The 71,681-nt window shown below is 37.6% G+C and overlaps 2 protein-coding genes, 1 non-coding gene and 2 pseudogenes across 4 annotated transcripts; 3 read left to right on the top strand and 2 right to left on the bottom strand.

Moving 5' to 3' along the window:
- The first annotated feature begins 43,227 nt into the window (after positions 1-43,227).
- Positions 43,228-44,337, top strand: LOC143613743 (uncharacterized). Its single transcript, XM_077087371.1, has one exon. It carries the CDS (start codon positions 43,228-43,230, stop codon positions 44,335-44,337), a length of 1,110 nt encoding a protein of 369 aa, XP_076943486.1.
- A 3,199-nt stretch (positions 44,338-47,536) lies between these two features.
- Positions 47,537-50,366, top strand: LOC143613742 (uncharacterized). Its single transcript, XM_077087370.1, has 5 exons — positions 47,537-47,867; positions 47,957-48,162; positions 49,539-49,637; positions 49,801-49,874; positions 50,099-50,366. Exons 1-5 carry the CDS (start codon positions 47,537-47,539, stop codon positions 50,322-50,324), a joined length of 936 nt encoding a protein of 311 aa, XP_076943485.1. The 3' UTR covers positions 50,325-50,366.
- A 2,129-nt stretch (positions 50,367-52,495) lies between these two features.
- On the top strand, positions 52,496-53,754 carry LOC143613740 (cytochrome b5 pseudogene; annotated as a pseudogene).
- A 326-nt stretch (positions 53,755-54,080) lies between these two features.
- On the bottom strand, positions 54,081-57,332 carry LOC143613733 (rab GTPase-activating protein 22-like; annotated as a pseudogene). The gene is made up of 5 exons (XR_013150170.1): positions 57,161-57,332; positions 55,795-55,927; positions 55,660-55,709; positions 55,527-55,580; positions 54,081-55,445 (listed from the first exon to the last, which is right to left on the bottom strand). The product of XR_013150170.1 is annotated as a rab GTPase-activating protein 22-like (transcript).
- A 6,588-nt stretch (positions 57,333-63,920) lies between these two features.
- Positions 63,921-64,000, bottom strand: TRNAL-UAG (transfer RNA leucine (anticodon UAG)). The gene has a single exon. It is a non-coding gene; the product is annotated as a tRNA-Leu (tRNA).
- Between the last annotated feature and the right edge of the window lie 7,681 nt (positions 64,001-71,681).

Below are 71,681 nucleotides of genomic sequence, written 5' to 3'. Positions count from 1 at the left end.
CGCTATTTTTATTTAAATAAAGGTATTAAATTTTGTATGATATATGGAACCATTTTAATTGAATATTCTATATATCTGATAATTTTTATTCACATTCTAATTAACCATTTTTTTCAAGATTTCTTTGGGTTTTTATTTATTTTTTATATTTAGATTCAAAGATCACCTTTTTCTTTTCTTTTTTCCAACAATAACATTCTTGTCGGTTATTTAGGTCAAAGATCAGTTTACGAAATTTAACCCAAAAATAAAACGATGTTAAGAAAGACCAATATGGCAATAAGGAATTCAAATATTGGGTTTCCATTAAAATCAAAGTTCAACTTTCTAACATTTATACTTTTCTTTTCTTGTTGAAGATCTCTTGTTATCTTTTTATTTTTCTTTTATTTTAATCTCAAAGATCACTTGTTGACGATAATGATATTTGTTGTTACAATGAAACGGGTCACAAAAGGACCAGATGAGGATATTAACTAAATTTTCTATGATTACTTACTATCATTAGATTGTTGACACATGAGCACTAAGGTTGTCACTTTTACCCGAAACCCAATCTGAAAAAACTCAAACCTGAACTAATCCGACCCGAAGAACCCGAACCCAAGAAAGCACTAACCCAAACCCGAACCAATTCGGGTTGGTTATCGGGTTTGAGTTATAAGTTTCGAGTCAACCTAAAAAACCAGAATAAACTTTTAGTTTTGAAATTAAATATATTTTTAGATATAATAGGCTATCTCTTAGACTCTTAGCCACTAGAGTTATCAGAATCTGGCTCTAACTGATTGTTGTCATTATAACTATTATGGATCGATTGCTTATTATTAATTTATGTTTTCCGTTTATTACTAACAGCAAATAATCGAACAACCAAATCACGTCTGATTGAATACGATTATGGTTTAAGTTAGTTTCACTTTTCTTTTGAATTGTTTTATCCAGTTATGTTGGTTTATTATTTGATTATTTGCGTTATAACCAAAGAAAAATATGTTGTTTTAATTTTAGCATTGTAGTTTTTTAAATTTTTTTGCTTTTGTTTTTTTTTTTGTAGGATACTCGACAACCCGAAAAATCCGAACCCGAACTACCCAGAACCGGAAAACCATGAGAGATTTGGGTTGGGTTTCGGGTCAAGATTTAAAACTTTGAAGCCCGAAGAACCCGACCCGAAAAACCCAAAACCCGAAAAACAAACCCGAAGTACACCCCTAACGAGCACACTTAACTTTGAAGTTCACATTTCCTCCCCAGTCATTAATGCATCCAAAACGTGTTGATAGTATTTGAAGTGAGGCATTCCTTAGGATGGGCGAAGTGTGTATAAGAGGACGCGGGATTGAAAGCAAGAGGTCGTTGCCTGTGAGAATTATAAAACTGACACCCGGGCCGATGAAATAAAAACCAACAAGATTTCACTATCTCAAGCATGGACCTTCAGTATCTCCTAAACCAACACACCCATTGAGTAATACACTCACCCCAGGTCCGGCTCCGAGAAAAGCAAAAAAAAATTTTGGTCGAAAAGGTGAAAATTTTTTTGGGCATTAAGTAAAAGAAGTATTTTGTTGGGTTTAAGCAATTTAATTTTGATATAGGCTTACTTGGTCATAATTAGGTTGTGTGAAAAACTTTTGTATAAAAATAGGATAAACATGTCTCAAATGAGACTATAACCCATAACCTTTTGGTTGGGAGTAATACCCCTTTGCCACTAGACCAAACCAACGGTTATGTAATTGAGTTTAAACATTAAATATACATATTGTTTTAATAAAAATACATATAATTAAAAAAAATTGGGCCTTGCGGGGTGTCGGGCATGTGGCCGTCGACCACCTGGCCACACATTATGGCCGGCCCTGACTCACCCCCTTTTAATTGTATTATTATTTAGTAATATATATCAAATAAAATGATACTTAAATAAATAATATAATTTTTATCATTTTGATGGGGCGATAACGTGATTAAGATGTGAAATAAGAGGTTATGGGTTCAAACTCTATAGAGTGCGAAAAATGTAGTCGTTCAAAAAAAATCTATACTCTTAATAAAAGACTATCGTTTTTGTTGATCTGTCGCTTCCTCGTTAATCCTCATAAATTATTTAATTATTAATTCAATTATTTAAATAAGGTAATATATTAATACTATTTATTTTTCGATCTTCAAATCTTGTATCTTTTTAATTCCTTACTATTGATAAAATGGTTAGTTATAATTTTAATAATTATAAATGAATCAATTCATTATTTTCTAAACTAACTAATTTATGTTATTTATATTAAACGGTGTTGGTTAGAGCAGTGGAGACCCTCAATGTAGAGGGAGGAGTCGAGATAGACCTAAATTAACTTGGAATGAGAAGATTAAACAAGATTTACTGTGGTTGTGCTTCTCTGAGGGCATGGTCCATGATAGGAGTTTGTGGAGACATAGGATTAAGGTTAAGGATTTTTAGAGGATGACATTTTTGTGTGTTAGCTTTATCTCAGTAGCTTAGATTCTCCAACATTTTAGATGGACTTTGTATATGTTTGTCTACATATTTTATGTTTATTTTCGTCCTATGATATTATATGGATACGTTTTTACTAGTCTAGTAGTCTTGGTTGCATCCTAGTCTTGGCGAAACATGCATCCACTTAATAGCTAGCCATTGCTTATTGAATTTTAATGCCATCTTAGTCGCTGTTTAATCTCCTCTTAATCGTTTTTTGTTCGTTAATAACGCCTGTCGTTGTTGACTTTTGTCTCTTTTAGCGTCTTAGCATTTTCTTAATCCCTTTTTAACCTTCTCTTAATCCTTTTTTGTCTATTAATAACGTTCGTCGCTATTGACTTTTGATTTCTTTTAGCGTCTTAGCGTTTTGTTAATCCCTCTTTAATTACCCTGATTACGATAACAATTGTATGTGAATGGTGTTCTAATCACATTGTTAGAAGTTTGGTCATTAGAATCAGAAAACACAAATACGAGTTTAGATCATAAGCTCGATCTCTATAATTTTCATTAACTCGAAAATTACAATACTTAATTCTTAATTCTTCATGATATAGCCCACAAACTCGGATATATATAGCCCATTTAGCTTCTTAGTAAATGGGTGTTAGCGGATCAAAAGTTTTCTTGATTTGGTGATCTCTTGTTAGTCGTTTGTTTAGCTTTGCTAATGACGGATTAAGACGTCATTTGGATATGCTTAGGCCTAATATGTTGTTAAACCCCCATGACGAAAGGCGCTAAAGGGGAACAATGACATCAAAAGGGGGTTTTAGTTTATATGCATCGTCGCTAGATGTGTTTGCTAAGAATTACGTCTTTGTCTAAAAAGAAAATATACTAGGACAAAAAAGGAAGGAAACATACTCTATATATTCCCTAAAAACACATCGTGCGACATGTTTGCCCATCCCGTCTAAAGAAGATTGCTGGAAGAATAGCATGCATACATAGAATAGAGAAGGAATAGCATATGAACGTATATAACTTCTTTAGAATCCATCTTCACATATATATCAAATTTCTTAAACTAATATGATATAAAAACTCACTTGATCATGATTGTATAGATTGATCCGTGCTAAAGATGCCTGTACATTGTAGTTCCTTTAACCCTATTCCCTAATGCATCATGCATGCTTGATTCACCAAGTTTCTTTTTGAGTGTTGTATGAAAAGAAATGAATATGGCTTCCTATATGTGTTTATAGAGTGGTCTCCAAGTAAATATATAGGTATACAGTTGTATAGAATGAACACGTCCTGGTTACATTACATTATTACCCATTGAAAGAAGTGCCATTTTGGTCACTAAAAGGTAGCACCTTAATTAGTCACAATAGGGCATTAACCATTAGGCTGGTCCTTGTGGGAGGTTAAGAGCCCAACGTTAAGCTAAGGTGGCTGACACTTTTAACACCGGCTACACCATGCCGCGATGTTAAGGAGCCTGGCGTAATGGGGTCGCCGATTAACGTGATAACAAGCATGATAACAAATGGAAAATGGATAACAAATAGAAAATGGACGGTGCGTCCATCCAATAAAAAAAAGTTTTATTTAACCATTTATTAAAATGTTGTTTTTAAAGAATTTTTTTGAAAGGGGGGCTAAATTACATGGATTAATCACTTGGGTGCTGGAAAAATATTTTTTTTCAAAAGAGGGGTTGCCTCCATTTGTAATGGCGGGGAGTTTTAAAAAGGGAAAAACCCCAAAATAGCCCATCTACAAAATGAGATTCCAACTTTGTCCCCTAAATTAATATTTCTAAAAATGGTCATCTCTAACTCATTTTTGACCATGTATTAGGAAATCTAACGCGTCTTTGACGGCATATTAGCATAACACGTCGTCAAAGACGCGTTGGATTTCCTAACACATGGTTAAAGACGCTAACACGTCGTCGAAGACGCGTTAGATTTTCTAACACATGGTTAAAGATGAGTTAGGCCTCCAAACACGTAGTCAAAGATATGTTAGCATCAAACGCGTAGTCGAAGATATGTTAGCTTTTTTGTTTGTTTTTTTAATATTATATTTTTATAACTGGTTTAACTTATATTTGTTTTTCTTTTATAACTTTTAATATATAAAATTTTATATTATTTCGAATATATCGACGAGAAATGTTTACTTTTATCTACGGACCGACATAAATTTTATTTAAAACCGAGCGGGGTCAAATTTTATTGAATATTTTGACATTGATTTGGCACGGCTCGAGTTTAAGTTAGTTTATGTCGGTCAGTAGGTAAAAGTAAGCATGCCTCGTCGGTATATTCGAAATAATATAAAACTTTTATATATTAAAAGTTATAAAAGAAAAACAAATATAAGTTAAACCAGTTATAAAAATATAATATTAAAAAAACAAACAAAAAAGCTAACATATCTTCGACTACGCGTTTGTTGTTAACATATCTTTGACTACGTATTTGGAGGCCTAACTCATCTTTAACCATGTGTTAGGAAATCTAACTCGTCTTTGACGACGTGTTAGCGTCTTTAACCATGTGTTAGGAAATCCAACGCGTCTTTGACGACGTGTTATGCTAACATGTCGTCAAAGACGTGTTGGATTTCCTAATACATGGTCAAAAATGAGTTAGAGATGGCCATTTTTAGAAATATTAATTTAGGGGACAAAGTTGGAATCTCATTTTGTAGATGGGCTATTTTGGGGTTTTTCCCTTTTAAAAATATAGGGGTGTCGGAGAATGTAAGAACTCCCCTCTATTCTTAATGGCGGGGACTGCAAAAGTATCTCCCCTCCCTTTCTAACGAAGGGGAATCTGGAAAAGTTATCTCCCCTCCATTTCTAATGGCGGGGAGTCTACAAAATGTTTTCTTTATACAAAAGTTTTGGGTACTGATGCTACTTTGAAGCTCTGCAAAACTATTTTGTAATATTGTTTTTAAATTTCGGCCATCAAAATATTGAACCACCTGCTTTGAAGACATATATATCTCATGTATGAACCTCATTTTAAACCTCGTCTCATGCGTTGCAAAGTAGCCACGTAAAAGAAATTAGTCAAGAAAAAAGTTAGTTAAAAAAATCACGTATGGCGATTAAAGAAATACCCATGAAGTTTACACAAAACTGTTTTGATTGTTTTTAATTTTCAGCTTTTAAAACCTTGAACCACGAACTTTTGGAAGATTAATTTTAAATTGACATTAAAAAGAGTCTCCTCCTTTTTCAAACTCCCCGTCGTTAGAAATGAAGGGGAGATAACTTTTCCAGACTCCCCTCCGTTAGAAAAGGAGGGGAGACACTTTTGCAGTCCCCGCCATTAAGAATGGAGGGGAGTTCTTACATTCTCTGACATAACTCCGACACCCTTGTATTTTTAAAACTCTCTGCCATTACAATGAAGGCAACCCCCATTTTAAAAAAAATATTTTTCCAGCCCCCCAAGTGATTAATCCATGTAATTTAGCCTCTCTTTCAAAAAAAATTCGTTTTTAAGAGAGGGAGAGAGAGAGAGAGACATTAGTCACATGCTTATTTACCTACTAATAATAATTAGTATATTTTATTAAACAAAACCAATGCTTTCTATAATATATTACAAATTAACTGTTCATTTATTTTAAAAAGTTTTGTGTCCTATTACATTACAAACGTACAGATATATCTATCTATGCTTTTATATGAAAGATCAAGCCTATAATTATATTAAGAGAAATAAAAAAAGGTTGCGGCAATTGTATAATTTAAGACTAATTCTTACTTAACCCCTCTCCGACCGCATGATTTTACTTTTGAAGATTGAAGTACTTTAACAGACAATCATCGTCGACTGCTAAAAACATGTTTGTTTAAAGTTAACCCATTTTGTCGTTATTTCTTTATTAGTTTTTAGGCTGATTCATCATAGAAATCATATTACATTTTTTTTATACCCGCTAATTCACAAAACCTTGTAAGCTTACTGTTTAGTTCGCAACAAATTCCAATTAAAACCCTTTAATACTAGGAGATGCTTAAGGGCTTCGTGCGGCTGGGTTGAGTTAGCTGGCGGTGGCCTTCTACCTAGTGACGGAGCCAGGAATTATTTTCTATGGGTTCGGTGTTTTTCGGTCCTTGATGTATATGGGGTTGTATTCAAGACTTTGAGTGCCCCGAACAATATTATAAATTGCTTTAAACTATTGAATTAAATGATGTGTGCGTAATGCGGCCACTTCTCGATTCAGTTTGTTGTTATTTAAGCTTGGTTTTGGCTTTTTGACAAAAGGCCTTTATTTATACTCTAAGGTCTTCTTCTAAACCTTCTTCTTTTATCTTTATTTATTTAGAACCAGAGTTAGTCCGTCGACATGAAAACTAAAAGCACAACTATGATTATATCTTCAATGTTTTCTTCCTTTCATTTTAAAATGATAATGGGTTCAATCGCCAAAAAAGAATGAGTTCGTTCGTTAATACGGTACTATACGTTCTATATAAAACCGAAAATAGACCGGGTTCAAACGAATATATTTGTTGACCATTCCAAAAAAAAAACAAAGAAAACTTAGAGCATGAGCATATTTTACTATGCATATTGATACTTTAGGCTACAAGCCATTTCATAGAAAACGTTCTACTTGCATATATATATATATGGGAAGTATAGAATAAAAACCTATTTGAGTTGTGAAAACCCGTGAAAATCCTATGTAATATCGTTTTTTTACACGCGTAATATATGTTGTAACATTTAATACAAAACATCGAAAAATTAAAAAAAAATGTTTTGCTATTTTTTTACAATTTTTTACTAATTATTATATATGTTTTCAGGAGAGATAAAAAGTTATATTTACTTTTACATTTTGTATTAACTTTAATTGTGGACCACAAGATTCAAACTTTAATTAAAAACATGTGGTTGAGAATGAGTTTCTAGAGTTTTCACAACTCAAATGGGTTTTTATTTTAACCTTACCCTATATATATATATATATATATATATATATATATATATATATAAGAAGTATAGTTTGAAAACCCTCTTGAGTTGAGAAAACCCGTGAAAACCCTATGTAACATCGTTTTTTTCTTTTTTTTGTAACACGTAAAAAAATGTTTTGCTATTTATTTTACATTTTTTTAGTAATTTATATATATGTTTTCATGAGAGAGAAAGTGTAAGAAAACTTTAACATTTTTTATTAACTTTAATTGTGGACCACAAGATTTAATCTTTAATTAAAAACATATGGTTGAAAATGAGTTTCTAGAGTTTTCATAATTTAAATGGTTTTTATTATAACCTAACCTTATATATGTATGTATGTGTGATGTGATGTGATGTGATGTGATGTGATGTGATGTGATGGGTGCTTAGCAAATTTTTAATACCTAAATGCATGTGTGATAGTGGTATCAACGTGTGTAGAAAGGTAGAATTGTAGACGAAACCATACCAAATAAGGGGTTTGTTAACGCGCGTTCGTTTAGTTTTAATTTATCAGATAAACAGACGGTTCATGAACAAACAACCAAACAAAAGTTCTAGTATGTTCGTTTATTAAGGAAATGGGTTGTTCATACTCGTTCTTTAATTATATAAACAAGCGTAAATTAAATACTTTTGCTATAAACAAACATAAATACTTTCGCTAATCTCTATGTCACACCCGGCCCTGAGCGGCGGAAACAGCCGGGCGCGCGCGAGTGGGGATTGATAATTAAGCACGGGCCATTGCAAACATTCAAAGATTTTCATTGCGCATGAAATGTTTAACACAATACATTACATTGTTTAAAAATTACATAAAAAACATCCAAGTATAAAAACTGTTGAAGATTTCCACGCCATATCCCCATGCGCGGCGGGAACAACCACGCGCATCGAAGGGATAGAACTAAAATCTTCCAAAAAACTAGTTTAGATGTTCAGCGTGAGGTGCTCTAAGTGTGACTCCATGCGCTACCTAATTATCTCCTGAAAGACACGTAAAAATATTTGAATCAGTATAAACTGAGTGAGTTCACAAGTTTTAGTAACTTGATAAATCGTATTGCATCATAATCATTCTGAAACAATTCTGGTAGCATCATTAAAGCACAAGCTTGGTAAAACATAGTTATATCAACATATTCTGATAAAATCGTTCCGCGGGTTACGCGCGAACATTTCTGGGAACTGTGCTCGTCTGTGTAAGTGGCGCTGCCACTACGAGTGAAACAATACTGTCCCGCGGGTTACGCGCGGACACTTCTGAAAAATCGTGCTCGTCTGTGTAAGTGGCGCTGCCACTACGAGCGAATAATACCGTCCCGCGGGTTACGCGCGGACGTTGTGCCGGAAAACAAGGCGCTCGTCTGCGTAAGAGGAGCGACCTCTACAAGCGGGCTCAATCCCATAGTACTGCCCCGTGCTAGGCACTCGTCTGTGTAAGAGGTGCGACCCCTACGAGTGGGTGGATCAAACCAGCAGTCCCTACCCTTAGAGTTCCAATGGTAAAGTGATCACTTACTCGTTCTTGCGCACTCATATCGAAAACCATAGATAACTGTTTGCATTGCTCGAAAACTTACCATAATGAATTATAAGTTAAACACATAATCGCTTGCATTGTTCGTAAATATACCATGATAAAATGTAATTTAAACACGTGTCCCTCGCCCCGAAAACAGGTTAAAAACAGTGAAAATAGTGAAATGGGGGCTGTGAGACTCACCTGAGGTTCTTGTTAAGGGATTAATCGAGATTCGGGTTTTCTTGGTGTTGGCCTCGGAATCGAAGGTCTAGTAACAGGATCGGAGCTGGAAACAACGGATGCTTGGGAGAGGATTAGTGCAAGTTTGTAGTTCTTTGAAGTGTGTTTTGGGTGATAATTTAGGTTACAAATTTATAGGCAAACTCAAGGGAACACAATCCCTTGCTTTAGGGGTTTGAAATCTTTTCATAACTAGGTGTAATGATGATAAAGTATGGAAATTATTATTGTTTATTGTTTACTTAAGAGTGGAGGAGTGGACAAAAGATCTTGATTTGATTTGGACAGGACATGCAGGTCTGGGGTTGGTGAGAATAGGGTGGCTGACAGTTGACTTTTCATGTTACAGTGTGCTTTTTTTTCAGGAACTTTTGTCAGTGTACAGTAAAAAGTGGAAAATCTCTTAAACACGCTACTGTTTCCTTTTGGGCGGGAGTAATCTCCTTATAACTGGAGAATAGACTAAGTGTTCTGCGCGTATAACTTTGTGCGCATAGCTTTCTGCGTGTAGGACATTTCTTTGCTGCGGGTAGATACGTAACCTTCTCGCAGTTAGGGACATTTGAGTTTCATTTGTAGATTCTCCAGGTGGTCTTGGTATTTCAACATAGTGATCAGTCATGTTGAAGTCAATTCCATCTTGGAGCTTCAGACAAACTAGTTCTCAACGTTCCCGCCATGCGGGGAGGTTAGTTCCCTTCCGCACGCGCATAAACGATGTAGGATGCACCCGCCTTAGCATTATGCGGGATGGTCAACCCATAGACAACATAACGTTAAGTTACATGAAAACATAAAGCCAAAACATTCACGCATGGCGCATATAACATACGCTCACGCTGGTTCTTAACATGGTGCGCTCGCGCAGGTTGCACATAACAACTGCACGCGCTGACTAACATGGCGCGCTCGCGCAGGGCGCACATAACAAATGCACGCGCTTAATCTTTACAATCACCTAATTATTAGGTTGATTACTTAGCTTATGGGATTGGGAATTTACCGGGTGTCACATTCTCCCCTCGTTAAACGAATTTCGTCCCGAAATTTAGGAGACGTTGCTGGCAGAAGCCATGCTCTGAAAGAGGTGTGGGTATTTCTTGCGCATTTGGTCTTCTCTTTCCCAAGTGAACTCAGGCCCACGCCTCGAGTTCCATTGAACCTTTACTAACTTGATTTTGCTCCTGCGTAACTTTTGTTCTTTCCAATCGGTTACTGCTATAGGTTCTTCTACGAAGTGCAGCTGTTTGTCGATGTGAATCTCTTCCATCGGCAAAATCAACGTTTCGTCAGATAAGCACTTTTTGAGGTTGGACACATGAAACGTATCATGAACTCCACTGAGTTCGGCGGGTAAACGGAGTTTATAAGCAACCGGACCGACCCTTTCCAGGATCTCAAATGGTCCAATGTAGCGCGGATTCAACTTTCCTCGCTTGCCGAAACGGGGGACTCCTTTCCATGGAGAGACTTTCAAAAGTACTTTATCCCCTACCTGAAACTCCAATGGTTTCCTTCGCACATCTGCGTAGCTCTTCTGTCTGTCGCGTGCTGTCTTAAGGCGATCCCTTATCTGAAAAATCTTGTCTGTTGCTTCTTGGATCAATTCTGGACCAGTCATTTGCTTGTCACCCACTTCAGCCCAGCACAGTGGGGATCTACACTTGCGCCCATACAAAGCTTCGAACGGCGCAGCCTTAATGCTTGTGTGATAGCTATTGTTGTAAGAAAATTCAACCAATGGGAGATGAGTATCCCAGCTACCTTCGAAATCGATTGCGCACGCGCGTAGCATATCTTCCAATGTCTGGATTGTTCGCTCGCTTTGCCCATCCGTTTGAGGATGATATGCCGTACTCATGTCCAGACGAGTACCTAAAGCCCCTTGTAACGATCTCCAAAACCTTGATGTGAACCGACTATCTCTATCAGAAATGATGGACACTGGGACTCCATGTTTTGAAACTACTTCTCGAATATACAATCTGGCTAACTTTTCCATCTTATCGGTTTCCTTGATCGGCAGGAAGTGCGCTGACTTAGTTAGCCGATCCACAATAACCCATATTGTGTCATAACCCCCAGGTGTCCTTGGCAGTTTGGTGATGAAGTCCATAGAGATTTGTTCCCACTTCCACATGGGAATTTCTGGCTGCTGAAGTAACCCCGACGGCTTCTGATATTCAGCCTTTACCTTTGAACACGTCAGGCACTTACTGACATACGTCGCGATGGCGCCTTTAAGATTGGGCCACCAGTACAGCGTTTTAACATCTTGGTACATCTTGTCTGCGCCAGGATGTACGGAATACCGCGTCTTGTGAGCTTCGTTCAATACCTGCTCGCGCAACCCTCCCTTGAGAGGGACCCATATGCGGTTAGCGAAATATAGATTGCCGTTCTCTTTTAGTTCCAAATTCTTAACCATACCCCCAAGGCATTCGTTTTTAACAAACTCTGTTTTCAAGGCTTCTTGCTGAGCGTCTCGGATGCGGGTAGAGAGATCTGCGTGAATGGTCAACCTTAGAGCCTTGACTCGTAGCGTTTTTATTCGCTCCTTCCTACTTAGCGCGTCTGCTACCACATTCGCCTTTCCAGGGTGGTACTTAATTTCACAATCGTAATCGTTCAACAATTCAACCCATCTTCGTTGCCTCATGTTTAAATCCTTTTGATCAAGTATATGTTGAAGGCTCTTGTGATCCGTAAAGATTATACACTTTGTACCATAGAGGTAATGGCGCCAAATCTTTAGCGCGAAGACAACCGCTCCAAGTTCAAGATCATGCGTTGTGTAGTTCTTTTCATTGGTCTTGAGTTGGCGTGAGGCATACGCTATGACTTTGTCTCGCTGCATAAGGACACATCCGAGTCCCTGATGTGAAGCGTCGCAGTAAACGACGATGTCATCCGTCCCCTCCGGCAGAGACAAAATTGGCGCACTACATAACTTCTGTTTCAACATTTGAAATGCTGCTTCCTGATTTTCGCCCCAAACAAACTTCTTGTCTTTCTGAGTTAGCGCGGTCAGTGGTAGAGCTATCTTGGAGAAGTTCTCAATGAAGCGTCGATAGTAGCCAGCTAGCCCTAGGAATTGCCTCACCTCAGTTGGGGTTTTTGGCGCTTCCCAGTTTTCGATGGCCTTGACTTTAGAAGGATCAACGTGAATTCCTTTCTCGTTTACAACGTGACCGAGAAAATGAACTTCTCTAAGCCAAAACTCACATTTGGAAAACTTCGCATACAACTTTTCTTTCCTTAGCAATTCCAAAATCAATCTCAGGTGTTGCTCATGCTCGGCCTTGGTCCGAGAGTAAATCAGAATATCATCTATAAACACAATCACAAACTTGTCCAAGTATGGTTTGCACACGCGGTTCATCAGATCCATGAACACAGCCGGCGCATTAGTTAGCCCGAAAGGCATCACTAAGAACTCATAATGGCCGTATCTAGTTCGGAAGGCTGTTTTCGGCACATCTTCCTCATGGACCCTAAGTTGGTGGTATCCTGACCGTAGATCTATCTTCGAATAATAACTGGATCCTTGCAACTGGTCAAATAAGTCGTCAATCCTTGGTAAGGGGTACCGATTCTTGACTGTCAGCTTATTCAGCTCCCTGTAGTCAATACACATTCTGAACGAACCATCCTTCTTCTTAACAAACAGTACTGGAGCTCCCCAAGGTGAAAAGCTTGGGCGTATGAAACCCTTATCCAATAGTTCCTGTAACTGATTGGATAGCTCTTGCATCTCAGATGGAGCTAGTCGATAAGGCGCTCGAGCTACTGGCGCAGCTCCTGGGATTAAATCAATACGAAACTCGACTTGTCGCGGCGGAGGCAATCCGGGCAAATCTTCAGGAAAAACTTCTGGAAATTCGCGCACTACTGGTAAGTCTTCAATTATTCGCTCATCTCCTTTCTTCTCTACTACATGCGCCAGGAAGGCGTAGCACCCTTTCCTTAGGCACTTACGCGCCTTTAGGCACGAAATCAGTTTCGTCGCAACTCCCCTTCTTTCCCCTTGAATTACCAAGGTTTCTCCGTTCAACAGTGGGATCCGAACCTGTTTCTCATGGCAAATAACTTCCGCGTGGTTCTCGACTAACCAATCCATACCTACCACAATGTCAAAACTTCCCAAGTCTATTGGCAACAAATTAATATTGAACCCGTGACCTCCCATGACTATTACACATTCTTCAGTTCTTTCGTTCGCGCATAACTGCCTACCATTGGCTAGTTCTATAGTATAAGGCGTGTCTAGCCTACTGGTTGTTAAGCCTAGGGAGTTTTTAAACTCAGCAGATATAAAACTTAGGTCAGCGCCAGTATCAAATAAGACAGATGCAAAATGTCCGTTAAGCAAAAACGTACCGGTTACCACATTCGGCTCTTCTTTAGCTTCGCCTGCGCCGATCACAAAAGCTCTCCCGCGAGCTTGGTTTCCCCTTTGCTGGCAATCCCGACTGAAATGCCCTGGCTTTCCGCATGCGTAGCAGTTGTCACTGGCTCCAGCTTCTTTAGCACGGCAATTCACCGTCTTGTGTCCTGGCCTGTTACATTTGGCGCACGTGACGCTCGCGCATTCGCCCTCGTGGTGAAACTTGCATTTGTTGCACCATGGGTAAGGCCCACTGTATCCTTTTCGTGGTGGCTCCGCGGCCTGAATCGCGTAAACCCTTGCGCTTTCCTGCTTCTTGAACGGTGGCTGCTTGGAGTCGGACCCTCGGTGGTGAGAGTTCCATTTCCTCTTGGGATCAGAGGTTCGCTGCTCGGTTCCGCGCGTAGTTAACAAACCCGCACGGACCGTATCCCTTGTAAGGGTGATGGCCCGCGCTACCGCCTCATCAAAGGTTGGAGGCGCTGCGGCGTTGAGCGGAACCCTAACAACAGGAGGTAACCCAAAAATATACCTCTCGATCTTCTTTTCCTCCGTGTTTGCCATGTCTGGCACCAACTGGCAAAGCTCATTGAACCGGTTGTTGTAGGCGTCGATATCCGTTCCTACCATTGTGTGGTTCCAGAATTCCTGTTGCAGACTCTGGATTTCTGCGCGAGAGCAGAACTTTCTCATCAACATTTCCTTCAGTTCCTCCCAGGTCTTGTGGAGAGCAACTTCTCGCCCCAAGGTTTTCGTTTGAAGCTTCCACCAAGACGAAGCTGCTTCTTGGAACATGCAGGTCGCGTAAAGGACCTTCTGGTTCTCACTACATCTGCTAATGGAGAGAACTGTCTCCATTGTAACACCCCGACCAAAGGCGGATTATACATCGGGGCGCCACATATTGCTTCATTACTCGCGACACTATTGGTGTCAATATTTATTAATACACATTTTATCGCGCACACGCAGCGGGGAAAATAAAGAACATAAATCAAACATAAATCAATATATTATAAATTATAACATTCAAACAACATTAACTTGTCTTGATACATTTTAATTCTAGGTCCAAAAGTAAAAACGTCCTACGTGTCCACAAGCTCCAAAACAGCTACTGCAAACCTGAACATGTGTTAAAATAAACGTCAAACACTTGCGTGTTGGTGAGAAATCAAGTTTAATAGATAATCATAGATAATCACAGTAAATCTGCGCGCAACACGTGTATGTCTAGAGTTTAACAAGGGTGTAATCAGATTGTGATCAAGCCTAAGATAGTTCATAGATCATAGTTCAATCCATGCTCCCAATTGAGCATAAAAACGAGAAAACATCTGTGCAAGTGTAAACAAAGAAAACCGTAAACGATAGGTCTCCCGTGTTCAACTAATGGTACCAACGGAACTGCGGAATAGGCCGAACAAAGCGGTTAATGATACACACATACAAATAAACAGCCAAGTAAACGTCCTCAACACATGGGATACTGCGCGACTAAAGTTCATAAACAAGTTTAAGACTCAAGTTTTGTATGAACACATGAACATCCCAAAGCATTTAAAATAAAAAGGGATTAGATACGAGATAACTCACATGATAAACGATGCGGTGATAGATAAAGCAAGAACCAACTTTAAACAAGCACAAGTTAACCTATAAATAAGATTATTGTTTTAATGATTTGTTTTAAGTCTTGATTATAAGTTAGCATAATTAATAAGTAAACTATTATATATAATATATATATATTACCGGAAAAGCAGGAAGAACAAGGAGGAAGACGGAGGCAGAGAGGAAGACGGCAGAGAGAGCAAGGAGCAAGAGAACAGGAGAGATTAAGTGTTTTGTGTGTGATGTGTTAGGAAAAATAATACTATTATTTATAGAGAAACCCTAGGGAACACAATCCTAGAAAAGGGGAAAAGATCTCAAAAAGCAAAAGATATCAAAAAGCATAAGAATCCAAAAGCAAAAGATATCAAAAGATATGGCAGCTGCAGGGGGCAAGATAAAGCTGACAGGGAACAGTAACAGGCATGGGCGGTTCAAATAAAGGTACTGGATAAAGCTTGGCAAAAGCAGATCTCAAAAGATAATGTCAGTCACTTTTTCTACCAACCAATGGGGGTTGGTACGCATGCTGCGCCGAAAGTAACTATTCAGACATAAAGCAGATTAGGTCAACAGTTCAAAAGATAAGACAACACAAAAGCAAACGGCTAGATTTAAACAGAAGATACAAGGGTTAAGCGCGGGAAGGCTGAGTGCGCGAGCGCGAGGGCTGGCACAACAATCCTTAGCGCACTGCGGGAAGAATCACAAATCCTTAGCGTGCTGCGTGAAGAACAAGAATTCTAAGCGCATCGCGGGAAGAACATACATTCTTAGCGCATTGCGGGAAGAACATGCATTCTTAGCGTGCTGCGAGAAGAGTTCTCTTCACGCATCGCAGGAACAAGATGTCTTCACGCAGGCTTCCATGTAAGGAGTCTGGCGCGTGGAGCTGCAGACATCCTTAGGCGGAAAGAACCAAAGGACAAGAGGGAAGAGAAGGCGGAAAGAGAGAAGGAAGAGGGAGGGGACGGCGGAAAGAAAGAGGGAGAAAGAGGCGGGCAGGAAATTATTATTAAAAATAAAATACAAGTATAAATATTAAATAATAAAAGAGAGATCGGGTCAGAGAAACGGGTACCTGGGTCGGGTCGGATCGGGGCAGATGTCACAGTCTCCCCTACTTTAAGAAATTTCGTCCCGAAATTTATCTCGAAGTAGGTTGCGCAGAGAACAGGTGCGGGTACTTGATCTTCATTTGATCTTCCCTTTCCCATGTAAACTCGGCTCCGCGCTTGGACTCCCAACGAACTTTCACGATAGGGATACGACTGCGCTTGGTTTGCTTAACCTCGCGATCCATAATCTCAACAGGCTTCTCAATGAAATGCATAGATTCATCAACTTGAACTTCATCAAGTGGAATGTGAAGGTTCTCGTCAGCTAAACACTTCTTGAGATTGGAAACATGGAACGTTGGATGCACATTACCGAGCGCGAGCGGCAGGTCAAGTCTGTAGGCAACTTTTCCCACACGCGCGAGAATCTTGAATGGACCAACATAACGAGGAGCAAGCTTACCCTTCTTCCCAAAGCGGACAACACCTTTCCAAGGCGACACTTTGAGGAGAACAAGATCACCAACTTGAAATTCGAGAGGCTTTCGCCTACGATCTGCGTAACTCTTCTGTCGGCTTATGGCAGTCAGCAAATGATCACGGATCTTGGCGATTTTATCGGTTGTCTCTTGAACAAGTTCGGGTCCTGTGATTTGAGTTTCACCCACTTCGTTCCAACAAATTGGGGAGCGGCATTTACGACCGTAAAGTGCTTCAAATGGGGCCATACCGATACTGGAATGATAGCTGTTGTTATAAGAAAACTCGATCAAAGGCAGGTGTGAATCCCAATTACCTCCAAAATCAAGAACACAAGATCGGAGCATATCCTCAAGAGTTTGAATAGTTCGCTCAGACTGACCGTCAGTCTGAGGATGATATGCCGTACTCATGTCCAAGCGAGTTCCTAGCGCAGATTGGAGAGATTTCCAAAAGCGAGATATAAAACGGCCATCGCGATCGGATATGATGCTCAAAGGAGTACCATGGCGGCAGACGATTTCCTTGACATAAAGCTGTGCGAGATGCTCAACACGGTAGTTTTCACGAATGGGCAGGAAGTGAGCAGACTTAGTCAATCGATCCACTATTACCCAAATGCTATCATGTTTGCTTGCTGTCAAAGGTAACTTGGTAATAAAGTCCATCGCTATACCTTCCCATTTCCACGTAGGAATTTCTGGTTGTTCGAGCAAACCAGATGGGCGCTGGTGTTCAGCTTTAACTTTAGAACAAGTCAGGCACTTAGCTACGAACACAGCAATATCCTTTTTCATACCGGGCCACCAATAAGTTATGCGCAAATCCTTGTACATCTTATCAGCGCCAGGATGAATAGAATACCGAGATTTGTGCGCTTCACTCAGGATATCAGCGCGAAGATTCTCATCACAAGGGATCCAGATGCGATTGAGATAGCAGAGAATTCCACTCAGATTAGGGACAAAGAGTGCTTCCGCGCCACACGCTAACTCGGCGCGAAGGTTACCATTACTGATGGATGCGCGCTGCGCGTCACGAATACGCGATTCAAGGTTGCTTTGAATCGGCGCGAAGTGAAGCTGGGTGCGCGGCAAGATACAGTTAAGTTGGCAGGGTTTTCGGCTGAGCGCATCGGCTACCACATTAGCCTTACCAGGATGATACCGGATCTCACAATCGTAATCGCTGATGAGTTCGTTCCATCGGCGTTGCCTCATGTTGAGTTCCTTTTGATCAAAGATATGCTGAAGGCTTTTATGGTCAGTGTAAAGGATACACTTAGTACCATAAAGGTAGTGTCTCCAGATCTTCAAGGCAAAAACAACTGCACCAAGCTCGAGGTCGTGAGTTGTATAATTCTTTTCATGAACCTTAAGTTGCCTTGATGCGTAAGCGATAACCTTGCCTCGTTGCATAAGAACACAACCGAGACCTTGGTTGGATGCATCGCAATACACGACAAAATCATCATTACCCTCGGGTAGCGCAAGAACAGGAGCTTCACACAACAAACGCTTGAGCGTTAGAAAGGCTTCTTCTTGCTTCGAGCCTCAAATATACGGTTTACCTTTGTGCGTCAGAGCTGTTAAAGGCAAAGCGATCTTTGAGAAGTTCGAAATGAAACGCCGGTAATAACCAGCTAAGCCCAGAAAGGAACGGATCTCAGAAGGAGAGGATGGCGTAATCCAGTTCTTGATTGCTTCAATCTTGGATGGGTCGACATGAATACCCATCTTGTTTACAACATGACCAAGAAACTGTACTTCATCAGACCAAAATTCACACTTGGAAAGCTTAGCATAGAGTTGCTCGGCTCTAAGCTTTTGCAATACCAATCGGAGATGTTGCTCATGCTCGGTCTTGGTCTTAGAATACACCAGAACATCATCGATAAACACGATCACGAATTTATCCAAGAAAGGCCTACACACCCGATTCATAAGATCCATGAAAACGGCGGGTGCGTTGGTTAGACCGAAGGACATGACCAAGAATTCAAAATGGCCATAACGAGTACGAAAAGCAGTCTTCGGAACATCTTCATCGCGGATACGCAACTGATGATAACCAGAACGGAGATCGATCTTCGAGAAACAGGAGGCACCTTGGAGTTGATCAAAGAGGTCGTCAATACGCGGTAAGGGATACCGGTTTTTAATGGTGAGTTTGTTCAACTCGCGGTAATCAATACACATGCGAAACGATCCATCTTTCTTTTTAACGAACAACACCGGAGCACCCCAGGGCGAAGAGCTAGGGCGAATGAATCCTTTAGCAGTCAACTCTTGGAGTTGGCTGGCCAATTCTTGCATCTCAGCGGGTGCAAGACGGTAAGGAGATTTAGCAACGGGGGAAGCACCAGGGACAAGATCAACACGAAACTCGACTTCACGAGCGGGAGGGATACCAGGAAGATCATCAGGAAAAACTTCAGGAAAATCACGCACAACAGGGATATCACGAAGCTTCTTTCCTTCATCGGGTTTAACCACATGGGCTAGAAATGCAATACACTTCTTCCGCATGAGTCTTTGGGCTTCGGCGCAAGACATAAGTTTAAGACCACTGGAGGGTTTTTCGCCGTAGATATGAAGATCACCATTTTCTCGAGGTATGCGAATCAATTTCTTGGCGCAAATAACTTCGGCGCGATTCTTCGAGAGCCAGTCCATACCAATGATAACATCAAAGCTTCCAAGAGGCATAGGGATGAGGTCGATCAGAAAATCGTTTTCGTTAAGGTTAAGCGTGCAATCTTTAATTACCGAGTTTATTAAAACAGTTTCGCCATTAGCCAATTCAACTGAAAAATCTTCTTTTAAGTCATCGCGCGGTCGCGCAAGCTTCTGCTCGAAGGCGCGAGAGATAAAACTTCGATCGGCGCCAGTATCAAAAAGCATAGATGCATAAAATCCGTTAAGCAAAAATGTACCATTAACTACGTCGTTATTCGCTTGCGCTTGGTGCGCGGTTATGTTAAAAGCTCGGCCACGCGTCACTTGGTTCGAAATTTGGTTCACCGGATTCGCTTGAGTAATCTGAACTTGTAGCCTTGGGCACGCGTTCCGGAAATGACTTGGATCACCGCAGTTAAAGCACGATCTGGGTCGTGGGTTTTGGTAAGTTGGCTGTGGGTTCTGCGGGTAGGCTGGTGGTGTTGGCGCAATCGGATTGGAGGGAGGGGTTCTACAGTACTCAACGGAGTGACCTACGCGGCCACATCGGTTACATTGTCGACACGGGACTTGAGGTGGGTGATGAAGTCTACAGGTTGGGCAAAAGGGTTGGTTTCCTGTGTAAGGTTTCTTAGTTGGCGGGGCAGGGAGTGCGGGATTGGTTAAGGCATAGTTGTGGACTATAGGAGGTGCTGGGTAGGTTGACAGTGGGTTAGGCGCGTAAACTGGAGGTTGATAAATGGGTTGTTGGACAATGGGCGGGTTGGTAAGCGCATAGGCTTGTCTGCGCCTACGTTTCTGGTTATGGTTTGAGGGTTCTGGTTTGGTTTCTGTTGGTTCAGGGACAGTCTTGGTGGGTTTGGTCTTCTCAGTTCCCCGCAGGAACAGGGTTCCTGCTCTGACATGGTTGTCGCTGAGCACAGCGGCCAATTCGATGGCGTCAGAGAGGGTAACTGGGTTTCTGGCCCATACAGAATCTTGAATTTCCATGGGGAGACCCCCAAGGAATTTCTCGATGGCTCGGCGGGAAGGGGTAACAAGGTGAGGGACCAGTAAGCTTAGCTCGTGGAAGCGCGTCGCGTACTCGCGCGCTTCACCGCTGTATTGCTTCAAGTTCCAGAATTCTTCCTCCAGGCGCTTAACTTCGTTGGGAGGGCAGAATTCTCGCGTAAGAATTTCCTTGAATTCCTCCCATGTCATGCTAGAAGCAGCCTCTGCGCCACGCGCATGAGCTACTCCATTCCACCATGTAAGCGCTCTGGATTCCAGGACACTGGAAGCATATAGGGTTCGTCTTTCTGAGGGGCATTGGGTATGGAGGAAAGTGTTTTCAATCTTCTCAAGCCATTGGAGCATCACGGTGGCTCCTTCAAGACCTGTGAACTTCGGAGGGTTACCCGCATTAAAGGACTTAATGTTATAACTGGAGGTATTAGCATTGTTTTGGCTCAAAGCTTGGGCTATTGCGGCGGCCATTTCCTGGGAACGTTGCTGTCTACGCATGCGCGAGGCTTCTCTTCTCTGAAATCGGCGAGATAGCGGAGGCATTCTATAAAAATTTTAATTTTAGTTAATATCTTGGTTTTAGCGCAAAGTTTTAATCTTATAAAGCTTGGTTTCACGGAGTTAGATACTATCAAAAGTTAAAGTAAAATAAATGATCCTAAATGCAGACTTAATAAAGGTAACAAATTCGAATCAAGAACCGACAATTCACGTATCACCATGACTTTCTGAATTCCCGATTTAAAATATACGAGCAAACGAGTATTGGAGATTGACGATTCATGTATCACCATGACTTTTCAATCCTCAATATAAAACATACAAGAAAATGAGTATTGGAGGTTGACAATTCATGTATCACCATGACTTTTCAAGTCTCCAACCTCAGAACATAATCGTAAATGGAAATTGAAAATCAACTATTCATGTATCACCATGACTTTTCGGATTTTCAACCCCAACAAACGAATATGTAAGTAAAATCAATAAAAATCGAAATTCAACAAAAGTCGAAATATCGCGGAATAAAATCATATACTGCGCAAGCGCGAGCATATTCATAAATAACGAGTAATTAACAATAAGCGCGCAAACATGAGATTTCTCTCATGCGCGAGAAGGGACTCTTAGGTATTCTAGGCCGTTACGTCTAACCACCTATCCTAAAGTCAACGAGCTCTGATACCAATCTGTAACACCCCGACCAAAGGCGGATTATACATCGGGGCGCCACATATTGCTTCATTACTCGCGACACTATTGGTGTCAATATTTATTAATACACATTTTATCGCGCACACGCAGCGGGGAAAATAAAGAACATAAATCAAACATAAATCAATATATTATAAATTATAACATTCAAACAACATTAACTTGTCTTGATACATTTTAATTCTAGGTCCAAAAGTAAAAACGTCCTACGTGTCCACAAGCTCCAAAACAGCTACTGCAAACCTGAACATGTGTTAAAATAAACGTCAAACACTTGCGTGTTGGTGAGAAATCAAGTTTAATAGATAATCATAGATAATCACAGTAAATCTGCGCGCAACACGTGTATGTCTAGAGTTTAACAAGGGTGTAATCAGATTGTGATCAAGCCTAAGATAGTTCATAGATCATAGTTCAATCCATGCTCCCAATTGAGCATAAAAACGAGAAAACATCTGTGCAAGTGTAAACAAAGAAAACCGTAAACGATAGGTCTCCCGTGTTCAACTAATGGTACCAACGGAACTGCGGAATAGGCCGAACAAAGCGGTTAATGATACACACATACAAATAAACAGCCAAGTAAACGTCCTCAACACATGGGATACTGCGCGACTAAAGTTCATAAACAAGTTTAAGACTCAAGTTTTGTATGAACACATGAACATCCCAAAGCATTTAAAATAAAAAGGGATTAGATACGAGATAACTCACATGATAAACGATGCGGTGATAGATAAAGCAAGAACCAACTTTAAACAAGCACAAGTTAACCTATAAATAAGATTATTGTTTTAATGATTTGTTTTAAGTCTTGATTATAAGTTAGCATAATTAATAAGTAAACTATTATATATAATATATATATATTACCGGAAAAGCAGGAAGAACAAGGAGGAAGACGGAGGCAGAGAGGAAGACGGCAGAGAGAGCAAGGAGCAAGAGAACAGGAGAGATTAAGTGTTTTGTGTGTGATGTGTTAGGAAAAATAATACTATTATTTATAGAGAAACCCTAGGGAACACAATCCTAGAAAAGGGGAAAAGATCTCAAAAAGCAAAAGATATCAAAAAGCATAAGAATCCAAAAGCAAAAGATATCAAAAGATATGGCAGCTGCAGGGGGCAAGATAAAGCTGACAGGGAACAGTAACAGGCATGGGCGGTTCAAATAAAGGTACTGGATAAAGCTTGGCAAAAGCAGATCTCAAAAGATAATGTCAGTCACTTTTTCTACCAACCAATGGGGGTTGGTACGCATGCTGCGCCGAAAGTAACTATTCAGACATAAAGCAGATTAGGTCAACAGTTCAAAAGATAAGACAACACAAAAGCAAACGGCTAGATTTAAACAGAAGATACAAGGGTTAAGCGCGGGAAGGCTGAGTGCGCGAGCGCGAGGGCTGGCACAACAATCCTTAGCGCACTGCGGGAAGAATCACAAATCCTTAGCGTGCTGCGTGAAGAACAAGAATTCTAAGCGCATCGCGGGAAGAACATACATTCTTAGCGCATTGCGGGAAGAACATGCATTCTTAGCGCGCTGCGAGAAGAGTTCTCTTCACGCATCGCAGGAACAAGATGTCTTCACGCAGGCTTCCATGTAAGGAGTCTGGCGCGTGGAGCTGCAGACATCCTTAGGCGGAAAGAACCAAAGGACAAGAGGGAAGAGAAGGCGGAAAGAGAGAAGGAAGAGGGAGGGGACGGCGGAAAGAAAGAGGGAGAAAGAGGCGGGCAGGAAATTATTATTAAAAATAAAATACAAGTATAAATATTAAATAATAAAAGAGAGATCGGGTCAGAGAAACGGGTACCTGGGTCGGGTCGGATCGGGGCAGATGTCACATCCATCTTGTCAATCCAGTTGTAGAGCCCAATGGCCCCTTCGGTTCCCTTGAATGGCCAAGGCCTACAGGCCATGAATGTCTTGTAGGAGCATCCTTTGTCCAAGGCTCCTGATTCGGGTTCTGGGGTCTCATTCTGACGACCCTGACTTGATTCGGCCTTGCTGGCCTCATGTGTCGCAATCGCCTGCGCGATTATTTCCGCGAGTTCCTCGGGTGTCATGGTAATTCCTTTGGCTTTAGTTGGAGGCATTCTCGCTTTAAAAGAGAATGGAAATATATCAAACTTAGCGCATGTACTCTGAGCACATAATGTTATCATTATTTACTAGACACTGTGACCCGTGTTCCTAAGTGTGTGTATAGTTTCTTTTGAAAATATTTTCTTTGAAAAGTATTTCATGTGATTCCCCAACGGTTATAGTCTAGGTTAAAACTTCTTTTCCTAGTTCGCTATAACCAGTGCTCTGATACCAATCTGTCACACCCGGCCCTGAGCGGCGGAAACAGCCGGGCGCGCGCGAGTGGGGATTGATAATTAAGCACGGGCCATTGCAAACATTCAAAGATTTTCATTGCGCATGAAATGTTTAACACAATACATTACATTGTTTAAAAATTACATAAAAAACATCCAAGTATAAAAACTGTTGAAGATTTCCACGCCATATCCCCATGCGCGGCGGGAACAACCACGCGCATCGAAGGGATAGAACTAAAATCTTCCAAAAAGCTAGTTTAGATGTTCAGCGTGAGGTGCTCTAAGTGTGACTCCATGCGCTACCTAATTATCTCCTGAAAGACACGTAAAAATATTTGAATCAGTATAAACTGAGTGAGTTCACAAGTTTTAGTAACTTGATAAATCGTATTGCATCATAATCATTCTGAAACAATTCTGGTAGCATCATTAAAGCACAAGCTTGGTAAAACATAGTTATATCAACATATTCTGATAAAATCGTTCCGCGGGTTACGCTGCGAACATTTCTGGGAACTGTGCTCGTCTGTGTAAGTGGCGCTGCCACTACGAGTGAAACAATACTGTCCCGCGGGTTACGCGCGGACACTTCTGAAAAATCGTGCTCGTCTGTGTAAGTGGCGCTGCCACTACGAGCGAATAATACCGTCCCGCGGGTTACGCGCGGACGTTGTGCCGGAAAACAAGGCGCTCGTCTGCGTAAGAGGAGCGACCTCTACAAGCGGGCTCAATCCCATAGTACTGCCCCGTGCTAGGCACTCGTCTGTGTAAGAGGTGCGACCCCTACGAGTGGGTGGATCAAACCAGCAGTCCCTACCCTTAGAGTTCCAATGGTAAAGTGATCACTTACTCGTTCTTGCGCACTCATATCGAAAACCATAGATAACTGTTTGCATTGCTCGAAAACTTACCATAATGAATTATAAGTTAAACACATAATCGCTTGCATTGTTCGTAAATATACCATGATAAAATGTAATTTAAACACGTGTCCCTCGCCCCGAAAACAGGTTAAAAACAGTGAAAATAGTGAAATGGGGGCTGTGAGACTCACCTGAGGTTCTTGTTAAGGGATTAATCGAGATTCGGGTTTTCTTGGTGTTGGCCTCGGAATCGAAGGTCTAGTAACAGGATCGGAGCTGGAAACAACGGATGCTTGGGAGAGGATTAGTGCAAGTTTGTAGTTCTTTGAAGTGTGTTTTGGGTGATAATTTAGGTTACAAATTTATAGGCAAACTCAAGGGAACACAATCCCTTGCTTTAGGGGTTTGAAATCTTTTCATAACTAGGTGTAATGATGATAAAGTATGGAAATTATTATTGTTTATTGTTTACTTAAGAGTGGAGGAGTGGACAAAAGATCTTGATTTGATTTGGACAGGACATGCAGGTCTGGGGTTGGTGAGAATAGGGTGGCTGACAGTTGACTTTTCATGTTACAGTGTGCTTTTTTTTCAGGAACTTTTGTCAGTGTACAGTAAAAAGTGGAAAATCTCTGAAACACGCTACTGTTTCCTTTTGGGCGGGAGTAATCTCCTTATAACTGGAGAATAGACTAAGTGTTCTGCGCGTATAACTTTGTGCGCATAGCTTTCTGCGTGTAGGACATTTCTTTGCTGCGGGTAGATACGTAACCTTCTCGCAGTTAGGGACATTTGAGTTTCATTTGTAGATTCTCCAGGTGGTCTTGGTATTTCAACATAGTGATCAGTCATGTTGAAGTCAATTCCATCTTGGAGCTTCAGACAAACTAGTTCTCAACGTTCCCGCCATGCGGGGAGGTTAGTTCCCTTCCGCACGCGCATAAACGATGTAGGATGCACCCGCCTTAGCATTATGCGGGATGGTCAACCCATAGACAACATAACGTTAAGTTACATGAAAACATAAAGCCAAAACATTCACGCATGGCGCATATAACATACGCTCACGCTGGTTCTTAACATGGTGCGCTCGCGCAGGTTGCACATAACAACTGCACGCGCTGACTAACATGGCGCGCTCGCGCAGGGCGCACATAACAAATGCACGCGCTTAATCTTTACAATCACCTAATTATTAGGTTGATTACTTAGCTTATGGGATTGGGAATTTACCGGGTGTCACACTCTATCCTTTGGGTTTCCCTACATCCCACTCTCCATATATCCTACTAATACTTTTGTTATAAGTGAGATTTCGCTAGGTAAAATTGATTGATTGAGTTTGACATCTTTAATACTCTGGAATGAATGCCATCTAGTTTGTATTTGGCAAGATTGTTATAGCATAAATACTAATAGTCTACGAACGAATATGTTTTTTCAACCTTTTAATTAGAATGTGTAGGGGCTATCTATCGTTCATGGAGCTGGCCGCTTAATTTGAACTATCCTACCACCTTTTATTACTAGCCAAAAACAAATTAAGAGACAAGTCTTAGACTTAGGTAGCCAACAGTTGCCTAATTTTGGATAGGATGTTGCCGGATTAGCACCAAAGTTGCTTTTCATGTTAACCTTTTCTCCTTCACATTGTTAGCTCGAATGATATTGTCGTTTAATAACACACATATTTTTTTTAAATTGCTAGATCGATCAATGCATGTGTAATGTGCAGCAAGTCCAATAACACACCTTTTACATTTCTTAGTTTTTGTATTATCACAATGAATGTAAACATATAACAATTTTTAGAGGCGTTGAGGATTGGTGCTTGAAGATTATATCCACGAACTAGCTAGAATCCACGTCACAACCACAATTAAACCTCAAAACCATAGAGGTTAAACAACATTAAAGTTGAATGAATTCCACTATAGATAATGAACTTTAGCATTGTACATTATCATTTAATCTACAATTAATTATATAATGCATATTATGTACATCATTATTTTCCTCCTTAATTACACAATTTGTTAGTTTATACATATACATGCATTATCAAACTCAAAAGCACAAAAATCAACAAATCGGTGACGGAGATGGTGCCGGGGGTGGTGCTCCGTGAAGGAGATGGTGGTGGAAGCAGAGACGAAGGTTTGGATGTTACGAGCGGGGATGGTGGTGAGGCACCTTTTTATTGTTGTTATTGTTAATATTAAGAGAGAATGACCAAAATTCCTTTACCGTCAGCTGGGGTTAACTAACAGTGGTACAGAACATGCAAATTGAGAATGATGCCTATAGAGTGCGCTTGCTAATCCAACACGAACACAAACCATAATGTTCTTGTTTTAATATTTACAGCCTCCGGTCTAAGTGTTTAAATTTCAACCAATGTACATGTTATATAACAATTGAAGCGTTTGGTGTTGCTAAGCCCGGATTGAGTCATTTGACGGCACCACACTTGTCAATTGCATTTTGTTTTTGTTTTTTGTTTCAGTTTCTTTTTTTTTATTATTGCTTTAGTTATAATACCGTAACGAAATAATGAAAGCTAACCAAACGTCAAATTGTGGTTTTTTGTTTGATTGAATTCTGGTGCCATAACAAACGTGTTGGAAACCGACTGATTTCGCCTAGACTTATCGCCTTAATGTCCAGGACTGACAACGCTCGTGTTTTACCAACGCCCGACTTTACTAACGGACACCATCTCATTCGTGCATCTCAATTTTTATATTATCCGTTTTTTCACTATGCTACAATAACGAAAACTGACAGAATGCCAATTTTGTTATTTTTAGTTCCGGCATCCTAACGGACGTGATGAAAACCGACCGAATTCACGTAGACTCACCGCATTTTGTTTTAAATCCGGTACCGTAACACAAGTAATGAAACCAACCGAATGCCAGTGTTTTTTTTTGTTTTAGCTCCAGTCCGTAACGAACGTGATGGAAACCGGTCAAATTTGCGTACACGCACCATCACAGCGACCATGATCAACAACGCTCGGGTCTTCTCAATGTCCGGGTTTTAGCAACCGACGTCACCCATTTTTCCACCTCAATTTTTATATATTTTTTGTTTTATTTTTGGTTGTTGTTACGATATCATAACGCACGACATCGAAACCAATCAAATTCACCTCGACTTATCGCCTCAACGTCCGGAACCGACAACACTTGGGTTTTACCAAGTTGCCTAGCTCAACACGTGGGTAAAACCCAATATATATATATATATATATATATATATATATATATATAAGATAAAATACAATAATCCTTTATCGTACATTACGTACGCGACACTTCAAACGATTGATTTTCAAAAACCCAAAATCACAATTACACTCATCTGTCCGTCCCTCTCCCTCAATCCGTCTCCATCACCACTTACCGACATTAGCACACCTCCTTCACTATCACCACTTCAATTGAATTGAACTGAAATACATCATTTGAAGACACCCATTTGCAGAACTTTAAATACGTTCCAGATTTGTTCATATGATGAAATTGATGGTCGATTGATGATTTCTTGATGATTACGAGATTATATGAAGTGATTTTAGCGTTCAATTTCATGTTACAGATAGTTTAATTTCATATCTGAGCTTCTGAACGTTTAAGGTTTGTCTAGAACGTTTAATTTCATATTAGGGTTCTCAACTTCTAAATAGAACTTCTAAACTTTTTTGTTATGAACGTTTAACTTGAATGTTTAAAGGTGTTCGTTTTTTGTCAGAACGTTTAACTTGAACGTTTAAAAGTGTTCGTTTTTTGTCAGAACGTTTAACTTGAACGTTTAAAGGTGTTCGTTTTTGGTCAGAATGTTTAACTTGAACGTTTAAAGGTGTTCGTTTTTTGTCAGAACGTTTAACTTGAACGTTTAAATGTGTTCGTTTTTTGTCAGAATGTTTTAGTGTCTTCAGTTTTGTTTAGAAAGTTTAAACGTGATATTTTGAATCGTAATCAGAGCTCAATTGAGTATTGTATTATGCAATTTCATAATCGATTGATGAATCTAAATCCTTCTACACGTCAATTTGATTGATTAAATCATTGTTTTTTGATCAATTTCGAAGATTCTTGATGTTCAACAACGTTTTATTTTGATTTTGGTTTTTGACTTTAGAGATTTCATACTTTAAGCTTTGATTAGGGTTTAGAAATTGGATGAGATAGAGCGATGAGTTCAGAATTTAGATCAGAATGGGTTTATCATGAACTAGTTTGGATTATTTACGAAACTGCCACCGCGTGTTTTTTAATCCAACGCTCTGGAAGGTCGCGTACGTAATATACGATAAGATATTATTGTACATTAACCCACCCCTATATAGATAAATATATATTTCCTTAATTCTATAAAAGCATCGTAACACTCCTTGACATTATTCTAAAAGGTCATTTAATTTAACAAATCCAACTGGATGTTATATTTACGTACATTGGTCCCAAGGTCAAATTAAGGGTTGTCATGCAACACACCGTTTAGGCTTTCCCAACCACCTTCGCCTCTCCCAAACAATCTTTATCTATATTATCCACTCATGGATGATGGAACACGGGTGCTTTATATATTATATATTAGCATGTAAAAAATATGCTTTGTATAATTTTTTTAATAGGTCTACAATATGAGAGTTGTTCCTTATATCCAGTATTGTAAAATTGCTAGTCGATAGTCAGACAGTAAGGTGGGGATCAACGATTAATCGGGATCAATCGAATCAGACTTTAATGTATAATTTCTTGTTTTATATATACGCGTACACATTTTTATATGTAATATTCGGTTTTATACATGCACAAGCACATTTTGGTTGGAAACTGCTGATTTTTGCTGGAATCTCATCAGAAATCGCTGTTTTTTGCTGGAATCTCGTCGGAAACCGTCGATGTTGACCAGATGCTCATCAGAAAAAACTGATTAATCCTGAATTTGGCCGGATTTGACCATTGACCGATTAATTGACCGACTAGCTCAAATTAATCAGTAATATGGAGACTAGCGATTAACCGGAAATGCCGGCCTGGTCAGAATTTTTGCAACAACGCATATATACTTTTGTTTTCAATAAATCGACGATAATTTTATTATTTTGTTTATATTTGCACTTTTTTTGTAACTTTTAGGTGCTTTATATATAGTGGGGGAACCACATTTTAGGTGGAGAGCGCGAATTAATTTTGTTTTTATATACGGAACACGTTGGCTTTTCTTATACCGTGTCAGAAGCTCGTGTATTATACATACTGGAAAAAATATCTATATTATCACAATGACATCTTATTATTATTATAACACAACTTAAAATACATGCATTTTGAATAGACTTTGGGTGGCTACCGGCTTACACATTAGACGACGAGGCGAAATTATCACCTCTAACTAAATAACTACTGCTATATAGTATTAAATTTACAGTTTTCATATTTTTGTTCTATTTAACATTTACGGATATGCCTATCTACCTACATTATTAAAGCAAAGTCATTCTTTCACATGCCATTCAACTAAAGTAGCTAACTATCACCTCTAACTAAATAACTAATGCTATATAGTATTAAATTTGCAGTTTCATATTTTCGTTCTATTTTAACATCTACAGATCTACCTATACTATTAAAGCAAAACCATTTTTTTCGTATGTCATTCAACTAGAGTAGCCTACTAAGATGCCAACTAATACTATTACAATTTATAAACTTACTAAAAAAAATTACAAACGTAGCTTTAAGTGTTGTATTAAATGAGGTTTTCAGATATTTATGAATTTATAAAATATTATTTATCATTATTTATATCTTATGAATCTATAAGGCATGCTATTACGTATATTATTAGATTTTAACTTTTTTGTTGTATTTATTTAACCGTCCGTGTATTACACGAGCTATATCCTAGTGTGGGTGTGTAAGATCTTATGCTGAATTTACATCATCTAAGAAAATGAAAACAAATTAGTATCACAGGTATGCATCGTAATAGAGTAAATACAGAGTTATGAGCAGGGTTGTCTCTGAGAATTTTAGTACATCGGCCGAGCTGAAATAAAAAGACCCGTAAGCCCTAACGAGTAACGAAATATATAAGTTAATTTTTTTAAATGACATGAACGTTATATGAATAAAAATAGCAAAAATATAATAATAAAATTAAATACAATAATAGTGAATCGCTAACGGGTGATTCAAAAAACTCTCTTAGCATTCTTAACAAAAAAATGTTTGATCACTTATTCGCAGTTTATATTATCCAAGTATCTAATCATTCGACCGAATAGCGGAACAACCATAAATGAAATAATCAAATAGTTAAAACTTAAAATCATACGCTTGTGAGTCAATGAGTTGGTATGGCGGTGGTCGGGGTTCTGTTCGGTGGCTCCAGCCATGGTGGACTGCTGGAGATGGTGGTGACTAGTGGTAGGGAACTAAAGGAGGGTTGGAACTAGGAAGGGGAACAAGAACGATGAAGCGTTGTCAGAGGCCTTATTTTGATGGACGTTTTCTTTTAGTTTTTTTAAATGGTTATTAATTTTTTTTTATTATTGATTTTGCTATTTTGGTTTGGGCCCAATAACCTAAATTTTAACCAATGGATTTAGAATAAAGATTTGTTTAGGTCTGACAGTTTTAAGAGGGATCAAAATTCAATTATGATACACAAGAATTATTTCTTTACATACATATAAAAAAATAGATAAAATTTTTAGCCCAAAAAAAAAAGCGCCCCGCTGAAGATGTGGCTCGCACACCTTCCAGGCGGGGCCTAGTGATGAGTTGGAATAATCTTGATCATCCTAATCTCACAAACGTCATATTACTTCGCAACCGGGTCGGTTTATAAACTACTCAGTAGAACGTGATGCCCTTGTAGTCTCCGCCCCAAATCTTCACTTCCCTTTCAATGTTAGTTGAACTAAAGCTTATCCGCAGTTTGCAAAAATATGAATGTGACATTCGTCAATTTTCGATTCGTGTTCATATTGTAAACCCGACCCGTTGGGTCGTTTCGATGTATTAAATATATTTTAATAAAGTGATTCCCGACATTTAATGTTCATTATTCGTTGTTATTTAAATGTTTATAAATTCCCAAACCTTAACGTTAATCGAGCCGCGCGAGTAAAACGCGTAAATAATCCAAAACCGAAGACTTTATAATTTAATTATAAAGTTTGGGTTAAAAATGTAAACTTCAAATACTTATTTAAACTTAAAAGAATTTAAATCATCTTTTAAATGGTTATTGAAACTTGAGGGACCAGAAATGAAAATAATTCAAATTATATTATTAAAATACCCAACCCTAGCCCCCCCCTTCCTTGTTCGTTTTTCCGGCGGGGCCTCCGGCCACCGGAATCCGGCGTTAGAGGTGGCCGCCACCCCCTTAAAACACATTTTTTTATCCAAATTAAATATATAAAAACGATTTGCCGTCAACACTAAACAATATCCAACTAATTAATTACGTTATAACATCCTAAAAATCGCAAATCAACCCCGTAACCTCGCCCGATTTTTCGGATAATCAAATTAATTACATTAACGCGTAGACGCTCCTCCTCTTAGTATAAATAGGTGCCTAGACCTCTAACCAACTTGCTCACACTTCTCAATCCCCCTCTAATACACCGAATTTTCTGTAATTGGGAGCTTCTTTAATTTACTTTCCGGCACCCGGGTTTCGATCAAAACAAAATATTATAAGGTAATTAATATATGCTTGTTAATGTCGTTTAACCTATAATCAATAACCCTAAACTAATTTGATCAAACATAGAACGAATAACTCAATTGCAAATCTAGGGTTCTTCTTGAAGAAGAAGAACCTGAAATATTATATGTATATATTTTTTATTAAAGCTATATCGAATATTTCACACAGATCAACTGGTTAAGGCCTTCACGTTACAAACTCCAGACCCGGGTTTCGAACCCGGGTCACGCGTCCTCTTACCCTTCTTTTTATTTAACTGTTTATGTTGTTATTAGTATTAAATAAAACTATCAAAATCTGCTAATATATATAAATAATTAAAACCATGTTCATAACGAATATGAGACCCAGACCAGTTGGTTAACACTCAGAACTCATAGCATAGAGACCCGGGTTCGAAACCCACCCGGGTCAGACACTTTATTTTTTATATAAACCAGTTTTATTAATTTAATAATTTTTATCATTTAAAAATCATAAATAAATCATAAAAGTCTTTTTAAATAAAATAAAAATTATGTAAATTTAATATAAAATATAACTCACCATTTCACACTTAAAAACCAAGTTTCTCGTTTTCATAAGCCGCTATTAAAAATCGTTTAATAAACGTAAAGTAAACTTTAAATTCCTAAAAGTCGTTTTGTCAAGACAATAATCATATTTTCGACTTGTAATCGATAGTTCAAGCATTTCGGAAGTATGAACTCCATATTCTCGCCGTTAAGCTATTTATATTTTATCAATAAACAATTACCGTTAAACATAAATAATAATATAATAATCAAAGGGCCATAGAATTGGTAATAAATTATAATAAAATAATAACTATCTTCTAAAACTATTATACAATTAAACAAACCTTAAAATCCCGTTAGAATAGTCGTTAAAAGTCATGTTTATTCTTATTTATAGTTCGTACGGATTGACTGCTTCGGTTCCTTTGACGCCTTCAAGTTATTCTTATTACTTTTTCACTTCAATTACTAAGGTGAGTTTTTTACCACCCCTTTTTAATGTTTTAATGTTTTGGGGTAGCATATGTATCCTTATAAAAATTCAAGTATTACTTCTTCTATTACAAAACTACAATTCGTATATGGACTTGTGTGTTAATTGTATTACTTGCACGAATATTACTTGCACGATTGGGAAGCCTCATTAAGTATGATCATACGCCCCTCTTTGCACTCCGATCCATTTGTATCAAGTGGAAAAGGGCCTCATGATCCAAGTACGTTGGTTGTTACCAATTGGAAAGAACATTACTTGCGCGATTATCCAAGTACGTTGGTTTACCAACTGGAAAGGACTTACTTGCTCGTTTACCACATGTCTATGAATTGTATGGTTTTTATGTACGTATTTAAACTGTGAAAACTCACCAGCTATATTTATAGCTGACCATATTTTATACAATATGTTACAGGTACCGTGATTAGAAGATGAAGGACTAGAAGACACTTAGAATACCTAGGTTATTTAATAAACGAGACATTTGTTTTGATTATTGTTTATCTTTGATTTAAACTCGTATTGTTTACTTGATTGAACTTGTGTACTTGGCTATTTAATGAATTAATATTATTATGGTCACTTAATAGTGCCACGTGTGTTTGAGCAATCTGTACGTCACACTCGGGCGTTTCCGCTTAAGCCGGAGTGTTACAATGAAGGCCATGTGTAATGGACTAATGGTTAATGCCTCTCAAGGGGTGTTTTCCGCTACATCATCTTCACATTTTTTTTAGTTAAGAACACACATAATAGATAATGCTCCTCTAATTATTACATTTCAAGACACATACGAGAATTATTATAAAAACGCTCATGCCCTTAGGGTGGTGGGACTTGGGAATGGTGATCCCACCCATAACCGTCCCTAATGCTCTGTCTCCTCTACATCAGCAACTTGAGCATAAAACGCAGGATGATGTTTAAGAACATCCCACGTGACGACGTTACCAAATATGCTTCGGCATCGGGTCCCTCAGCACGTGCAACTTTGTACAATTGGTTGAATTTTATAACAATGGCTTTCAAATCCCTCCACTTTGCACAAGCTTGATGTTTGGTACGATTGGGACGACAAAAATGATTTGAAAAAGGCATGAATTGCTGACCAAAAGTGGTTTTTCTCTGTTGAGCGTTGTTGTGGTTCGTCACGTGTATCCACGTCATTGCCAAAGCAATCTCGTCATCGTCGGTCCACAAGTTCGGGCGTGCTCTCGATGCCATTTGTTTGATTTGATAAATTTGAGTTTTGAGAGAGAAAATGAGACGAAAGAGAAATCTTGTGTTAAAACTATTGAAAATGGGTTAAATTTATTGCGAAAATTAAAATTTTTATTTTTATTACTATTGAAGACCATCGGGATGAACGGCGTTTGCACCCCTAGTGATGTTTATTTTTTTGGGGCCGGGATGGTGGGACGGTGATCCCTCCGGGGCTGGACGACAGTACCGCACCCCTCCCTGAGACCACTTCGTCCAATAATTCCCATCTAGTCTCCGTCCAATAATACCCATCACACATTTCTTAACAGTCTTAAAAAGATCGTCGGCCATTGAATCTTAAAGACAAACCTCTTTAATTATAGTCTATTAATTTACAAACTGCTTTCTGTCAGCCACTACAACTAATGTATCTTTCAAATAATGAATGGAGATTAATTATACGTGTCGTGATTGGTGGCCGACATATTATGGATTCTTAACCAACTATACCTTTTCTTTCTTGTTTTGTCAATTTAATTTGTCAACCAATCCGTTCATTTGTTTATTCATATTTGACTAAATTCTTTATAGCGACCACTACAACAAATTATTTATATAGATAAAACATCAAATGCTGGTGTTACACTTCTGTTTAAAAATCAACTGTTGTAGTATTTACAATTTTAGTTTCACCATTAAAACAAGTTTCTTAGTGATTGTGTTCGTTGAAGTCTTGTGTTATGGTTGAGTTGCCAGGGTTTGAATCATTGGCTGTTCATAAGCATCATTTTTTTTATCTGCTTATTATTTTAATTTTTGTGGGTTGTGACATCATTTTTCTAAAAGATCTTTCAATTTAGATTTGTTTAAAGCTTTTTTTTTTAAAATATAATAATTTGAGGAAATTGAATTTTAGATTTAGTTTCGGTATCGTAACGAATTTAAGCGACACCAACTAAAAACACAGCATCTTGTTGCCCCAACACCCGTGTTATTGTCTATTTAGTTTCGGTATCGTAACAAACATAGCCAACAACGAAATTATTTTTTATGTTTACTTATGGTATCATAACGAACCTAATCATTACCGACCGAATGTATGTCGACTCGCCTCTGCAACCCCGAGTTTTTTTTTTCAAATATGCCAGTTTTTCAAAATTATTTCTTGGGTTTAGTTCCAGTGTTGTGGCAAACCTCTAGATACCAACCGAATTTTCAACCTCTAGATACCAACCGAATTTTCGTCACAACGTCTGTAATTTGCCAACCGAATAAACGTCGTTTTACTTATATTATTTTTTGTATCATAAGCTAGACATTTACTACTTTATTTTTTTATCAGATGCTGACCGTATATGTGTCACTTTCATCATAAGTTGTACATGTGTTGACACTATTTTGGACGTTCACATATAATTTTTTGATTTAGTGTAGGTGTCGTTACGAACTTAACCGATACCGAACGGATTTGCATCAAGCCGCCGCCGCAACGCGTCTGATTTCAAACCTAGTTTTAGTGAATTTCTCATGAACAAAATATTCGTGATATATTATTTGCATATATTATGTGAACTCGAGCTGAGCACCGATGTTATGAGTATTACATGAAACGTGGTGGAAGCTAACCAACACAAATGACACATATTAAAGATAAAAAAACGTTTATATCATTGACTACTGCAACAATATATGATTAATTTAAAATTCTCTTATTATTATTTTTGAACGACTACACACAACTCTATCACTACTCCTGCTCTTAAACTATTCTATGAGTAAATCTACTTATATACTAGGTTTTTAACCCTTGTTTTTCCATGTTTTTAGCACCCAACCAAGATTGGAACAAGTTTTGTTTTGTTTTTTTTTGTTCTTCAGAACGACGACTTTCTTGTATTTAGGCTACCGCACCCCAAATTTGGAGAGCTCCATTGCCTCACTATGGCCAGACTATTTTGTCTTAACTGGGCCCAAGCTGGCTTTCAGAGTTTGGTTTGGGCGTTCTCCCGGGAAACCATACCGCCGGCTACCACTTGACAGTCTTTGTGTCACCATAAGAGAAGAACTCTCTGGCGTAACACACGTTGGGATGAAAACCCAGGCTCGGGTTCAAACTGACAATCTTTATACAAGGCCTAGCTCAAATCCTTCATTGACAGCATTCATCCAAAGTGATACATGTAAGAATTAAACTTGAGTCTATTGAAAAACCCAAAACTTTTACCACCAGAACATGGATTAAGTTAAAATCCTCTTGTATGGTTTATTTAGAACACACTTGGTGCGTGGGATTCTCTCTACATGGGGGTAGGTGGTGAAACGTCTTTCTATGTCTCTAACCTGCCAGAAGGGGTGACGAAGAACGATCTATGGGAAGAATTCAGGACCGTGGGGGTGATGTCAGATGCGTACGTTGCCAAGAAAATGGATTTGTATGGGAACTACTTCGGTTTCATTCGATTTAAGAGGGTGACAGATGTCCAAACAATGCTAAAAGAGTTAAACACGATTAAAATCCGTAATGCAAAAGTAGGGGTGACTGTTGCTAGGTTTGGGAAGAACAATAAAAAGATGCACGAAACAGCGGGGGAGAAGGTCGAGCAAGTATAAAAACCGGTATACAACCAGGCCACCCGATTCCAGGTGGCATATCGTATAAAGATGTCATAACGGCAAACTTGGAAAGTAAGGTGAAAGGCAAAAAAGTTATTACGGTGAATGAAGGTCAGAGGTCATCACCTCTGGAATGGGTTGGAAGGTCAGTATTGGGAGTTGCAAAGTGTCTCGAGTCATTTACTAAATTCCGGAAGATGCTCGAAGAGGCTGGGTTCCCTGAAGCGGCGATATCATACGTTGGGGGAGTTTCTGTGATACTACTGTTCAATGAGAAATCAAACGTAGAAGCCTTCGTGAACAAGAAACCGATTTGGGAGAAGTACTTGATGTCGGTTGTCTAATGGAAAGGCGAGGAGTTAACCTTTGAACGAATCGCATGTCTATGGATAACCGGTATCCCATTCCATATTCGGGATAGCAAGTTTTACGAGAAGATCGCGGAGGAGTTTGGAAGAGTTTCTTAGCCGTGTGATTTCTCATGGGAAAAAGTGGACAATTCCGTCGGGAGAGTTTATGTGGTAACGAAGATTGGGTGTCGTATTGAGGAGGAAATCCAAGTAAAGTGGAAAGATAAGTTTTACTCGGTATGGATTTCTGAAGAGGTAAACCCATGGCTCCCGGTGATTGAAGGTTACTAAATATCCGTTAAGGATGGAGAGTGAGGTGACGTCCAAGGGTTCATTCCAGGAGCTGGAAGAAGGGGAAATGGTAAGAGTGAGGTGACGTCCAAGGGTCCAAGGGTTCATTCCAAGGGTTCATTCCAGGAGCGGGACTTAGAAACCAATGGTATGAAGCGGGTGGATCAGGAGGCGGAAGATGACCATATCGTGATAGATGTTGTTAACCAGTTAGTCAGTGGTGGCGAACTTGGTTCAGGCGGAGCTCCGGTGATTCGAGAAAACGAAAAGTCTCCTGAAAACTTGGAAAGTGAAAAAGTAGCTATTGATGTCTCGGAATGAGAGTTTGCATGGGGTTGGTGTCGGGCATGGGAAAAATTGGAGTAGAGTCGGCTGGTGTGCACACCCCTTCCAAAACACTATCTGATAGGCTGAATGCCGAGTTCTGTATGGCTAGTGGTAGTCGTAAATCCTTCACCATTAGGAGTCGAGATAGATGAAAACAATGAAAATGAAGAATTGACTCTTAAAGGAGTGGGGATGGTGGCGACGGACTCGGTTGCTAGGGAGGGGATGGAGGATGAGGTTGAGAAGACAATCCAAGTGGGATATTTTATTGGGGTTGAGTTAGAACAACATGTGGAGTTGGTTCGGGTTACAATTCAGGAGGAAGGAGGATCGGTCGGTTGTCAATGAATATCTTATCAATAAATATTCGGGGGATAAACGAATCCCAGGAAAACGGAGTGGATTTGGGGTTTAAGACATGTCATGGTGCACATTTTTTAGCAATACAAGAAACTATGTTGCGGGCTTCTTCTTTTTTTCGCGTCATTCAGGTATGGGGAAGAACGATTTTTGAATCTGATAAAGTAGATGCGGTGGGTACATCGGGAGGATTAATGTGTGTCTGGGACCCAACGACTACAAGCACATGAGGTGTATGCTGGTTACCGGCATGATTAAAGCTACAGGGGTAAAAATAAATGTATTTAACATTTATGCATCAAATGATCCTATAGAAAGAAGGAGGTTATGGGGGGAATTATTACAGATGAGAAGGTCGGCTACTGGATTATGTGTATTCGCGGGTGACTTAATGAGGTGCAAGAGGCTTCGGAGCGATTGAATTCCAAGTTTGTCGCCTCAAATGCTGATGCTTTCAACAGGTTTATAAACGAAGCGGGGCTGTGTGAATATAGTATGGGAGGTGGGGTGTTTACATACGTGTCTGATAGAGGTGACAAATTTAGTAAAATTGATCGGTTTCTGGTTTGTAAAGATTTCATGAATATGTGGCAGCTCGCTTCATTGAATGTTCTTGTTAAAGGATGTTCAGATCATCGGCCGCTAATTCTTGGTATGGTGTCGGTTAACTATGGCCATATTCCTTTTAGGTTCTTTAACAGCTGGTTGGAGATACCAGGTTTTATCGAATTTGTGGAAACACAATGTGCTCGGTTCAGATTTAATGGCCGGCTGATTTGGCGTTACTCACTAAACTTCGGTGGCTAAAAATCAGAATTAAGAGTTGGTTGGAGAGGAGAAAGAGGGAGGTATACGGTGATTATGAAGAAAGGAAGCGATTGATTTTGGAATTGGATACGGTTGCCAAGCAAAGGCCGCTTTCACAACGGGAGCTGGAGATGCGGGTAGAATGTGTGGCTGTAGTAGAGACATTTGATCTAGTGAAGCAGAAAGATCTACACCAAAAGGCAAGGGTTAGATGGGCCATGGATGGAGATGATAATACATCTTATTTTCATGGTATTCTCAATATGAATTTGTCTTTTAATAGGATACATGGGTTGGTGGTCCACGGGGTGTGGGTGTCGAATCCGGTGTTGGTAAAAGGGGAAGTCTTCGAGCACTTTGCCAATAGATTTGTTGAACCATTATTGGATCGACCTAAGATTGTTTGTGTTGGGATCGGTTCGTTGAATGATGCAGAGGCGGATGATTGGTAAGTCCTTTCTCACTCTTGGAAATAAAAACGCGGTATGGGATTGCGAAGGTGATCGATCGCCCGGGCCGGATGGATATAATTTTAGATTCCTTAAACGGTGCTGGAATTGTTTTCAAGGAGATTTTATAAATATTTTTAACGAGTTCTATTCAACGGGGAGGATAAGCAACGGTGATCTTGCTTCTTTTATCGCTTTAATATCGAAGGTAAAGGATCCGGTGAGCTTAGGAAACTTTAGACCAATTAGTCTCATTGGTTGCATAAACAAAGTCATCTCAAAGGTTCTGGTAAGTCGGTTAAAGAAGGTGATTGGAAAGTTGGTGTCGGTCGAGCAATCGGCATTTTTAGCTAATAGTAGTATTCTTGACGGGCCATTAATTTTGAATGAAATAGTGGCATGGTTGAAAAGGGCGAAAAAACGGGGCATGTTTTTCAAAGTTGACATTGAAAAGGCATATGACTCGTTGAATTGGAAGTACTTGGATTCGGTTCTTGAGCAAATGAAGTTTCCGTGTAAATGGAGGAAATGGGTATTTGCAATCTTGATGGGTAGCACGTCGTCGGTGCTTGTGAACGGTTCACCTACGCCGGAATTTCCGTGCTATCGGGGACTTCGGCAAGGTGATCCTTTGTCACCTTTTCTTTTTGTTTTAGCAATTGAAGCGTTAACATGTATTATGAAACGAGCTTGCAATGTCGGAATTTTTAAAGGTTTAAAGTGTGGGATGGCCGGACCGGTAGTAAATCATTTTTTATACGCGGATGATGTTGTATTTGTTGGCGAATGGGATGCTGAAAGTGCAATGAATCGGCGCAGAATTCTGAGGTGTTTTTTTCTTGGTGTCCGGGTTAAAAATTAATCCCATAAAAAGTTGGATTTATGGGATACGTGTAGAAGCTTCGGAAAGGTTGGCTATGGCAAGTATGATTGGGTGTAAGACGGGTCCTCTTCCATTTAAATATCTTGGACTACAAGTCGGTGCAAACATGAATGTGGTGGCCTCATGGGATCCGGTGGTGGAGTTATTTAGAAAGAGATTGGCCATATGGAAATCTAAGAAGTTATCTTTCGGAGGGAGGACGTTGAATCGGCAGAGCACTTGCTTGTGTCTTGCTAGTTTGCGCAATCGGTTTGGAGCATTATTGCCTCTTGGTGTAAGGTTCCATCTATCTATGCCTTTTCCATTCGGGATTTATTGAAATTGTATAAATATTCTTTACTACCGAAAAAAAGGGCGAAAGCGTTTTATGCGGTGTGCTTGACGGTGATTTGGTGTATTTAGAAAGTGAGAAACCTCGCGGTGTTCGAAAGGAAAACAACAAGTCTAAGCTGCGTGATTGGTGAGATAAAAGCACTAAGTTTTTTGTGGGTGAAGAATAGGTCCAAGTGGCCGGGTTTAACGTGGGAAAAATGGAGTTAGTTTAATTTTGTATAAATTGTACTGGTGTTTCGGGTGGGTGAAGGTATTAGGTGGTGTGACTACGTTGTCTTAATGTATTTTTGAGTTTGATGTTTCTAGCATCTTGCTAGTTTGTTGCGTTGTGTTTAATAACAAATTTTGTTTGTCGTTTAAAAAAAAAAGTTAAAATCCTCTTATAAGTTTAAGTAAAGTTGGACTGGGCCCTGAAATTATTGATCATTAATTAATTATTGTCCACCAATCACACACGTCATAACTGAATTGATTAGCATCGGGCCTAAATTTTGATTTGTGGCACTTAGAAAAAATGATTTGGGAATTGAAAAGGAAGAGTAATAGAAAACTCGATATTAAATAAACTCATAAAATGCTAAAAGAGTATTGATTTAGTTAAGAATCATCCGTCAATGATCTTCAGCTCAAGTGGTTATGATGAGGTACTAAAAGACATTAATTTAAAAAGGGGATGTATTGAGTTCTAATTTTACCTATGACAAAGTATATATAAAAAAATATAGATGGCTTCATATTGAGTGAGTGAGTATTCTCATGATGAGTTTTGTCATAGGGTGAAATAGGGGTGTGCACATTTAGGTCCGGTCTGAAAAAACCCGAAGAACCGGCCCGTAAAAACCCGAACCCGGACCGGCCCTATTTACAAACATTAATATTCGGTCTTTAATATCAGGGGCAATCGGTTTCGGGTCGGGTCAATTGAAAACCAACTAAAACCGAATAACCGATTTTTAGTTGAAGTTTGTTTCTTTTCGTATTTGTGTTTTGAACTCTTTAGTTGCCTGTTCAAATATAAATTGTTAAGTACAACAACAAAAATTATCATGAAAACAAGTGTTATACAATCAAGCAAAACGTAACTTGAGTCAGACTTTTTATCAAACAGTTGGTGTACACTTTCAAAAAGTATTGCATAATTACATAATTTATTGAATTGATTCCCTAACTAAAAAGTTTACACCTTAATAACGCATTCATGCATATGTGATGATGAATTTAATCAATTTAGGTGAATGAAATAATAATTTTATAAATTAATTATACCTGGTAATGAAGAAAAACAATAGAGCTACTGTTTGATGTTGAATTGAAGAATTTGAAGAGGCATATCATGTTCAATTGATGAATTATTGCCTTCCAAGATCAAACAGAACGACATTGAACTGAAATATTAACCGAGTTCGGTCATTTGCATCACACCGAAAAACCGATGCATGAAAAACCGAAACCTGACCCGCAAGATAAGGTCCGGTCTTCGGTTTCAGTTATTTTTAAAGATTGGTCTTCGGGTCGGGTCGGTCTTCACCCGGGTCGGGTCGGGTTTCAAGCTTTGCACACCCTTAGGGTGAATGATTAGATAGTCTAGTGGACCGTCAGTGATTAAAATGACCGTTTGAAAAAAAAAAGAGAGAGTTAAGAATCATTCAAATCCATTCCAATAAATTAATTTCAAAATAAACAGAGCTTCATTATCTAGTGAATGATATGCAACTTTCGAACTGGTAATATGTAAATTCCAACCTTATTGGAAGTCAATATTGTCTCAATCTTTTTCTTCTCTGTTTCCGATATTTTAGTTATTAATTGATTGTGTTTGATTGTATTTCCTTTTTGCTTCCGCTTGTATATATGGGGATTGCATCTCAATGTAATATGTCGATCAATATCAATAAACGCATTATCACTCTTGCTACCGATTTCATCATGGTATCAAAGCGGTTTTTTACCACTCTTTAAACAAATCAACCCTAACCCTAAATATCAAAGCAGCCGACGCCACCCATGGCTGGCGATGCAAACGCCAACATGGATCCTGCACCCGGATCTGTGGGACCTGATGTAAACTCACCCCTCTATGTTCATCCCTCCGATTATTCGAAACAGCTTCACGTAAACGAAACCCTTAATGACCACAACTACAACGACTGGTCACAGGAGATGTTGAACTTCCTGTTCGCCAAAAACAAAGTCTCGTTTGTTGATGGCACTCTCAAGAAACCAGAAAACGACTCCGCAGATCACATGCACTGGAGGCGTGCTGATGCTATGGTAAAGGGGTGGCTCACCACCGCCATGGAAAAAGAGATACGAAACAGTGTGAAATATGCTGGAACTGCTTATGAGATCTGGTCAGATCTCCTTGAACGTTTCGGCAAAGATAATGCTCCGAGAGCTTACGAATTGAAGCTCGCCTTAACCAACATGCAGCAAGCGGGATCAACCGTTTCAGCATACTTCACAAAGCTCCGTGGCATTTGGGACGAGATCGATTCAGCCGTATCCGTACCCAGATGCATTTGTAATGGGTGCACCTGTGATATTGGAAAAAGGTTAACTGATGCAAAAGACAAAGATAGGCTTTATGAGTTCCTTATGAGACTAGATAATGAGTTTGGTGTGATTAAAACTCAGATCTTGGCAACTAAACCTACACCAAGCTTGAACAACGCGTTTCATCTAGTTAAAGACGATGAAAACCAAAGGTCTATCTCTTTAGACAGAAAGCCGAATGAAGCCGCCGCTTTCAAGGCCTCCTTTCAATATCGTCGAGATGGTAGTGGCAATCGGGATGCGACAAAACGTGACAAGGCTGTAGTGAAGGATCCAAAACGAAGTGATGTCGTTGAATATTGCACTCATTGCGGTAGAGATGGCCATAACAAAGACGGATGTTTTAAGAAGATTGGGTACTCGGAGTGGTGGCCGGGTAATAAGGCAAAGCAAGAAGGTGGCAAGGCTGCCTATGTTGAAGCTAACTCAAGCCCTATTCCTGGTCTCACAAAAGAACAATACGAGACACTCTTGAAGACTTTTGCGGGAGACAATAATCAAAAGGATGACCCGTCACGTATGGCCAGCTTTGCAGGTAACGAAGAAAGGGAAGGTGAGTAGGTAATGGACTCGGGGGCCACTGAGCACATTAACTATGATCCAGACTTTCTTTATAATAACATTAAAAGCAACTTTGAGGTACCGGTCACTATTGCTAATGGCACTAAGGTGCCAGTTAAAGAAAAGGGCGACGGTGCCCTAAAGGGGGGTACCAAAATAAATAAAATCTTATATGTTCCTGAATTTACTTGCAACCTTCTTTCTGTGGGAAAGTTAGCGAACAATTTACAATGTGTTGTCTCATTTTTCCCTGATTTTTGCGTGATGCAGAAGCTTCGTACGAAGAGCTTGATTGGTGCGGGGCAATACCGGGAAGGTCTATATCGGATGGGGATGATGAGGAACAACAGGGTGGCAATGGCGGTGAAAAATAGCATATGGCACAACAGGTTGGGACATGCTTCTGGTGAAAAACTCAACAACATTAGTTTCCTTAAAAGTGTTTCGTTCAATAAGTTGTGTGATTCCTATTCCAAGTCTAAACAAAAGAGACTTTCTTTTCCAAATAGTACTATTAAGACAATTGGGTGTTTTGATTTAAAACATTGTGATATTTGGGGCAGATATCGAACACCCTCTTTTACCGGTGCAAGGTATTTTTTGACTATTGTTGATGATTATAGTAGAGCTATTTGGGTTTTCTTGCTAAAGCACAAAAATGAAGCTAGTACGTACATAAAGGATTTTCACAAAATGGTTAAAACACAATTTGGAAAAGTTGTTAAAAGAATTAGGTCTGATAACGGTGGGGAGTTCACATCAAATGAAATGATATTTTTTTACAAGGAGAATGGGATAATTCTTGAAACTACTTACCCCACACATCGCAACAAAATGGTGTCGTCGAAAGAAAATATCGACATCTTCTCGAAACAGCCCGTGCCTTAAGGTTTGAGGCAAAGTTACCAAAATATTTTTGGGGGGAATGTGTTCTAACGGCTACATATATAATCAATCACTTACCCTCTAAGGTCCTTGGAAATAAAACGCCATTTGAATTGCTTCACAACCAAAAACCCGACTACAACTTTATGAGGGTTTTCGGTTGTTTAGCATACTATAGAAACACCAACACCAAAGGGGACAAGTTTGAAATGAGAGGGAGACCCGGTGTTTTCTTGGGCTACCCACTAGGAACAAAAGGTTATAAGATTTATGATTTAGAAAGCAAAAGGGTAACTATCTCGAGAGACGTTGTCTTTCACGAGGAGAATTTTCCGTTTGGTCAAATCATTCCTAATTGTTATAATGATGATATGTTCGAGCAAGATAATTCATTTATTGAAGATGTCGTGGCCCAGCCAAGTTCCAGGTCCACTGCCCAAACGCTAGAAATGAGAAATGATGATTCAGACACAAGTGAGCCTCATCACCAACCTGATTCTCCACAGTCACAAATGAATGGGCCAACAAATGAAACTGGGCCGACACCCAATGAAGATTCTGGGGTGGACCATCATGACCCAAATGAAAGTGAAAATGGCATTGAATCTCAGGTCCAAGATTCCGCTATTGGGTTCGAGCGGGCCCAACGAAGCAGAAGCCAACCCGCACGATTAAAGGACTTTCACGTTGATCTTCCCCCATCCATAGATCCGACCCGGCTCGCACCACGTCAAGGCTCTTCAACGGTACACCCTCTCTCTAATTATGTTTCTTATGATAATTTTTCCAACACTCATAAAATTTTCCTAGTGGCCATCACCACCAATGATGAGCTTAAGACTTTTAATCAGGCAATAAAAAATGAAAAATGGAAAGATGCCATGGAGAGGGAAATACGAGCTCTTGAAAAGGACGGCACATGGACTCTTGAAAGTTTACCGAAAGGAAAACAAGCTATAGATTCCAAGTGGGTCTACAAAATAAAGTATAAACCAAATACTGAGGTGGAATGCTGAAGGCGCGGTTGGTAGCGAAAGGATTCACGCAACAAGAGGGAGTCGATTATCATGATACCTTTGCCCCAGTGGCTAAACTTGTCATGGTTCGAACGCTTCTAGCTGTAGCCACAAAAAGGAATTGGATCATTCACCAACTTGATGTAAACAATGCCTTTCTTCACGGGGATCTGAGTGAAGAACTTTACATGAAAATTCCCCAAGGTTTTTCTAAAGAAGGATAAACTAGAGTTTGCCGTTTGAAGAAATCCCTTTATGGTTTAAAGCAGGCTTCTCGGAACTGGTATCAAAAGTTCACTGCTTCCCTCCTTAGTCTTGGTTATAAACAGTCGAAGGCCGATTACTCTCCGTTTATATACAAACAGAAGGATGTGATCGTGGCAACCTTGATATACGTGGACGACGTTGTTATTGTTGGAAATAATCGTGACAGAATACAGGCTCTAAAGGACGAGATGAATAAAAGATTTAGTATTAAAGATTTGTGACCCCTTAAATATTTTCTTGGCATCGAGGCAACACGAACTTCCACAGGGCTGGTTTTGAGCCAACATAAATACACGCTTGATATTCTCAAAGATTGTAGGTTAGAAGGATGTCGACCTAGTTCTTTTCCTAGTGAAACACATTTGAAACTCAATAAGGGAGAATCAGAACCAGCGGTCGATAACAGCCAATATCGTCGACTGGTGGGTCGTTTACTTTAGTTACAAGTCACTCGTCCGGACATTACCTATGCGGTCAATGTCTTGAGTCAGTTCGTGTCTGACCCCAGACAAAACCACTTGGATGCTGCCTATCGTGTCCTTCATTATCTTAAAACTACACCGGGACAAGGAATCCTTCTTCCGATTGAGGGAGGTTATCAAACAAAATATATTTGGTTAGCCCAAATATATAACACCTAGTTTGTTATTAACAAACAAAATGTTTTAGGTTCAAGTCAATTATTTTAAGCCAATTTTTTTCCAATCCAAAATTTTAAGCTCAAATGCTAAAACTGAAACCTAATTGAACCCAAACCATAAAACTGAAACCGAATGGGTTTTAAAATTTTTAAAACCTGAAGTTTGGGTTTTTGTTTGAGTTTAGCTCAAACTGACCTAAGTTGAAAAGTGCACAACCCTATTATTCTCAAATATTGATGCAAACAAGCCAAGCTGTTTGCGAGCTACTCGGGCTCAAATCCATAAAAAGCTTGAAACAAGCCTGAGCTTTTTTGAACTTGAGCCACATCTGATCCTAAACAAAACACGTTTAGTTATCGAGCCTCGTTTACGCCCTCTATACTCTCAAACATGATTATTAATATTGATGGGGGGACTCAGAAGAAGGCGTTTTGGACGGAGAATAATAATAATAATAATAATAATAATAATAATAACAACGATAAAGAGGGATCCACGTCTTCGCCGGCGGTGAGTGAACTGGTGAAGTCACTAGACGATCAGAGACTCTACCGAGAGGTAACCCTGGCCCTCCGAACCGGCCTCCGTGACGCCCGGTCCGATTTCTCATTCCTTCGACTCCGCGGCCTTCGCAACATCCTCAAATTTCTCCGATCCGTCGCTAATTCTGATTCCACCATCACCCTCTTCGCTCAAACCCAATCCATTCCACCTCTTCAAGGTACATTATTAGTAGCAAAGTTTGTAAATTTATTTAATTTGATGAATTTTGTGATAAAAAGAGGGGTTTTTTTTTTTTTTTTTTGTTAGTGGTTCCGGTTCTGTTTCATCACTCTCTACAAGACTTTGAGGATCAGATAGTCACCAATTTGGATCACATTTTCAGTGTTGAACCCTTGAAGATTAAGAGCCCTTCGACCGATGCTGAAGTTTCGCTTGCGCTTCGGGTTTTGGAAGGGTGCTGCTTGCTTCATAGGGAGAGCATGGTTTTGGCACATCAGTACAAGGCGGTTCAGGTTAGGCGTTTTATTATAAGCATCCAATGAAATGAATGTTGACTGTTATTTGTTCTTTGTGAGATCGCGGAAATCGCTAGGATAAAACTGGATTAGGTTGCAATGAGTAATCCATACTAATGAAATCTGAGTAATTGAAGGGGAAAAATTTTTAATATGTGTTATGTGGATACGGACACTCACACGTGATACGTTTAATATGTAATGATCTGCGTGGCGTATGCAAGATAAATATGCACTAATGTTGGATATCAAGAACACAATCACAAGATCGTATTGCTGGGATAATTAAAGAAGGAGAGAATTGTATCGAATCAAATAGGGATACAACGGAAAAAGTGAGTACATATGTTTACATATATGGGTATGTATAACTCTAATTCTAAGCGTTGTATCCCTTGGTAAAGGTTGCGGCGGTTATGCTAATTAATCTTAAGTTCTTAATATAATACAATTATATTATAAATATAATAATAAGAATAATCAATAATAGCACAAGTCTAAGTTACATTCTAATATTTAACAACTAAAAGTATAACCCAAGTCTTGTGATAGCTGTCTATGCTAGTCCAAAGCACAAAATGTTTACTTCTTGTGCAGTCTTTTTTTCTCTACTCATGTGGCTACCATATCGTTTAGTATAATGACAAATGAATTTGGGTTTTTGACGTGGATTTCTTTTCCTAAGTAGACAATGCTATTTCTGTAGTAGCATTAAAATCCTGGCCATTAATTACTTTGTGTTTTGACTGGTAGTATATTAATACTAATAGGTTATAATTTTAGCCACTAATTTGTGGCAAAAAAAAATTTTAAATCATTAAGGCTTTCTGTTATTGTGACATATTTCGTGTCGAGGTGGATTTTGCAAAGAGATCTTTTCAATGACCAAAGGGTGAAAAAATAATTATTGTAAACCCTTTTCAATAGTTCATTTTTTCATTGGAGTTCAATAATGTCTAGCTTTTCTGTTTTTTGAGTGCAAGCATTCACTTCAACTTAACGGCTTTGTTTTTTTATTTGTGTTGAATTTCAAAGGGAAGATTAGTTATCCAATTTGTCTTTGCTGTTAATGCCATCCGTTTTTTATATTAACTCAAACCGGAAGAAGCATTTTCAAAGACTTCTGCCTTGTAGAATATAAACGTTATCACTCAGGTTTGGAAGAAGTAATGAGTTGTTTATTTGAAAATCACATCTTTGACGACCTTCATAGATTTTACTGTAGAAATGATTATATGCTTCATTCAATGTGGACTGTTAAGGTTTCACATAAGGCCATGTTTAATTAAGAGTTTTTTCTGAAGAAACGACAATTGTAAACTGGTCGACCAGTTCTGACTTCTGAGTCTGGTTATATATTTCAATCCATGCAGGTTTTGATGAATATATTAGCAACACGAGGGGTACTTGAGCAAGGGGCATGCCTGGATGCTCTTATATCAATAATGTTGGACTCCTCCATTAATCAAATGGTATGCTTTTTCTTATATGGTAGCCAAACTGATAGTAATACACTCAAGGGGGTTTCAAAACAGTTATACTGATGTAATAAAGATAGTCCCTTGATCCCTCATTCGCATGCTTTATCATGTCAAAAGGTGATTCAGCTCTTAACTGCTCTTTGTGGTTTGCCAGGCCTTTGAGGAATGTAATGGCATTGAAGAAGTTGCATTGCTTATAAGAGACAAACAAGTAGACGAAAATTTGAGGTATTCTTCTAAGTTTTCATCATAAACATCTTATATGCAATTAACTGACTGCGCATCATCAACATGAAAGTATGTAGTGGAAGTGATACAGATAATGAGATCGGCAATAAACCTGTTAAATACTAATAGGAAACATTATCTTTATGTTTCTAGGACTAGACATTTATGTTCATTATTAATTACGCACGGCTACTTTATTATTATTAACTAAAACTGGGATTCAGGATGAAATGTGGAGAGTTCTTGTTACTTTTAATTGGGCATGTAAATGGTCGAGAAGGAGCACCAATGGCTGGCATTCATGATGACATAAGACGTCTCCTCGGTGAGAAATCTGCGTCTTTGATATGGGCTGCAAGTCAATTTGGTTCAACTCTTGATCCTGAGCAACGACTCATGGCTCTTCACATTCAAGCTCGTAGGGTGCTCGAGTCCCTAGATCTTTATTGATCTATCTACTTTATTTTCTCTTTATTTATTTAACGTCACTTGTATATTCATCTCCAACCAGTCGCCCATGAATAGAGGATCCGTGGAGTGGGCAAAGGGCTAGAGGAGGTTGCCTTATGCTTCTTGGATGGGTCCGGGTTGGTTTTTATCGTTATGTTTAAATTTTATGTGAAGTGGATTTTTATGATTCATGAGTTGTAAAATGTGTTTTAATGACTTGTACCCCATATTTATTTTGTTTAAATTTTATGTGAAGTGGATTATAAAAAATTTTATGAAAATACGAATGCAAAAAATTGTTAAATGTGAAGATGTTTGTAGGATTTAAGAGAAAAATTGAAAGATAAGTGGAAATTTATGTGCTAGCTGATTAGGTCAGGCATGGTCTAAAAAAACGTTATATTTGTGTATTTCAAGCGGGTGTCGATGTGTAAATGTCAACTTTTGGCATACCTAGCTATCTATCAATAAACATGACGGCAATTATATCAAATGGTAATGCTAAGAATTATGATAAGTCATAAGATGGACGAGTTACTCGTTAAATCATTATAAATATTTCATAGTAATATGCGCTTTTCTCTACTTGTTAGGGCTTATATGGCATGATTAAGTAGTGAGAATGGGCGGTGGCAACCGAGAGTAATGGCAATTGCTACTCAGGCAATGAGAACTGTAAGTGGTTGATGTTGTCGTGACACAGGCAGTAGCAACGCAAACCCTTAGCAGGGAGTTCGTGTTGACTGTCACCAAGCTGAGCCACAACCACGGGAGTGGCAACCGAGTCGAGCAACTTAGTAGCAATTAACCTGCTAAGGCAACCTGATCCAAACTTGCCCTTCAAAAATGTAAATGCACCTCTTAAACAACTTGTTTTACACAAGTGTGCTTGTTTTACACAAGTGTGCTAAGTGTCATTAAAACATCACTTTACGTCATCGCATGTTTGTAAGCATGTTATTTTCTTTTAATATTTTAATACACAAACTTTTATTAATTTTAAAATATTTACATAATAAAAATAAAATACCCATCAATTACTATAGCCAAAAAAAAAAACATAAACATAAAATACAAAGAGGAAATTTGTGTATGGTACGATGGAAATGTCTCTCTATCCTAGTTTGTTATTAAAAGAAATACAAAGAGCTTATAGCATTCCCAGTGAATTCTTCAAATTATATGAGGGGTTTTCCATTTTTTATAAATGGTTAAAAATGATTGTGAGAGGAAGAGAGAGAAAATGTTACTGTTCATGGTTAAATTTGGAGAAGCGTACTGTTCATCTCTATAATTTTTTAATGTTTTTGAAAGTGGTTGTGAGTGAATGAGAGAAAAAAAGATAATAATAAAAGTATAAAAAAGTATTATTTGATTAAAATTAAGAGAGAAAAAATAGTGTTTTTAGTGTAATTATAGAGATGGAGATGGATAATCAAATAAGAATACTCTTATAGGCTAGCTGTATTAATGCATCTAATCTAATCTATCTAACTATATATTAAAGCAATTTGATTTTTTTCACATGACATCATTCTAGAGCTCCCACATAGGATGCCACATAGATGCCATGTGAGCAGTTTCCTATTTTATCATCTTTTTTTCCAAATACAATATGGAGTATGAACCCGTTTAGTTATGCTATAACTCATGACCCAGTTTCTCTTCAAATACAACCATTTTCATATGAATATAACATTTGTAAAATTTTGAAAAATAAATTATTGTGTGATACAAATCTCGAGCCCAAAACCTCATGTTTCAAACTAAAGATGCTTACAACTTCACTTAAGTAGTTATTATGTTGAATTTCTTGACTTATAAATGATATATTGTTAATTCACTTATAATTAATACTAGAAAATCATTAAACAATTAAGTTAACATCCAATGTTGTATTCAAAGAGGCTTTTAGAGATTTATGAATTAAAATTTTGTTTATCATTATTAATATGCTATGAATCTATAACGTATGTTATAATGTATATTACTTAATTTAACTTTTTTTTGTTTTTTAACCACCCGTGTATCACACGGGCTTTATGCTAGTTAAGTAGTATAGTAAAAGGGTTTTTTTAGATGGGCTTTTTTTTTCTTGAACTGTCTTTCAAGATAGTCATCAGTTGTATTTCCTTGATGAATATTGGTGTATGTTTTTTAGAACAACCAAAATGCCAAGGTATTTCTTACCGGATGACCCAATGGCAAAAGGCTACTGTCAGCTGGCACAAGTCCCAACCCAGCCGTATGGGGCCCTTAAGCGCCTCCAAATTATCTTCAGTTCTAGAAAAAATCCACCCACTCGAAGGCCCACTGATGGTAAAACCCGAATACCCTCCTGATCGAATTGTAAATCACAAACATCTCAATCTTATTTCATTGAGCAGCCCCCCTCTCATTGGTGTATGTTTAAAGCATGTCTAGAGATTGACAGATTGTGTGAGAGTTACTATATGAAAATGCAACTTTTATTATTTTAATTTTTATTTTGAGAAGAACAGTTGTCTATATTGGTTGAGGTCAACAAATTGCATTCTGCCGCTTTTGCCAACCAATTATATTGTGCCCACTTTTTCATTTACAAAGAAAGCCCAACAGACCCTTCCTTCTTTTCATTCGTCTTCTCTTCGTAACTTCCTAAGCTATATTTCGTTTTCCACTGTTTAATGCTAAACTCTAGGTTACCAAAATACCCCTATGTACCATGGACCTTGGTAATTTAAAACAAATTTTATTTTTCCTTCTCCAATTTCGTTTATAAATACCAAAGCTCAGATCCATCTACATCATTCATAATACTCTACTACATATTAAATAGGTAATATACTCTACTACATAGTACATAGGTAATGTAAATATGTAATGGTATCTTCTATTATCATATTTTGTTATTATTATTTTCTAAATTAGTAACATGTGCGTGTGGCCGGAACATGCAGGTACGATGAAAACATTTAACTTTGATCAAGTTTTGAAGCACGACGAAACCGAAGACTGCTGGCTTATCATCCAAGGAAAGGTTTACGATGTAACACCCTTTATGGAGGACCACCCTGGAGGTGCCGAAGTCCTGCTAGCCGCAACAGGTATGTAATGTATCTACAATTGCATACATTGTTTTTTATTTTTTTTCTTTCATCGTATGGTAAATATTGATTGCAGGCAAAAATGCAACGGCTGATTTTGAGGACATTGGGCATAGTGATGAAGCTATAGGGATGATGGACAAATACTGCATTGGCAAGCTAGAGCATGCAACCGCGGTTCCACTTAAACGCACTTATGCAGTGGCCAAGTCTACTGATAATAAGCCCTACAAGACTTCACAACTTGCTGTTAAGATTCTACAGTTCCTCGTGCCACTCTTCGTCTTCAGTTTGGCTTTTGCAGTCAGATCATATGCCAAGCATTAATCTTTATTTTCATTTGTAATGTCGAATCGTCAATAATTGTGTATTACTTAATTCTGATAAAAGGAATGAAATGCTTTTAATTTATTGACTATTTGAGTGTTTTCTTGTATTACAAACACTGGACAAGTACAAGGAGAGATTACATGTAAGAATGAAATTTAAGACCACAAGCAAGACACTTGCATCCCTTTGGCCACATGAAACTAAACTAAAACATTCGCAATTTCCATTAAGTCAAGCCGTTGATGGACGTTTGCTTCTTTTGTTTATTATTTCACTGGATACAACAAACAAGAGTCAGATTCCATCGTCTGATTTGTGATACCAAAACAGACATTTGATATTTGATTATAAGTTTGCTGATTGATTGATTCTCAATTTTGTTATGTGTTTGAAAGAAACTACAACAATTGTCCTCCCTCCCACGTAAAAGAAAAAAAAACAAAGTAAATAAGGGTTGCAGGCTGCTTGCTATAAAGTTCTGATGAGGGGAGGGGGGCAGTTATAATAAAATAGTGAGTGAGTGGAAGAGTTGCAGCAGCAGCAGTTTATGATGCGGTCTCGATCTTGTCATGAATGGAAACCACCAAGTCATGGGCGTCATCTAAGAGCTTCCACACATCCCAGTTGTCCTGCCATGTTATTGCATTCTCTTATTATCTCATCCATGCTGCTGTACTTCTCTATTATCTGCTTCCTCCTCTGCAGCACGGACGCTGCTATCGCGTACAGCAACAGATCCTCTGTTGGCGGGGCCCTCTGCCTTATCCTGTTCCACCCCGACTTTCCCACCCCCGCCCTGATGGCTGCCTGATCCGCCCACATCACCTCCCACAGGCATATCGTCTGTTCGAAACTCAACTCTCTCCGAAACAGCACCACCACCATCCTGTACACGAAGAAGCAATCCTCTGCCTGCAGCTTCTCCAAGTGCTTGTACAGGTGGGAGTCCTTGGATTTTATGATCTTGGACACTCTACTCAGCTGCCTTCGGATCCCTGTCTCGTCAAGCCTGAAGTTGTGGCGTGCTTTTCTCATGAACCCCACGAAACACCAAAAGGCTTCATGGTCCTCTGTCATCACCGCGATTATTGGAGACAGCAAATCACTCATCCCTTGGCAGTAGCCAATTTCAGGGTCGTGGAGTGCGTAAGCTTCAAGAATGGCAACCAGCCGTGAAGCATGGAAGATCCGGCACGGGTCAAGATGCTCGTAGTCTTTTAATCCGACGACCTTGGCTGAACGCAGGGCGCGTTCCTCAGAGATCTCCGCCTGAGTTTTGGAGTACGAGATCCAATCTCCATTGGCACGAATTGCATCAAGACGGATGATGCGCTGCCAAGTGGAGAAATCCTCTGTTAATGTAAGCTTTGACTGGACTTCAGTTGACTCGTCGTTTTCCTCCTTGGTATCTGAGGAGGGGAAGGTCTGACTTGCTTCAGCATCCTGAGAAGAGTCCGAGGCGGTCGAGTCAGAGTCGGAAATGCTTGGATTTATATATCTTGTCGAACCACCAACCATGGGATCTTCCAATACTATGGGAGTATTATCTGAACACACAGGAGATGAAGTTATTTCTTCACTAGATAGAGACTCTCTAGCACTCACAACATCCTCTGATTCTGCAGAGTCCATGAACGAATCACTCTCCCCTGTGTTGCATCTCAAAAGCTTCCTGCATTGCCTCAGCAACTTTTCATAATTCTTTCTGTAACACACACATATATACATAAAATAAATAACATGGAGTGCAAATGACAGTAGACAAATATGAAACAGGCAGACATACCTTCCATGGGTTCTTAATTTATCTCTTTCTTCTTTGCAACTATTTAATTCATAACTGTAAAAGAGAGCAAACACTAGGTCATTTTGGTGTAATTTAAAAGATACATTAATACTTAGATATCAAAATTACTTACACTCCAAGTAAGAAAGGCCAAACCTCTGACCTGATACTTGCATCAACTCCCTGCAAATAAATATATAAATAAATACATTACTTGGAAAAGGATAAGTTCAAAATCTAAACTACTAGATGAAAGTGGAAGACGCACCCCACTGCGAACTTTTTTAAGAAATTTAACACCATCTCGAAGCTTTCCGTCTGGTGTAAAGAACCTTTTCCACTGCTGAGGAGTGAGCGCGTGTTTTCTTTTCCTACGTGACCATGGTGATTTTAGACGTCCCCTTCAATCAATAACACCCATTGTTAGCTCAATATAATAATGCCACTTAAACATACAGTTAGCAATTAATAACAATCAACACATCTCACAACTCACTAATCAATGGTTTCGTCTTCCAAAAATAATATCAAGCAAAATATAATATGGGCCTCTGGGTTCATTACATAAATGAGCTAGCTTGATTAAATGGTTAATGATGGAAGCGTAATTTCCATATCACGTTTGCTTTCTATTCGATGTTTACGACGGTACATGATACATTTTTCCTGTAGCCTTTTGTTGTCTACTACATATAGAATACAAGTTCATGAAATATTGATGTTCTAGAATATCAAGCAAAATTATTGACACAATCAAATGCCTCCACTTTCACTCATGATTTCAGACATTGACGACAAAAAATATACTTCTCTAGTCAGGACTCAGGAATGGTTTCCACAACTAATTGGCACTCTACTAACTAGTACCTGAGCAGAACACAGACAAAATACTTGAGCCTAGTAATAAAGTTTCAATCCGCACGTTTATTCTAAAAAAGGTAAATCTTGGATTGGTACGCTCATGGATGACATCAAGCTTCAAGTATAGATGTTCATTAATACCCAATCCACTCAACAACTAATTGTTTAAGGCTTCCATTCTACTATCATGTGCTACCATTAACTTAAAACATAGCGGGTTTGAAAAGTAACCCTGAAACTTAACTGCCACTACCAAACTGTATTAACAACATTATGATTTTGGGCTCTAAACTTACTTCTGTCAGCCTTGCTATCAGTTACAGTTTTTTCTGCTAAAGATTCTTATTTGAATCTCAATTACTTTAAACCATTCATGTTTGTCTTGAAAACAAGTGAAATTAAGCCCAAAAAAAACATTATTTTATCTTCTTACACATGAATTAGTTTCGGGTCATGGATCGGACACAACCAATTAAACATCTAACGATGTTTGAAACCGAATTGGAAATTACAAAGTTACTAAATGAAAATGAAAAACAATCCCGGATTTATCGGACAAAAGACCCAAGATAATAGAATGAATATTCGAGATCAACTGAGTCGGATTACTCACTCACCGATCGGAAGAAGAAGATGCAACTACTACGAATAAGACGGATCTCAAAGAGTTTGACTGCGTCTAAGGGCTTTCATCAATCCCACTAATTACGGAACAAAACAAAACAATACTTGTATACTGGGTTTGAATTTGAGTTGAGTGAAGTGGGTATTACCTAGAGGTGGAGTACATGATGATAGCAGCAGCGATAACAAGGCCGATGACGACAGTGGTGATGGTGAGATTTACTCCGGCATTGGAAGCTCCGGCGCCACCGCTGCCTAGCTGAGTGACGGTGGTGGCATTAGCGGCGGCGGCGGAGGAATGGATTAAGGGCATTGAGAGCCACCATCAAATGAAATCAAATCAAGAAAAAAAAAATAATAATAATAATAATAATAATAATAATAATAATAATAAACACTTTTACTTTGTGGGAGTCTTTGTCTTTCTCTCTCTCAAGTGGGTACTGGTTCTGGTAGTGGCACTAGGCATGTGAACATTGTATTGTATTAACCTAATCAAACTCATCTACCTTTAATTAACCTTATTCTGATTCAATTCTAGTTGCTAATCACTCTTAAAACCATATTCATGTCACATTTAATGCCATGTTTTATAAACTCAATATATCCAACTCACTATAACATTTATTATTACACTCTCGGTGATCAATAATGTCGGTTTTATCTTACTAAGTTTCGTAACTAGTTGTTCACGGTTTTGTTTTTCCACGTAACGATAGTTTCTCTTGATGACATGAATGGATTGTTTCATTTACCATTACAAACAAGGTCGTCCAATCCTAATATGATGCAATTGCTAGATGATATGATGATTTCTTGAATATAACAAAGAAAACGTACACACCTCGTGTTTGTCAAACGTTTGTATATATTTGATGCTGAAGATTGTAAAAGGAAACTTGCAAATAGTAGTCATATGTCAGTCAAAGTCTAAGTTTAGAGAACTCTAAGTGTATGTAAAAGATTATCGTAGCATGATTAATCTAGCATGTTTTTCTAAGGAAAATTTTAGGTCATTTACACGAAACATACAATTAGTCAGTTAGACAAAACGTAGTTGGCTGTTTTGGGGGATTTGGAGGGGGAAGAGCCCCAAAACGCTCGGGTACATCGCCCCCTAGCGCGTTTTGAGGGACGAATTTGGGCTTGACCGTTTTGTAGGAAACGCTTGGTGGGGGTTGACTTTCTTCCAGGCTAATGAAGAGGAAGGTGGGGACGTTTTGGGGGCAAAACCACTACACATGATCTTAGTTTTGTATTGTAAGTCAACACAAGGTAACTTACTACGCTAACTTGTAGTCAACGTATAGGAAAAGGTTAGTGTAAAATGCATCCACCACCGATTGTGTGTTTGTCAATAGAAAGACTCTTGGTGAATGATCTACTAGCCATTTGTCGGTCGTCTAAAGGTCAATAACTTTTAAGTTAAAAGTCACCGGATTGAATGATTTAGCCTACACAACTATAAGCAACGGTGTGAAACTTACAAATATCAGATGAAGGTTTGTGCATGTAAGAACTTGAAAGCCATATAATGTGTACTAAAAAGGGTGAGTTTGTTGCAAATTACTCAACGTTTTGATTCTCTTGATTTCAAGGCAATTTCCACCGGGATAAATCAAGGAAGAAAATAAATGAGAAAAAGTACACTATGCATTTAAATCATTATTTCATGTATTTTTATTAGATATGTTGAATATTCAAAGGTATTTAGGGTCAAGGTCTTGATACCAAACGAATTGGTGTCTATCAAGTTGATGGATATCCGACCAATAGAACTAGCGACACCCATGCAAAGAAACTTTCAGATTCATCATTGATCTCATATTCGCATTTACATGAAAAAGATATATTTTCAAGATATTTTTTATGTATTTCTGTTATCTTTTGATTTGCTCATAGCATTTGGTTGCACATCTTAGTTTCTTTGAGTTGTTTTTACCAACCCAAAACAACCATCTTATGTTCTAAAAGTTAACATTTAACCTATGTATCATAAGCTAGGAGATTCGATTTAACATTTTAAAGAAAATATTATAGGTTAAAGACTCATGTGTTTGGTTTAATAATAATTTGCAAGTGTTACTATTGATATAAGTATCGATTACGTTTTGCATGCGGTTGCATATGCTTTTACTTTAGTATTCTTATTCTCATCACTTTATCTTTCAACCACAACATCCTTTTTCTTTTGTTAGTATATAAAGTTCTTTGTTTTTAGAACAGCATAATATAAAGTTCATTTACAAATCAAATAGAAAGTCAAGTCATTAGTAATGATTCTTTAACTATGATAACAAACATTAAATGATTCCTAAGTTGAAAACCAAAATAAGTAAAAACGTTACTATTTATTTGATTTCAATTTACCTTAATTATTAGTCTATAAGTAGAAAACGCTAAACCAAAAGATCATATTTCTGTTTAAAGAGAATTATAGGGTAGGGCTAAAGAGCTAAACATGAAACATTAACGGTCCCAAAATGAAAAACAAACCAAATAAAAGTGTTATTGTTTAATTGATTTCAATTTACCTTAATTAGTCTTTAAATAGAAAACACTAAACCAATTAGGGCGCGTTCGTTTCACAGAATAAAATGGTATTGGAATTGGAATTGGAATTTGCGTAGGATTTGGAATTGGAAGTAATTGAATTTGTTATCTGAATATTCCAATAGGAATTGAAATCCAATTCCATTTTTGATGTGCTCGTTTGACAAATGAATTGGAATTGAGAATTTTTTTTACGAGGATAACGGCGGAAACATATTTTTTTTTATTTATATTTTGCGTTATGTTTTTTTTTTAATTTTTATTTTTTGTATTTTTTAGGGGTTTTCTGTTAAGATAAAAAATCTCTCAAAAAATATTCAAAATAATAATAAAAAATTCATAACTCAAAAACAAAAAAGTAAAAAACTAAAATGATTTATTATCTATCCTCGTTAAAAAAAATCTTGAGAAAAGATTCCAACGAATTCACTTGAAAGCTTACACATTTTGGAAGGATTTGAAATCTCTTTATTTAAAGGAATGTGAAGGAATTGATTTCCAACTCTAATTCCTTGACAACCGGACACACCAAAATGAAATTAAGATTTCAATTCCAACGAGACGAACACGCCATGTCATGGGATTTTAATTCCAATTACTTTGAATTCCCATGAATTCTGTGAAACTTACGCACCCTAAATATTTCTGTTTAAAGAAAGGCCGTATTAGGGGGGAGGGGACAACTGCACTTAACACTCAGGGAATGTTTTGTTTGAGTTTTTAAAAACTGTTTATTTGATTTTTGAAAAGTAAAAACTGTTTGGTAAAGCTTATTTTAAAGCTTGAAATGCTTCAAAATGAAGCTTTTCAAAATTACTTTTGCTTAAACAAATAAGCAGATTTTGGAAGCTCCCCCAAACACCTACTCATGTTGGGTGCAAATGAGCCGAGCCTAAATGGGGCCAAGCTTAAATGAGCCCCAGCTTCACGTATCAAACTCGAGATGGCTCATGAGCCTAAACGAGCGTGTCATCATCAAAAAACACCACAAAAAATCGTGCAAACCACCATAATTTTTTATTCAACTTATTAAACCAATATATTTTTATGTTTGAAGTAGCAAACTAAGATCTGTTTCAGTTGTTTATCAAAGAAGAGAGCAAAGTGAGGGTGGCTGCCGGTCTATTGCAACTTGTTTATCTGATATTTGATAATGAGACACGTACCTTCTTGGTTGGTAAAACTATAAATTTTATGAACATCTACATCTACATCTACAAATTGAACTCACTATCTTAATTTTAAAATATTCGTGCCTTACCAACTCAACTAGAATGAATTGATGTTAACTTTCTTTTTTTCTTATTATTATAGATTCACAAACTTCCATTTTGATTTCTTTTAAAATACAAATACAAAATATTCTTACTAATGTATGTATTTTAGAAAAAAAATATTTATATCTTATAAATCTATAGGTATGTTATTATATATATTATAAAATTTAATTTTTTATTTACTTTTTAATCACCCATGTATCACACGGGCTATATCCTAGTATATATCATGTTTTAAACGTACGGTTATTTTAGTGACACGGAAATTGTGCGGCTCAATTGAAATATTTTAGATTTGAATAAACCGAGAACATAATAAATTAAACCAGGTAGAATTTCAATAATTTAAACTAGAATGTGTACCATAAACATATCACCTTTATACAAAATCATGTTATTATTGTATCAAAATTTACTCTAGTCATGCCAGGTAATTTTTAAATTCTTTACTCTTTCACAATTCTAATGGTTAATTTTAAAGATCTTAAAATATTATTGACAAATTAAGTGAAAGGACCAGAGAACAATATTAATCCATAAATTAAGGGAAAAAAATGATTGTTTTAAATCGTCTACTAAATTCCGGTGTCTTCATGATTCACACATGATTTTTTATGTGGAAATTATTTTTACGTTTCTAGTAGTAACGATAAGTATTTGCTAGTTTAATAAAATCAAAATATTCTTTTGCTAAAACTCACACATTAAGCCGATAGACAAAATAATTTTACAGAAAAATGAAGAATTTATAGGGATATAGTCATATAAGTTATAACGATATTTATTAGAATCAAGAACTTGTTGCATAGTGAGTGAGTATTTTATATGTATATAGGAGAAAGACTCAAGTGTGATAGACTATCATTTATTTTTATCTTTTAATATAAACATGAAAATATCTAAAAAGATAGTTTGTTTGTTTGTTTTTAGAGAGAGAATAAATAAGGCTTATATTTCATAAAGATGGAATTTATAAAATAGGGAAAGGTTAAAATATAAAGGGAGACAAAAATAAAAAGTGTGAGAAAGATTTTTGGTCACACAAAAAACCCCTAAACAAATTCAATAAAATTAATTAAAAAAATATAAATAAAAAACGGAAAAAAAAACAAAATGTTTCCTTCGTCATTCCCGTTCAAAAAATAAACCGTCGAAAAGACACAATGCAGAGGTAAAAACACAATGATGAAAATAAACAAAAGACACAATTATAACTAAAAAAACACAATAGGTCGCAAAATATAACAGAATATTGAGTAATATAACACAATATTAAAAAAAAAGACACAATGTAAAAAAAAAAGACACAGTCAATGACAAAAATGAACACAAAACACAATGATAAACAAAAAGACATAATGATCTTTTTCCCTCAACATTTTTTTTATTTATTTCTTAAGAACGAGGTAGACAGTGGAATATTAAATTTTGAGTTATGATTTTTTATTTATTTATTTTTAATTTTTTAATGATTTTTTGTGTGACTATAAATCTTTCTCATCATTCTCATTTTCGTCTCCATTTATAGAATAACTTGACCCTTATAAAATAGTTTCTGAATTTGCCGTATAATACGGCAAGGAAGACCTCCTTTGTAATACAAATGGATTGCTACTTTAAAATAAATCATTATAAACCAGACACAATCATGACACAATCCACTTTGTTAAAGTAGATATTGCATAACATTAGTTGAGGATTCCAATGGTTTGAGAGCTTTTATTGTTTATTTTTGAAGAAATAAACTCTTGGAAAGCTCTCGGGAGGGTTTGATGTCGTAGTCTACCTAGTGGTGCTTAACACAGACTTAAACTAGGAATATGGCACATGAGTGGGATTCGAACCGCAATGTCAAACAAAAGAACACCTTTGGTGAACTTAAGGTAAAACTCCCAATCATCCCACCAAAGTTCATGGTTTGGTTTCATGTAAAAGAATTATGTCACACAGCCTTCCATTTTTCAAAGTAAAAAAAGAATTATGAAATGTTCTTATCCCTAACAAAAACCAAAAGTCTTCTAATTCAACATCAACCAAATAGATATTTACAAGTCTGTTTCAAGATGAAGGGATTGTTAAGAAAACCAAGTCAAACAAAAATACACAAACCCACTAATCATTAAAAAAAGGACAAATTATTAGTAATATCTATCTAATATATTAATCAGCTTATTCATGGGCATTTTGAAACACATTAATTAAAACATATATATGTGATTTCAAGGAGATAAAAATAGAAGAAAAAATGTCTGGGTGATCACAATATTTCTAAGTGAAATGCATTAGTTTCTTGGGCTTAGACCTGACCATGGGCCCATACCCACCACCTGCACCGGCTTCATTGCCTCTGGCTCTGATAGGCTGATTATGAACCAAATGTTTCACACAGTGGTTCATGGCATGCACATTACCAAGATTTTCCTGATTTACTTGGCTTTTTCTCTAACACATACCCTCTAATCTACTCATAAATCGAAACACTCGTTTGTCAGGAAATTTAACCTCGCATTGGGGCATTTTTAACACATACGCTGATACCGCTTGGCCACATGCCATTTGGTTGTTTTACTTAGCTTGGTCAAGATGTTCAGGCACAATTTTGAATTATAAAGTTTAGTGTAGATTGTCATGTGCGTTGAAACAATAACAGGTTTTTGCATTTACACTTACTAAGTTGCCACCATTTGTAAGAAGCAAATTATAAAGTTTAGTGTAGATTGTCATGTGCGTTGAAACAATAAAAGGTTTTTGCATTTACACTATTAAGTTGCCACCATTTGTAAGAAGCAAAATTGCTTTTTGGATTTTCAGGCTCCCTTGATACTACTTTGCTATTCCATTTGTGTTAAAAAAATAATAATAATAAAATAGTTTAAAAAAATTTCACTTTTATAAACCTTCGTTTAAGGAGAAATCTCTAATTGACCTTCTAAAAGAAAATTTACCACCTGGATATGCAAAGTTAAAAAAAATAATAATAGAATAATTTCACTTCTATAAACCTTCATTTACCACCCAGGATATTTAAAGTTTATGAATGGAAATTTCTGCCAATAAACTTGGTTTTTTTGCAAAAGAATGACAGCTGTGGGATTTGAACCCACGCCCTTTCGGACCAGAGCCTAAATCTGGCGCCTTAGACCACTCGGCCAAACTGTCTTATGTGTCATTAGAGAACTTACATCGCCTTAGTATTTTTAAATCTTTATTTTAAACTCGCAAGTTAGGATTCCGGTTTCATTAGATGTCTAACCACTAATGTCAATAACATAGAAGTTTCTTTTTGTTTCATTTTAATAACTAAAACAGATCATTACCATGTTCAAGGATCAAGTGTATACATAATAGATGGCGTGAGCATGTGTACCGAGTACTACAAAACAACTACCTTCTTTGAACCCCAACAACAATCTTCATTAATCCTCCTCCTTCATCTAGGCCCCATTCTCAATTTTTTACCAATACTTTCTCTGTTGGAAAACTCGTGACATCAATATCAAGGAGGAGGAGCGTGTTCAAGACAATTATCCTTCTATTCTTGTATTGTTGAAGGAATATCACTGGTATGGGACTAGTGATTTGTTTTAAAGCGGTCATCATTTATTGATGATTTGAGAAGGAAAACACTATATTGATGTAGTGTGGGCATATTGTAAAGGGTTGGGAATTTAACACTACCATAATATAGTGTTATTGTTGTAAGAGTTTGTAATCTTGACATAGTGAACATTTCAAGAATTATAAAGACGTACTGTCTTAACATAGTGTGTTGAAGAATGTGACCACTACCTTTATCCAGTGATACGTTGTGGTGGTGTTGCTGACGTACCAGTCGTGCTTCGTCGTACCCTGACCACCCCACTTTCATTACTTATTTGTACCAAGCTACATGATGGCACTCCTCTCGACCAATCCTCAACCGATAACAACTCCGTCCAAGCAAATCCATATAAGTTGGGTCTTTTTCTCTTAGGTTGGTTTAAGCAAGAAATACAAAGAAAGTAAGCTTGTCGAGTCAAAAGATCCTCTTTCAATCATCAACAGTTACATATATACTAATATGATGGAATATCTTGAGTATTTAAAAGCTAATAAGGAATATGTTGTTGATATCATATCCTATAAGTTGCTTAATTTCTATCTAAATCTAAATAAGCCATCCAATCTCAAAAGATAAAAAGATACTGACACTCGAGAAGGGAATATCCATAATATTGTGACTTCTCACCAAACCTATAGTATGTCAAAACAACGTCGATGCTGGACAGAATCATTCTCAAATTGAACGGGTACGAACCCAATGGCATGTTGCACAATAGCAGTAGGGGCATTAAGACTGGAGCTTTTTGCAGTGCTACCAGGAATGCGAGTAAAGTGCTTACAAACCTTGAGAGAGAAATAGAATATGGGCTGAGAAGCTCTTTTTTGCTTGTTTACTTCGCGAGTAACTTACCTTCTCTCATCTGTCCATGAGGCTGTAAAAAGAGAAAGGGAAGGCTATCTTTCGATTGTATGCCACGTGGTCCCCCCTTGACAAGGGGACAAATGAATCATCACTTTTGGGCGTAGAGTCCAAACCAATAATCATATTTATCAGCGTAATGCAATATGGAGCAACTGATGGTAGAACGACCTGCTTAGGTCTTTCACGGTAAAGTGATATATGGAACTGCCATCAAATGAATTCTTAGTCTAATTATTGATTAGTATGGAATATTATATGCATCACATATCCTGGATCAAGTAAAGACGTTAAGTTTCTGACAAGCTATTGATAACTTTTAGCAATACCTTATAAAAGATGGCTAGCTTAAGACACTGAACAATAAAGTTTTATTTTGGAAAAAAACACCATCATTATAAGAATGCACACATGGTAGAATAATTATATTAATCAATCGAGATATGGTATGCCACAAGTGAATATTTGTGACACGAAATGAAGCCTAATCTTCGGATGACCAATCATATTAATTCAGTCCATATAATGTCTTTTTCGAGAGTCAGGGAAACAAGGATATTTATATCAGGTACATAAATTAGTAGGCATGAGAGGATTAATTAGTCGCCATCACAACCACAAAGGTTTTGGCTACTATAACCTTCCAAACCACAACTTTATTTTTTATTTTTTATAGGCATTTCAGCTCGAAATACAAAATTGTGCTCTACTAGGTTTAAAAAATCAAAGTAATAAAAAAGAAACAGTGGATTCCATTGCTTCTATGGTTACTTTTTAAATGGTGAAGTCTTCTTTATACACCAGAGTCTTTACTACGAAGCCTAAAAACTCTCTTGGGTAGACTTCAAGCATATATGAGATGAATTCAATCAATTTGTTAGTTACGACCACCCATAACAAATAAACAAATTTAAAACAACAAAAAACGTGTCTAGTCACCAGTTATATAAGAATCATCGGCGCACATCACCACTTCTCTCTTTGTACATTTAATCCAATTAGTAAGGCAAGCTGGACCACGTACGACCTTCCGTATGAACTCCTGCTTAAAAAGGACACAGATTCAACACTGAAAGAATGGCTAAAATAGCCATGCCGTCGTTTACTCGTTTTAGGGGTAAAAAACCCACCCTTTTGGGTTGTCATCTTAAATTCTTAATTGAGTAAAGTTAGGTAGTACAAGTGGTAGGGTCTTGGAGAAAAAACCACACTATTGCCCATAGCAGCTTATGTTTGTGGGGTTGAGTATGATTAGCATTTGTTAGTGTGTTTGTGACTTTTGTCTGCCGTGTATTGTACTTTCTTGTTAGCAATAACAATATTTTTGTTACATACTTCAAATGCTTGTCTAGCAATGATTCATGATGTGAGTTTTGATAACATAGAGATGGATGCTTGCTACCTCTTAAGATTTTTGTTTTCATTAACCGGTCCATTATTATATTATTCTTAAAAGGTAAGTCTAATATGATTACTAAGTAAAGCTATGTGTTATACATCATTTTTCACCATTTGTCACGTTAGCGTCACCTCAACTTTTCCTCTATCATTCAACCAACCACTCAACCCTTGTTATACTTCGCTCTCCATAATTTTATTTATTTATATTATTTAAAAACAAAAGTAATGGAAAAAAAACTGATTGGGAGGGAGGGAGGGAGGGAGGATGACCCGTGTGAGGTAGGTAATTTGGACTGATGCTCCGGGCTGTATACGCCATGGCTTAAGAGCATTAGCAATGCAATAGAGGTCATGAACTTTTATGTTGGTTTTTTCCGGCCTCACACAAATATTATAAATAAACTAAGAGGAAAAAAAAGGAAAAAAAGAAATTGTATTTTAACGTAATTATATGTTCCAAGATATAACTATTATAATATGTTCCAAGATAACCCATTATAGGAAACTGTAATAGCAAATTCGTAACTGCATTATCACATTCTTGTCTTGTTTACTAAATTTGGCGTTTCTACTTTTATATTATTTTAGCAATTCAAGTGTCATGTTTTTATGTTTTTTCCTTGGGACCGCGTACCCATTCAATATATATATTACTAGTTTGAGGTCCGTGTACTATACGGGTAATTGATGAAATTTTAAACTTTAATCATTAGGTGAAATACAGTCAACAAAAACAAAATGATCATATATTGTTATTACAATTGCAATTCATATTAAAATTACAGAAATTACATGGCTAAGATTACTCAAATATGTTATAATAAAATTACTGTCTGCTTGTATTGATACACTACATTTGTTATTGTATTGATCGGCATACATTGTTTATCAAAAATGAAAATCTTTAGTCCTTGTCTGCTTATAACTCTTGATAAGATAACATATAAGTTCTGGTTATAACTCTTTCGTGTGAGAAGTAAGGTTCTTCAAGTACGTACATACCAACCTTAGATAAATGATAATGTATTTATGAAACTAACAAAAAAAAATATTCATACACATAAAATATCATACATTTTAATCAATTAATATGATGTAATTCGAGATCATTTGCTCATGTTTATCCAAAAAACATGATTATCCGAAAAACCAGATTACCTAAACTTTGATGATATAATCACTCTTTAGAATTTGAAATCGATTGATAATGATAAATTTGTGGTCATCAATATTTTGTGTGTGATAAATTTTTAATTGATTTTATATTTTACAATTAGCAATTGCCTAATCAAGCAACACATATAAGAGCATTCTCATCTAACCACTTATATTATGTGAGGGGTGTTTTTATAATTTAGAGAGCGATTCAGGGTGTTGTGAGTGGAAAATTTTTATATTTTAGAAAAAATAGTGATTTTTCTGTATATTTGAAAAGTTACTGTTCATCCCATATAATTTTTTAATATATTTTGAAAGTGGTTGTGAGTTAATGAAAGAGAAAATGTAATGATAAAAGGTATAAAAAGTATTATTTAATTGAAATGGAGAGAGAAAATAAAGTGAATTTTAGTGTAATTTTTGGTTTGGAGATAGGGGGTAGGATGAGAATGCTCTAAATCCAAAAATTAAATATAACAGATGTAAGGCCCCGTTATCGGTAGCCCTACTTTCGTGTTGGATTTACTCATAAACGCAGTTCTAAATATCAGAGTTAATTAAAACATTCGCGGAATATAAAAGCTTTCATAAAACATTTCATAACAAAACACATCTTGTCTTAAAACATCATTTTGTCTTTCAAAATAAACAAACATTAGACTTAAACGTCTTGAGTCTTCGGATGCCGGCCTCTTATTCAGTGCCACGTGTCTCCTCAAGCGAGCTGCCTCATCCTACTCACCTGCGTGCATACTAAAAGTCAGCTACGCTGAGTGAGTTCTAGTTAATCATACATTATACAATACACATAAACTTATTTTCTTTCATTCATACTTTCACACTTTCATACTTTCTTTTGTATTAACTTACTTTCATATCTTACGTTATAAAGAGCATTACGCCCTACATTCCTCGAGTATTATTAGGGCTCGGTACCCTCCTTCCTCGAGTATTATTAGGGCTCGGTACCCTCCTTCCTCGAGTATTATTAGGGCTCGGTACCCTCTTTCCTCGAATATTAGTAGGGTTCGGTTCCCTAGTTCTCGAATATTAGTAGGGTTCGATTCCCTCTTCGTTACCATACAGCCATACATCATACCTCGAGTATTATTAGGGCCCGGTACCCTCTTCGTAACCATACAACCATCCTTTCCTTCTTTTATTAACTTTATCACATTCATACACATAAGCATACATATCATTCTTACCTTATACTTAGCGTTACAACCTGACAGTACGTGCAATATCCGAAGATCGTTCACGTACCGTCAAGCCATCATTCATACATATCACATTATTCACATTAGGCATACACTTATCTCTTAGGATAAGCGTATTAACAAACATATCGAGTATGCACACAGCCCCGAAAACATAACACATAAATGGGGCTAGAAACTCACCTGAACACGGTTACGTTCACCGTTAATCGTAATCCCTTTCTTCAGTTGTGCACGGCTGACTGTATAACAAGTATACGTATCAATTAACTATCACTACTCATATTGTATTTCTATCTTTATATGACCCACAACGAACGGGGGTCCGGGGCAGCGCCCCTGGCAGCGGGGTCCAAGGGGTAGAGCCCCTGGCTGGGGTCGAGCTGCCAGGTCAGCTTGGAAAAATTTTATTTCCATTAACTGTCTTAACACATTTTTCATTAGGTTTTTAATTTATTTTCTAAGCGAACTTAACTTTAGGCGAAGTTAAACCTTAAGCGAACTTAGCTTTAGGCGAAGTTATCAGTTAGGCGAACTTGGCCGTAGGCGAAGTTACCAGTTAGGCGAACTTGGCCGTAGGCGAAGTTACCAGTTAGGCGAACTTGGCCTTAGGCGAAGTTACCAGTTAGGCGAACTTGGCCGTAGGCGAAGTTACCAGTTAGGCGAACTTGGCCTTAGGCGAAGTTACCAGTTAGGCGAACTTGGCCTTAGGCGAAGTTACCAGTTAGGCGAACTTGGCCGTAGGCGAAGTTATCAATTAGGCGAACTTGGCCTTAGGCGAAGTTACCCGTTAGGCGAACTTGGCCGTAGGCGAAGTTAAGCTTTGAAGGCGAAGTTAAGCTTTTGCAGGCGAAGTTATCAGTTTGCAGGCGAAGTTGCCCAGTTCGCAGGCGAAGTTGCCCAGTTCAGCTACGGGTTTGGTTTTTATCAAGCATTTTGGCGATTTTAATACCCTTGTTATGGTTCGACATCACCCACTAACGTTCCCTAACCATTTCCGGTCGTATATATATCCCGTATATACTATAAAGCTTGGATCTTTAAACTTAAGGACATTCAAAAGGCTAAACGTTCAATAAAACGTAAACTTTAAAGGTCAAGAACATACCTTTTATACGTTCGGTGTGGTCGCGGTTTGCTTGGTTATCTCGTATATAGAAGATCTAATAATGGTTTGCTCGATTTTGGTCTTGGACGTCTCTCTCTCTCTCTCTCAGCCGAAATATGGTGTGTGTGTGTGTTTGGAGTGTGTAGAGATTATGATGGAAATGAAATGAGGGTTTAGGGTTTTAGGTTGGTTTAGGGGATATTTATATCCCTTAAAGCCCATAGACCTAAGGCCCATTCTCATTTAACCCATCTCAATTAATCTAAATCCATGATCCGTTCTTTACTCGATATTAATTAATTAATAACGCGAAATCACTAAACATAACTTTCTTTATTCAACATTATAAATTTTAGGATGTTACAACAGAATAATTTATTTCATTTCGTATGAATGTTACAGTCAAGAAACGACAAAGACATACTAACCTTAAAGCCATGTTCAAATAACAGTGATTAATCTGAGTTAACAGGATATTATAAGATTTAAAGTTGCATAAAGTGAATGTAGTAATTCTTATTTATAATAGCTGAAAGTATTGTATTAAGAATGTTTAAATATTGAATACTAATACCGTGTTATTAGTTAATATTATGGGAAGTTGTTGGAATATTTAATTATTCGACACACACACACACACACATATATATATATAAGGGATGGATCTTGCGATAAGTGATATTATAGCGAGAAGTACGAGAAATAAATCTGGGTCATTGATATTTTGATCTATGGTTCATAATCATAATGGCATTCTTGTAATAAATATGGATTTATTTATGAGGTTTTTATTAGAAAATGGGTACTTTGATTTTATTCTACCATAACAAATGTTTACAATCAATAAATTCCCTAAACATTTGTTAATAATTCATTTAATGATTAATATTAACATAATATTCCTATCCGAATTTAATACCAAGGTTTGACTACATTTTTTTTTCTTTTGTTTCAAATAGACAAATATTGAAATAAATCACGATATAACTTCAACTTGTTTTTTCTTTTTTTTTTCATTTGTTTCAAATAATAAATAATGTGATTCATGAAATTATTTTACAAACTATTTTATACAAATAATACTGTATAAGTTCATACATGTACTGTGTATGTGATATCACGAATGTATATTTGAAAAATTTACAAGTGTAGGTTATTAGCATGATATGTTATTTATTATATGTAGTTTAATGTAAAAAATAAAAAAAATTATTTTGTAGTGTGTAGGTTAATATATGTACTGTGTAGGTGGTATTTTGAATTGTGTATGTATAAATTATATCTTATGTAGGTTCATATATGTACTGTGTATGTGGTATTTCGAATTGTGTATGTGTAGATTTTATCGTGTGTAGGTCCATATATGTACCATGTACATGGTAATTCGAATTGCGTATATGTAAATTTTATCGTATGTAGTTATGTAAGTTCATGTATGTACGTGTATGTCGTATTTCTAATTGTATATGTGTAATTTTATCGTGTGTAGGT

The sequence above is a fragment of the Bidens hawaiensis genome, unplaced genomic scaffold, assembly GCF_021521415.1.
Source record: "Bidens hawaiensis isolate Kalapana, Puna unplaced genomic scaffold, B.hawaiensis_p1.1 tig00038089_1, whole genome shotgun sequence".
Lineage (NCBI taxonomy): Eukaryota > Viridiplantae > Streptophyta > Magnoliopsida > Asterales > Asteraceae > Bidens > Bidens hawaiensis.
Note: the sequence above shows the minus strand (reverse complement) of the source record. Positions and strands in the feature narration are given on the sequence as shown.

What these genes read in the sequence shown, in the direction of transcription:
- LOC143613743 (XM_077087371.1), top strand. Translation starts at nt 43,228, where the DNA reads ATGGCTGGCGATGCAAACGCCAACATGGATCCTGCACCCGGATCTGTG.
- LOC143613742 (XM_077087370.1), top strand. Translation starts at nt 47,537, where the DNA reads ATGATTATTAATATTGATGGGGGGACTCAGAAGAAGGCGTTTTGGACG. An exon ending in ATCCATTCCACCTCTTCAAG is followed by an intron (nt 47,868 to 47,956) that starts GTACATTATTAG and finishes TTTTTTTGTTAG; the next exon opens with TGGTTCCGGTTCTGTTTCAT. An exon ending in CAAGTAGACGAAAATTTGAG is followed by an intron (nt 49,875 to 50,098) that starts GTATTCTTCTAA and finishes ACTGGGATTCAG; the next exon opens with GATGAAATGTGGAGAGTTCT.